Source organism: Camellia sinensis, chromosome 13 (assembly GCF_055761805.1).
Source record: "Camellia sinensis isolate YWXY chromosome 13, ASM5576180v1, whole genome shotgun sequence".
Lineage (NCBI taxonomy): Eukaryota > Viridiplantae > Streptophyta > Magnoliopsida > Ericales > Theaceae > Camellia > Camellia sinensis.
The window spans coordinates 86,854,081-86,926,169 of NC_138973.1; the positions used below are offsets into that span (position 1 = coordinate 86,854,081).

General features: G+C 36.8%; 5 protein-coding genes, 1 long non-coding RNA gene and 1 pseudogene across 7 annotated transcripts; 2 read left to right on the forward strand and 5 right to left on the reverse strand.

Annotated features, from left to right (window-relative positions):
- Positions 1-6,579: 6,579 nt before the first annotated feature.
- On the reverse strand, positions 6,580-6,903 carry LOC145805533 (uncharacterized). The gene has a single exon (XM_082900691.1). It carries the CDS (start codon positions 6,901-6,903, stop codon positions 6,580-6,582), a length of 324 nt encoding a protein of 107 aa, XP_082756817.1.
- A 5,343-nt stretch (positions 6,904-12,246) lies between these two features.
- LOC114276660 (mechanosensitive ion channel protein 10-like) lies at positions 12,247-18,682 on the reverse strand (annotated as a pseudogene). Its single transcript, XR_014349203.1, has 6 exons — positions 18,558-18,682; positions 16,934-18,464; positions 16,718-16,841; positions 15,164-15,457; positions 14,876-15,078; positions 12,247-14,155 (listed from the first exon to the last, which is right to left on the reverse strand). The product of XR_014349203.1 is annotated as a mechanosensitive ion channel protein 10-like (transcript).
- A 4,063-nt stretch (positions 18,683-22,745) lies between these two features.
- LOC114276640 (F-box protein At5g49610-like) lies at positions 22,746-26,456 on the reverse strand. The gene is made up of 2 exons (XM_028218436.2): positions 25,969-26,456; positions 22,746-23,705 (listed from the first exon to the last, which is right to left on the reverse strand). Exons 1-2 carry the CDS (start codon positions 26,454-26,456, stop codon positions 23,120-23,122), a joined length of 1,074 nt encoding a protein of 357 aa, XP_028074237.2. The 3' UTR covers positions 22,746-23,119.
- A 1,120-nt stretch (positions 26,457-27,576) lies between these two features.
- On the forward strand, positions 27,577-37,727 carry LOC114276661 (uncharacterized). Its single transcript, XR_003634333.2, has 3 exons — positions 27,577-27,752; positions 30,367-30,608; positions 37,414-37,727. It is a non-coding gene; the product is annotated as an uncharacterized LOC114276661 (long non-coding RNA).
- A 12,199-nt stretch (positions 37,728-49,926) lies between these two features.
- LOC145805534 (uncharacterized) lies at positions 49,927-50,373 on the reverse strand. Its single transcript, XM_082900692.1, has one exon. It carries the CDS (start codon positions 50,371-50,373, stop codon positions 49,927-49,929), a length of 447 nt encoding a protein of 148 aa, XP_082756818.1.
- A 553-nt stretch (positions 50,374-50,926) lies between these two features.
- Positions 50,927-52,489, reverse strand: LOC145805535 (uncharacterized). The gene is made up of 2 exons (XM_082900693.1): positions 52,026-52,489; positions 50,927-51,470 (listed from the first exon to the last, which is right to left on the reverse strand). The coding sequence occupies exons 1-2, from the start codon at positions 52,487-52,489 to the stop codon at positions 50,927-50,929; spliced, it is 1,008 nt and encodes a 335-aa protein (XP_082756819.1).
- Positions 52,490-61,899: 9,410 nt separating this feature from the next.
- Positions 61,900-62,376, forward strand: LOC114276637 (RING-H2 finger protein ATL52). Its single transcript, XM_028218434.2, has one exon. The coding sequence runs from the start codon at positions 61,900-61,902 to the stop codon at positions 62,374-62,376; it is 477 nt and encodes a 158-aa protein (XP_028074235.1).
- The last annotated feature ends 9,713 nt before the right edge of the window (positions 62,377-72,089 follow it).

Here is a 72,089-nt window from a genome sequence, read left to right on the forward strand (position 1 = left end):
CAACTCATGTTTGTTTTCGAAATGGTTTGAAGGAGCCACTCTCAAGTGGGCTAAAACGCGGATTTGCCACCCTCAAATGGGCTTAAAACATGATTTACCACTTCACAAAGTGGGCTTTAAAACTCTCATTCGTTGAATTGTTCCAATTCAAGCAACCAAGCCTTCATCCACAGGCATTCATGCAGTTAAGCAAGTAAGCACATAGCCTCATGGCAAGTATGCGAAACATGGCAACACTCACACTCATGCAAGCATACTAAAGCGTAAAACTTACAGTGTACTCCAAGCCAAAACAAAAGCTAGTTAGAAACATGCATGATCCTAACTATGTAAGATGCCTAATGCAACACATACAATATGAAATTAATAGGCTCGGCTACTAATATGGCATATGATACAATTTGATAACATGCTTTTAAACACGTATTCAAATAAGTGTATTGAAATACAATGCAGTTTGAATGATGCGTCGAGCCATGGTGCATACAAGACAAATGAATGATGCAAACATGCAAGCATAAGGTATGCTAATAAAAAATGACCCTAAACTAACCATCGAAAGCGGTTAAGTAAAAGGAAGAAAGACGTGGGGTTGGAAGACATGTACACACGCACGCACCCTTATTACAACATTATGCTCTCTCGAAAGAGGGTCCAAATAAATAAGCTAAGCTACACTAAGCTAAGCTAATTATTACAACCCAAAACTAATTAACTATTATAGCTAATTAATTATTACAAACCAATTGAAACTAATTAACTAACTTATTCTAAGCTAATTAGTTACAACACTTGAATTGAAAAGATTAGCTACGCTAACTAATTAAAGCAATTAAATGGCCTCAAGGGCGAGGGAGACATGCATGCTCGATTGGCTTCCTTCTGAAAATCCATCGCCTTGCCATCGGTTGCCTCTGTTTGCACTCGTCTTGATCTCTGAACATTGTACTAATTTCCAGACTACCTCTGCTCCAAAACAGGAACACTTTTGCACAAAAATTGATTGGTGGCCGGTCGGCCACAAAAAGTGGCTGTGGGCCACCTTAACTGGCTGGTCGGCTAGCTCAATTGGCCGGTCAGCTACTTCAAGTAGCTGATCAGCCACCTCTTTTTCCAAACTTCTGTTTTTGCTGCAACAGAGAGCAACAGAGGCAAAACAATGCATTTTTCAAGGAATGTGTGTACTGCCACCCTCCTTATCATTTCTCAAGCTCAAAGAAGTATGGCACTTGGCTCTCAAGCCACCAACCAAGCATTTTCAATGCATGATGGCCAAAGAGTCAAGCTTGTACAAGCTTAATGAATGCACAAATAAGACTCTAAAGACCACCACCCTATTATGCATGATCAAGGGTGACGGTGACCAAGGAAAGTGGCACGTTTCATCACTGAGAGTATGAAACGTCCTACATTTCTTGTGTTTTGATTAACGTCCGATCCAAACACATGCAATGCAACACAACATGCTTAACTTGCTCAAGTTTTACTTGTCATGCTTTGTTTACACATTTTACATTACCGAATTATTCTTTAACCGGTTAAGTCCAAAGTGAAAGTCCTCTAATTAGAAAGAGGGCCTAAGCCACAAGTGCCTTGAGCATGAAAGAGGTCTCATGCTATTGGTTAGGAGGAATCCTCAAGAGAGGATTAAAACCATTAGGTATGAGAGCCTCAATTCTATACTCAAGCCAACAAGGGGCTTAAGGTCACTTTCAAAACAAATAAAAAAGTGAAGAATAGAGTGAGGTTGTAGACATTTTAGTGCTGATATGGCATGCAAATAGACTCTACAACATGCAAGTAACTCATACAAGACATATTCAAGAGCCAAAAACACTAAACTAGTGAAAAGCACTACACTAGAGGCATGCAATACCAAGCTCAAATGACCAAACTAGCTAAAAATAGAGCTAAAACATGCCAAAACAATGGCTAAAACATGTTGAGATTGAAGCATAAAAGGCTAGAAAAACATGCTCACATGGTAGCTTGCAAACAAGGCTCAAAGTACAACTCTTAAAAGCAATGAAAGAGTGAAACAAGTGAGAGTGTGACAGAGCTATATATACTGAAATCACATATAAAATGATGCTACAACATGCAATCATCTCAAGCAAAACATGTTAGAGGCCTTTAAACACTAAGCTAGTGAAGGCATTTGCACTATAACCATGCAAGACAAGGCTCATATGACCAAGACAGATCAAAAAAGAGTTAAATCATTCCAAAGCAGAGCCTAAAACATACTGAGATCAAGTCACAAAAAGGTAGAAAAGCATGCTCACATGTTAGGCTATCTACACTTGCAAACAAGACACAAGGAGGAGAGGCCACCCCTCCTATTTTGGACCTCAAAACCAAGTTTTTACCACTAAAATTCCCCTGGAATTCAGTGGTTAAAAGAGCCCAAAACGTTGTTTCAAAAAGCTTTGAAAGATGGCACAAAAGGCTTCACAAGTCAAAGAGCAAAAAGATAAAACAACCCCCTAACTCAACAAGACTTAAACCACCATTTTGAAACCTTAAAAACAGAGTTTTTTTATGGTTGAAAAACCAGGTCAAAACAGTGTAAAAAGATGGCCAAGCAATTGATTAAAACAAAGCTTAAAAGAGGCAAGCCTTATACCTTTGAAGCACAGCAACACACAGCCAGAATTCTGAGCCAAAACCAGCCTTAAGAACTCAAACTAAGCCTCAAAGAACCTCAACTCCAAGATGAAGATGTTTGGTCAAGGGTCTTAGTGCAAATGTGTAGAGAGTTCTCACTTTCAAGCATAAAATAAGAAGAGAGAGAGAGAGAGAGGAAATTTGCTCACAATTTTTCTAACCTCTCAAATGGGGGAGAGACCCCCCATTATATAGAAAAACAAGCCAAAGGCTTGTATTCATCTCTCCATACACGTGTATGGAGATGAGCATCAGTGAACAACAGCTAGCACAGCTGGCAAATAAATATCTAAAAAAGGAGAAAAATGGTCGTCGGCCATCATTAGTGGCCGACCGGCCATCAATGTAGCCGACCGGCCATCAGTGTGGCTGACCGGCCACCACTGATGGCCGACAGGAACAAGCCATGGCCGATGGACATTGGGGATGGCCGACAAGCCACCCTCTCCTCCAGAAGTGAAGCAACAAGCTCTTGGCCCACAACCAAGTACAAAACAGACAAGTTGAGAGGCCCAAAGGCAAGGTGCTCCGCCAAGAACTTCAGGCGCTCAGAACGAACACGAGCATATGAAATCATCGGGTGTTCAAACGATGATGTCCAAGTCTTGAGGACGGTCAAAAATGAGGTGTTTACATGTAGCCAATTTTATCTTTTGTACTTTTTAATCAAAAAGCCAAAACTAAACATAACTTAAGTAAAATATTTTAAACGGGGCCTAAATAACATAACAAATACATATTAGATTCATACCCTAGAACATAATGTTTCTGTACATTACATTACAAAGCCTCCAAAGAAACACTTGTTTTTTTTTAAGGACCAAAGAAACACTTGTTTGGCAATAATTTATACACAATGGTTTAAAAAATTAATAAGGGGAAATTATAAATAAATAAATAAACTCATGAATTGAAGTTTGTAACAAAATAAATCTTAATTTTTAAATTTTCTCAATTTAAATTCTAATTTTTTGATTTATTTTCAATCTAAATTATTTACTTATTTTCAATAAGCAAATTTGACGAAAAAAATAGTACTTTAGTCATTATACTCAATTTTATTTTACTTAACAAAAATATGTAAATAGTTTTGATTGAAAACAAATCAAAAAATTAAAAATTCAGAATTTATTTTGTTATAAAGTTCAAACTCTAATTTTTTTTTTCTGTATTATTTTCCTTACAACACATGCCACAGGAAACAAGAGAACAAAAACAAGGAAAAACAGAACACATAAGAGAGAACCAACAAAACCCAAACAAGGCACACACATAAAGAAAAACGCGGAAGAAAACCAAACACCAAAAAAAAAAAAAAAAAAAAACGGCATAGAAATAGCACATCTTGTCATTTATTCCAACTTACTTATAATTGTTTGATCGTATATTTCGAAATTAATAAATTTGAAATTTTCATATGATTTAAAAAAAAATTAGTCTAAGGCTCCTCTCCTATTTTTAGTAATGAAAGAGATTCACAATATTATTTTATGATGTCTAAGGTCCCTCAACCCCACACCCATGTATTATAGAGAAATTTGGTATACCTCGCGGCTTCAAACCTTCACATCTCTCTCTCTCTCTTCTCTCTCTCAGACTTACGCCTCACCTCTTCTCTCTCCTCGCTACTCTTATCTCTTTCTCGTCGATCCAACTCAATCAATCCAAAAAGCCCTATGTTAAGAACTCCTCGGCAACTCTTGCTCCGATTAAACCGCCATATGAAGGTCTTCCACCGTGGCGCAGCGACGATCTCCGACCACTCTCGAAGCTTCTTCAGAGCGTTGATCCCCCGATCCCATCACCTCCCCTCCTCTTCGCTATGGTCCATGAAAAAAGCCATTAAGAACAATCACAGATAGATGTTAATCAATCAGAGGTAGAGAATTTTGTAGTTCAGGTGGCTCCATCACCCATCCAAGAATGCACACCAGATGCTTCACAAGGCAGCTTTCAATTAACAGTTATAAATAGTGATCACGAGAAACTAGGATCAAGTGGTACTTTTAATGATGCTTCCACAAAAGACATCTCTTCTAGTGAAATGGTTGATTTTGAAGATGAGCCTACCTTGAACACTGTAGTTACTTGATCTTGTCAAATTTGTAGAATTGATCTACTTGAGGATATCATTGAAGATGCAAGAAATAACAAGGTAGTCTTGCTAGTTTTTTAATTTGTTTATTATGATCATAAGCTACTAATAGTGCAAGTTTACAAAAATTCTTCATTATTTAACTTTTTGTTATTAGGAACCCTTCCTTATAATCTCAGGGCAATGAAAACAAAACCACCTTGCTGTTAAACCTTTCTCAATACTCTGTGTAAGAAATTTGTGCTAAAATTTCTCTAGTTTGGTTAATTTTCTCTGCCTTGTTTAATTTTTTTCTATGGTATTCAATTTTTTCTGGATAGATAGAGGGATTTGAATGTTGATCCAAAGAAATTTGATGTTAGTGCAGAGAAATTTGATGTTAGTGCAAAGAAATTTGAATATTAGTCCAGAGAAGTTTGTGAAAGGTTCAAGGGTTTTTTTATGTTAGTCCAGAGATCCAGAGAAATTTGAATGTTAGTCTAGAGAAATTTGAATGTTAGTCTAGAGAAATTTAAATGTTAGTCCAGAGAAATTTGAATGTTCAAGGTCTTGAACCTAGAGAAATTACAAGGATTGCTTTGTATGTTGATTTCATTATATATATAGACATAAATATGGTTATTGAATCAAGTCTCTTTTTGTAGTATAAGAATAATGTTGGATCAAATCACTGAAGACATCAAACTGTAGACAACGCAAGTGAATTTCTTTGGTTTGAGGAGATTTTCTTTGGGGTTGAGTAAATTTCTCTGGGGTGGAAAGGGAAATTTCTCTGGTTTGAATCCAGAGAAATTCTCTGGTAAGATTTTCTCTATGAATATGCATCCAAATCACTGAAGCCATCAAACTGCAGACAACACAAGTGAATTTCAGTGGTTGGAGGGGATTTTTTCTAGGGTTTAGTAAATTTCTCTGGGGTGGAGACGGAAATTTCTTTAGGTTGAATCCAGAGAAATTCTCCAATGAGATTTTCTCTGTGATGTGTCCAGAGAAATTTGGAATTTTCACTGTAATATGTCCAAAGAAATTTAGAATTTTCTTTGTGAATTGTCTAGAGAAATTCTTTGGATCGATGTTGAGGAACCTTAGACATTATGAAAATATTGAGTGTCATTTATACTATAAAATCTTAATACTAGGGACCTTAAAAAAAATCCCATGATTTAATGATCACGAGTGAATTAGAATAGGGTAACAAAGTTTTGAGAGATGATCTCTTGCTTCGTCATTTTTCTCTTTTTTTGTTGATAGATCCAAACCCTCTTCTTTTTTTTAAAAAAAAAAATTATATATATATATACTAAAAGAGAGGATTTGATTTGAGACTGAAAGATTGGAAAAAATCTAAACATAATATTCCTGTCTCTAAAAATAGGCACAGAGGCAAAAAATCATACACCTACGAAGTCAAATACCCCTCAAACATAAAAGGGAAAAAAACATTATAAATAATAAATAATAAAAATAAAAGATGATAGTGTAAAAATATTACAAAGCAACGGCATGGAAAATTGTAGTTATTTTTTTTATTTTTTTATTTTTAAACCAAAGAAATAGTAGCTTACTTTTAAAGAAACTCTGAGTTAAACTAAAAACAAAAACAAAAAATAAACAAAAGCAAAAGTCAATGAGTTCTCATTGAACAAAAATATATATACAGTAGCGGAGCCAGTAATTTAATATAGCGGGCATCCATTAATTACAATCTCAAAATTTTTCTTACCCAATCAATAACAATAACATAATAATAATTTTTCGAACTAATGTTAAACATTAAAAATTAATATTCATTACAAAAAGTTTTAAATTTTAAACTTTTACAATTGACCCCGACGAGTTTTCATCTTTTGAAATCTTTCCATAATAGTATCATTGTCAATGCCATCAAAAATATCTCTCTCAATGTAGACAACCAAGCTATCATTCATCCATTTATCACCCATTTGGTTCCGCAACCGATTCTTCACAATATTCATAGCTGAAAATACCCTCTCAACGGTAGCAGTTGCAACATATAAGATTAATGCTAAAGTCAAGAGCAAATACTCCAATGGGTATACTTTGTCTCTTCCAGTCTCTACTATTTTCTTAGCAAGATCAGTAATTCCATTCAATATTAAGAACTCACTACTGAATAGCATGTTGATAATATACATATCAAGTCAATCATTAAGAACCATGAGCTCCACTGAAGAAAATTCTTTGGGATAAAATTCAGCAAGATGAATTAACTTTTTCCTGTCAAAACTAGAGAAAGAGTTAGATGGATTCAAACATGCCACACAAAGTAACAATTCAGTGTTCGACTTAATGAAACGAGCATTTAGTTCTTAAATTTGCATATCCAAAACAGTGTAGAATAACTCGGCGCGATAATGATGTAAGTTTGTAATTTCTTAAGCATTGCGCCTTTTTCTCCCTCAAGCTACAAACATATCTTCCATTTGGAAAACATCAATTTCATGCTTTTCACAAAAAAAACAAAATATCATCAAGTAAAGATGTCCATCCACTCTCCTTCATCTTTTGGAGTCGTACTTTAGAAATTCGAACTAAATTCATGGCATTAACAATATCTTGATATTTCCTTTGTAGTGCTTGCGATAACTCACTTGTAACAGCCAATATTGTTTTTATCAAATGAAGGTTGAATACAAACTCAAATGATTGAATTAAGTCCAACAATACATTTGCTTATGCTTATTGTTCTGAATTTGAACCATCCTCCGAAATCATTCAAGCACATCAATCACTATTGAAAACATACTAGCCAAGCTGACTAAAGTACCATAGTGTGAACCCCAATGTGTATCACCAGCACGTTTAAGATTAGTTTCTTGATTTAAGTCTTGCCCACTAGATAGCTCTCCATTATTAAGTGCCTCAACAACTTTTGCGGCTTGTTTCTCCCTAACAATATCTCAGCATTTACATGACGCTCCAACAACATTCACCACATTAGAAACCAAAGTGAAAAGTAAAATAATTTGATTATGATTCTTTGCCACTGCTACAAGTGCCAATTGAAATTGATGAGCAAAACAATAAATATAATATGCACAAGGATTCTCTTTCAGTATAAGTGTTTTAAGACCATTGAACTCACCTTGCATATTACTGGCCCCATCATATCCTTGACCATGCAATCTAGAAATACTCAATCCAAGTTTGGAGAATAAATTTTCCGTAGCTTGTTTAAGTGAGAGAGCATTCGTATTAGCAACATGCTCAATACCCAAAAAGCGCTCAATCACTTGTCTTTTTTTGTCAACATATCATACTACAATTGACATTTGCTCCTTGATTGATATGTCACGGGCTTCATCAATCAAAATAGAAAAAAGTGCATCACCAAGATCTCTAATAATCACATTGATAGTTTCAAATGCGGCCACATTTATAATGTCTTTTTGAATATCAGGAGATGTCAACTTGAGATTTTGTAGAGCATTGCTCAATGCAACCACTTTGACATCTTCATTATGATCAGCAAGAAACTTGAGAAGTTCAAGAAAATTTTCTTGATTACTTGAATTTTCAGATTCACCATGCCCACGAAACGGAAGTCTTTGTCTTAGAAGAAATTTAACACAATCAACCGATAAATTCAAATGGGTTCAACATTTAATTCAAGCTTGATCAGATTGTTTGAAAAAAATCATTTCAATATGTTGGTTTGGTTTAACAAGTCTTGACATTTACTCGAAGCTTGATTATGAGCACTATTAAGACCTCCAACATGAGTCTGAATTTTTTCTTTTTTCTTCCAATATGAGAAACCCTCACCAACAAAAGAATCACCACCAGCTTGATCTCTAATATCGGGTTTGAAAAGATAACAACATAAACAAAATGCTGCATCTTTTGCTACGCTATATTCCAACCAATTAGGAAATTCACTAAACCAAGCCTAATTAAATCGCCGAAGTTTTTGTCCAAATGATTTTTGTGAAAAATTATGATCACGAGGTTGACAATGACCTTTTTGTAGATATGCCCTACAAATTCGGTCTCGATCATTAGCATTATAGTCCATAATCCGAGGCCGTAGTCCTGGATCTGCAGGAAGGTCTACTAAGTTGATTTCTATGAGACTTTGTTTTACGGAAGAATAATTATCATCTTTTTCTTGAGAAAGAGATGATTCCAACTTTGATTTTCTTTTGAAATATTTCTCCATGACTATTTGAAAAAACTAAAAATCAAAATAACAATTCATAATCAAAATCTCAAACCCCCCACAAATCAAAATCTGTAATTTTAATACAAATCAAAAAATTTAAATTAGCACAAATCACAACAAATCAAAAATTTTAATTTTAGCACAAATTATAACAAGTCTAAATTTCTAATTTAAATATTAATCACTGCAAATTAATATTTTTAATTTTAGCACAAATTAAATCCCCAATTTTAGCACAAACAACAACAAACCAAAATCTCTAATTTTAATATAAATCACCACCTAAGATTCATAATTTTAGCATATCAAAATCTCATATTTTAACATAAATAATAACAAATAAAAAAAATTTACAAATCAAAACTTAACAAATAATTATAAATTAATACTCATAATTTTTATTTAAAAGTTAAAAAAATAAAATAAAGTTACCTGTAAACAATGAAAATAAGATACCAAGGTTGTAATGTGGTCCCAAATATGTGTTGTGTGATCCTAATTTGGTGAATCACGAGTCGGTAAATTGCAAAGCAACAAAGGGAGACAAAGAAAATACAAAGATATTTCACAAATATTGTGAATAAATAAAAAATAAAGAATTTCATACACTTTTAGGGTTTTAGAGTTTTAACCTTACTGTAATTGGAGTTGTGTGCACTTACCTAAAAAAAAGTTGTGTGTCAATTGTTAATTGGGATTGGGATTCCAAAATATATATATATATATATATATATATACAAACGTGTGTGCGTTGTGCTTGTGGTGTGTGTGTGTTAGTGGGTTTGAAATTGTGTATTAGGAGGGGCACAATCTATGTGTGAAAGGCAGACCACAGTTACACATACAAAAAAAAAAAAAAAAAAAATTTCAAAAGTCAGGGGGGGCATGTAACCCCCCTGAGCCCAATGTCCCTCCGTCCCTGTATATATACGTATATATATATATATTAGCAAAATGCATGTAGCTCACATATATTTTGTTAATTTTAACCAAAAAACATATATTTTGTTAATTTTAACCAAAAAAAAAGAACTCACATGTGTTTGGAATTTGACAATCAGACAATCTTGTAATGCAATGGGCTAGACTGTACCACCACAATCGTAACCTGAACCGTCATGTACCTTGTTTTGGGGTTCGGCAGCTATTACCATTGCCTAGTACTAGGTTTGCAAACATAGAATCGACTATGAAGCACGGGTACGGGTACGAGTACTGGTACTGGTATTGGTATGATATGGGTACGTCGATACGATAAAATCTAAAAAAAGTAGAATACGGATACGGCTTGGTACGCTTGTAAAATAAATATTTATTTTTAGTTTAGAGTAATGCAAAAATTAATTAAATAGTGTAATTTGTTAAGATCCAACCTATAATTAACATTTAATGCTAAAACTAAAGGTATAAATCAAAATTAAATGTCAATATATTAAATAACTTATAAACTATAGCTTAATTTTGAAGTCATGCTATGTATAAAACTAAAAATTAAAAAGAAATCTAGTAAAATGAGTTTTATTTCTGTAGTGGAAGAAAATATTGTTTCAATTGAGGTACCGCCTTGGATATATGCTAGGTATGTCTGAGTACGCCAAAAATTAAGAAGAAAAAATTTGGGTACATGTTTCGTGTACCCGGTACATATGTAGAAGTACCATACGAGATACCATACGCTAGTAAATACCCGGTACGGGTACGGCATATTTTTTTAAGTACCCATGCTTCATAGAGAATCGATAATTCCAATAATCATGGTCACTCACACAACACAAAATTCCTTGATTCGATGATGCCTCAACCTTCATCGGATGCGGCAAAAAATCCAAAGAGAGATTTCGACCTAATTCTTCTAACCGATCCATCGATGCGAATTTTGAGAAGTACTTGTTGTGTACCAAATCTTGAACTAAGTAGCCCGAAATAGTACTCGTCCTTTCACAATGAAGCGGGGTGAAAGTTGACTCATACGTCAAATTGTTCCATCCTTTACAAACTAATTTGCACCGATCCAAACCTTTTAACAATGTTCTAGTTAAAATCTCAAAGATTAAATCTGAACTAAAATTAGAACGCTCCATGTATATCAATTTTTTCGTTGCACAAACTTGAATAATTTTTTTTATTTTTCAACACAAGAACATGAGTTTTATTTTTGGCTCAAGTAAAGAATTATATAGTGCTGGGGTTTTGAGAGAGAGAGAGAGAGAGAGAGGGGATGATGATTTCTTTACCTTGAAGGAAAAGGAAAGAGACTTGCATTGAGTTGTGTTATAAATATTATCTCGAAAACAGAGTTTGTGAAGCTTTGCATTGAGTTGGTATTTTTGGAGAGTTGATGGTAGGCCTAGGCCTAAGGTCATTTCAGGATTGGCCCATTAGATAGGAATAGAATCTCCCGGCCCTTCTGAGACTTAACCCATATTTGGTTCAATGCTAGGGCTCTGTATCAATTTGTCTCGTCTCATTTTGATCTATTTAATTCTAATTATATCAATTTTTTACTTGAATTTTACATAATCTATCAATTTAATCCAATTGATACTATTCTTTTACACTTAAAATGACATCAAGGGAAAAAATAATTCATTCACTTTTCTTAATAGAAATGTTATCGGTCAATTTGTAAGACTACTGCTATTAATATGCCACTTTTTACTTTAGACCCCACCTCCTCTACCACTGACAACCCTTTTGCTTCCTCTCTTCCCATCCAAACCTTTGCGTGCGCACACACAAAGAAAGGAAAAGAAGAAGGAGTGGCAATGGGATTTGAGGGAAGAAGATATGGATATCAAATATCATGATGGGGGGAAGGGTTGGGGAAGCTGGTGCCGAAGGTGGAAAGGGATTGGGAGAAGATGCAATGGGTTGTGCGCAGAGGAGGAGAGAGGAGCTAAAAGAGGGCTAGGGAAAAAAGGAGAGAGGAGTAAAAGGAGGAGTAAGGGAGTGATGCCAAAGGTGAAAAATGGCTAGGGACGGCGGGCAAGGCTAAGGAGGGTTTGGTGAGTGGTGACCAGAGTTGTGTATGGATAAGGGAGGGTAGCCGAAGCTGGTGGTAACGGATAATTTTAATATCAAGTGAGGGTGTTAAACAATAAATTTCAAAATTTGTGGCTTGGGGTCCTAAAAAATTTCCTGGGGACTATTAACAATATTTAATTTGAAAATGATTTAATTCTCTTTTAACTTAATTATTTTGCTCCTAGTTTCTATTCAATTTCTTCATTCCAATTTTTTTCATAGATATTATTAATAGGACTAAATTATCGCAATGCAAAATAATAAAGAAAAACTGATATTTTTAAAACTATAAAGATCAAATTAATATGACATAAATTATAGCAACCATGAGTATAATTTGCCATTTGAAAAAGAAAAACGAAAAACAAAATGGAGCCCTGAGAAACTACCACATTACAAATTATCAAATGAATAAACCTAAACTAGAAGTTTTAGGATATTTTATAGAACTATTTTTGGTACAATACATTTGCAAATCAAAGATGAGGACTTGGTTTAGTTCAGAAGGCTGAAATTTTAGTACTGCAGCAGCATGGCATTGTTCATTTTCCGGGCTAGAAGTCCAGCTTTAAAAACTCTTTTTCCTCCAGAAGATGAAGCAAAATCACTGCCCGTGTTGTCTCCTCCATAACTTGTTTACAGATAACTATCCTTCCAGCTCCTGCATTGTACTGGTTGTCAAATATAAAATAAAAATAAAAATAATCCAAAACCATCTTTGCATGACAGTTTCAATATAAGATCCATTACCATCTACAGACACTTGACCGAGCTATCAGGTTCTCCATACATTCGTTAGCCAACCAGTTTGTTCGGAAACTCAATCGAAAGGCAAACATTATCTATACCTTCATTGAATGCCACAATTTTGAAAGTGAGAGTCAAGCTTGGAGAGATGACAAGGAAAGATTAAGAAAATGGAGCTAGTCAATCGGTGCTATTAGATTGGATGGGTAATTGGCTTTTTTATAGAAAAAGTGCAACAAGATATTATTCTTTCTTTTCAACAAACTAGTCAAGAAAAGAAAATAATAGACCTAATGGGAGCCTGAGCTGTTTTGAAAATGATAAATCATGCTTTATGAGAGAAAATGCCCCCAAGTACGAGTTCGAATGAATTAACACAAGAAGTCAGCACCCCGCATGAACAAACTCTTGCGCACTAAGAGAGGGAGAGTGTAACATTCTCATCCCGGACTGTAACAATATTGTGTGCTTTGTGCTACGCTCACAAACTCTGGCGCACTAAGAGAGGGAGTGTAACATCCTCATCCCAGACTGTAACAATATTGTGTGCTTTGTGCTAGGCTCACAAACTCTTGCACACTAAGAGCGGGAGAGTGTAACATTCTCATCTCGGACTGTAACAAACAATATTGTGTGCTTTGTGCTAGGCTCACAAACTCTTGCACACTAAGAGGGAGAGTGTAACATTCTCATCCCGGACTGTAACAAGCAATATTGTGTGCTTTGTGCTAGGCTCACAAACTCTTGCACACTAAGAGAGGGAGAGTGTAACATTCTCATCCCGGACTGTAACAATATTGTGCGCTTTGAGCTAGGCTCACATGTCTTTAAAATGTGTTGTTACTAGAACGGAATGTGAATTGGGATAGGCCCTCGTGGCTTTAAAACACCATTGTTACTAGAAGAGGATGTGAACTCGCCTACATAGCCCAAAAGCTTTTCCTACCTAACCAATGTGGGACGGAGTGCTACAGGGAGGTGCATATTCATGTGACATTGCGTAGAGTGTATACAACTGTGGTTCTAGGGTTCTTTGATTTTTTATACGCCAATATCAGGGATCTATAACTCATGATACAAGTAGTCATGCAAGCTCAATATGAGGTAGAGTAAAGGTGCGTACTCATCGGAGAGTAGGAATATTCTCATGCTAGTAAAATGATCATCAACACGAAGCATTTGGAAACATTGGGGCTGAAGACCCAACATAGCTGAGGTGAACTTCTTAAGGAAGAAGATGAAATTTGATACCAAGCTCCTCGAAGATTTTCTTTAGCTCAAGAACTAGGTCAGATCTTCGGTTGCCCCTCTCCACATAATTCTGAAAGTTTATGGTATGATTAACAAATAGTGCCATTTTCATCTTGTTCACATCCTCAATGTCCTTAACTTGCACGCTGTGGTTAGGACGCCAGTGTTGAGGTTTGCTCTCCAAGTACCTGAAAAGTACCCGGAAGCTGCTTTATTCAGGATGTCACCTAATTGAAAAAACAATATCAAAAGACAAAAAGAAAAAGATAATATGAAAATTGTATTTAATTTTCATTTATTTAATGGGAACATGCAAACACTAAAGGGTTAAAGTAGAACCATCAATTTATAAACAACAGGTTTGTCCTCTTTGTTGTCAAACTCTTATAAACAACAACAACAACAAAAAAAGTTAACCACTTTGACAAGAATATGAAAAGAATTAACAATAAAATAATGAGATATGAAAAGTGACCATAAAAATGAGATGAGAATGAAGTTGGAATGCTTGATTATAGCCAGAATCTAGGAACACTTCCACACTTTAGCAACTACATATCAGAAATTAAAGCATTAAATATTCAAAATGACCAGAAAATGAGCTTTGCAATCATGTGAAATGTGTAAACACATACACAAAAAGGTACTCGACTAACAAGAAGTTTGCAAACGATAGAAGTCACCTGACATCAATTTTTCATGTGTTAATTCCCACAGAAAATAGAAAGTCAAGCTTTCAAACGCTAAGCTAAAGCGGCCTTTGAAATAAAGCCCCATAATAGCATGGTTTGAGTGATAAAAAAATCCTATAAAGATGACAACCTTGATCTAATTCAGTCCTTATGTTTACTTTGTCAAAGTTATAGTGGTATACATTTGCAAGACCAAGAAGAATGGAGTTGACATACCCTTTTATTGTGGCTTTTAGAGCTACAATACTTGCAGCTGAAGTCGACACATCAATAGCAAACTCCACGGTATCACTCATCTCTGGGCTTCGATAAAAATTGCTGATTGGTTTGGTAGCCAAAACTGAATTCGGATAGAATATCTTTTCGTTGTCATATCTCAAGAAGATTGTCGTCAAAATGTTCATCTCTTCAACAACCATCTGTGAAATTTCAACATACTATGATAAACAAATCAAACTAATTTCAGTACCGTAAACTTTATGTATTCTAGGCTGAGAGAGTTACCTGTACCCCACCAATGACACAACGATCACCTACATCGAATGGGTGCATCACAAATACAAAGATAAGGGCTTCGAATACAGTCTTACAAGTGTTTCCAAACATGAATGCCACAAGTAAAAGCTGAGATGAAATGAAGACGAGCACTTGGGTTGTTGCAAATCCCATCAAAAGTAACCACACAATAATGATCACCACAAGTATAATTCCTGATAAAATTTTGTTCAGTTCCTCGATGGCTGTTTTAGTGTCGTTTAGAGAATGAACCAGTAATTTACGTTCATTGTAGACATTTACCTGCAAACAAAGACTAATTTATCTGAGCCAAAAAGAAAAGTCCCCGCATACTACAGGTTTTTCAATCCATTGATATGAAGTGGAAACACAAAAATTTGTTTATATCCTTTTTCCAATGTTATCTTATCAAAAAGAGCAGGCATATTCTGGACAAAACCACACAAGCATGTCCCCTAGGAATCTAGTATTATTATTCTAAACCCCAAAATCTCTGTGAAGGATAGTTTATATGAATAAACTTTCACTCAAATAAAATACCCACCTCAAAAGTAGTCTAGGTCAATATTGTGAATTGTATTTTATGGAAAAATATTCTATCTTTACACAGCCTTGCAATCTTTCTTGTCTCCTTCAGCATTAATTGTTACATCAACTCTTCTGTTTCCTACAAAGGACCCGTGTCCACAATATATGACAAGGGTAAAGGTGTGGGGTATGTGCCCGACATCTGTCTCCAATTTAGACACTTAGACCACATTTGTTTGGCTCTATAGGATAGAGGGAATTAAGAGTATGATGTGATTGAGTGAGAAGATTATTAGCATGGTGGTATTAGGTTGGAGATGCAAGATAAAGAGTGTTTGTTTATATACCACCAAATTAGTAATATATAAAATTAATATTTTTTAATTATTATTATTATTATTATTATTATTATTATTTTTTTTGGTTCTAAAAGATATAAATTTTGCTTAAAAATCATTTAAAAACCCACTAATCCCCTCACTCAATTTTTAATCCCAACCACTCCATGGGATTGGTAATCCTACCAATAGGGTGGATTACTAGTCCAAGGGGATAGCTAATCTCTTCACTCATATCTCGAACCAAACACTCTTTAGATGAATCCCACAAGCTATTAATCCAATCCCCCTTCCCAAAGAGCCAAACAAACATGGCCTTAGATCCTATAATTTTTTACAATGATTGAAAAAAAAGAAACTCAACTTTGGGATACGTATCCTACATATCCTATGATTAGGTTTATGAAAGTTTGACGCTTGGACACACACTTGCACTTAATACTCATACCCAAGTCTATGTAATATAAGTGGTAAGGTAGCACAAGTAACAGTTGCATTTTAGGGTATAATCAATATGGATGAGAGGAAATGGGAAATTCTATTAACTACTTATGCTGGAAAAACACGAGTTCATGAAGAAAATTAGGGGGGGTGGAAATCAGCAACAAAAAAAAAAAAAAAAAAAAAAAACATGCATGGAACCTATATGAAATAAACAAACCAACAGAGATCTCACCACCCATTTTCGTAAAGCCAATTTCTTAATCTTTCCTGTTTCTGCGACACCCTGAAACATTGGGAGCACATTATCCACTTCCTCCTTTTTCAAGAAACGTAAGAGGTCCTCCTCTTCAATATACCTAGATGGTATAACAATAAAAACAATGAGACCATTCCAGGACAAGCAAACATAATATAAGTGCGTAAAAATTCAAAAAAATAATATTCATACTTGCAGCCAGGCTTTGCAACATTTTTAAATATTCGATAAGCAGCATCCTTTGCTTCCAACTCACTTGTAAACTCCTTATCTTTTTGCTCAACACCTTCATCATCAAAACTCTCATCGAGTGCATTTGAAATCGTAAAAAGCCCTGAACCCCGTATCGCTTTAATCAATCCTTTCATGGTCCAAGCAGAAATCTTCTCTTGTTTCATTTTATGAAGCTTCTCTATGTCAATCATGCCTTCTTTCTGTACATGGTTTCCTTTCTTCATATTCTTGAAACTCAATTGACCAATACTTATATATCCAACCCTTTCTGCAAATTCCATCAATGGAGGCCCCGAAAGGGTCTGAAAAACATACTGCTGAAATATAGATTCTTGAATCCTGTCAAAGAATCTCGTGAAAGGAAGAAGCCAATAGTTTTACCAGAAATGTCTTTGCCATCCACATTCCTGCCCCAATAAGACATGATGCAAGAGCCATCGTGACATAGTTTAAAATCCTTCTAGTCTTCCTCGATTGCCTGACCCCACGGTTAACAGACACCAAGCCAGAAGAACCAAACCGAACCAAATGAAAACCCGAACACTTACTTTCAAACCATGAACAAAATACAGGACCTTCTTCTTAAGCAGAAAGTTCCTTTCAATCAAGAAAATAAGAACATTGATAAACCATTCAGTGAACAATCTACCACAAAAAATCACCAATACGAGTACACACACTTCCAAAGTTCCAAACTCCAAATTGCAGCAACACGAAATTTTTGAACAGTTAAGCTAGTAATTAAAAAACCCATTATGCATACAAACATAGCCCATTCAAGTAAAGCCATGATGTTCAATTTCTTACACAAACTTTCATCAACTCTATGAGTTGAAGTCTTATAGACATCGTCATCATCGTCCTGTCCTCCTGGCGAAGCCAATAGTGGCGTTTTCGGAGTAACTGGGGTAGTTTTAACATTCTCTTTAGGAGTACTAGCATTGGTTTTGGGTGAATTTCTATAAGGTGAGCTTGAATGCACCAATTGGCTGCTCTCTTCAACCAAATGTGAATCATTGGGATAATATGGCTCCATCAATCTTGATTTGGGTTTCAAATTCGCAGACAGTGCAATTGATCTTCGTCGAGTAACATTTTCATCTGGGATTTTGAGAGGCCTATCTGGTGTTGTGCTTGATTTGGTTATCTCTGGAGAAGAAGAGTTTGGAAGTGTGGACATTTGAAGCTCTGTTGATCCAGCATTAGGAGAACCTGTTTGGGCATTCTTTGGAAAAGAGGATGACCCAGATTCAAGTGTTGTGAAACTTTTAGAACTCCCAATTTGATTGTCTTGGTCTCTCCTTGAAGTTTCTTCAATACCCAAAATGGAGACTACAACTTCATTGTTACCCGCCTTCTGTTTCTCACCTTCCATAGGAGCTACTCTGTAAGTGTTAGCATCAAATTGAACACTGGGGTTTGTTAGTCACCTCTGTTAGTTAAAACCACAAACAGTTGGAGTGCAAAAGGTTGAAACTTTGAAATATCCCTGCAAAAATGGACAACTGAGTTGGGAGGTAGAAAGGGAAATGAAATTGAGTTGTTTAGGTTTCAGGGAAAAGTTGAGAGTAAGCTTGAAAACCTTGCAATGGCTACTCAAATCCCAGTTTTTCTGGGCAACCAAACACAACGATCTCTCTCCTCCTCTCTCGGTCGCTCAGTCTTGAGTCTCGGACTTCGCTTTTGACTTGTTGTCAGGACTTGGAAGGTAAACATAACAGACATAAATTTGGAGAAAACTTTGACAAAAAGTACGTAAAGTTAACAAAATTCTGGACAAATTACATATACCTCCCTCGAGATTTGGTTAAATTATAGATAGTTTTTTGAGATTTTGAAAATTACATTCCGTCTCCTAAAGTTTGTATTTTCATAATAAGATTTATATTTCATAACAAATTACCTCTTAATTTGTTATGCAAATATAGCATTCAAGGGGAAATTTATAATTTCTCAAACCTTAAGGGGGCATTTGTAATTTAGCCAAACCTCAAGGGATATATGTAATTTGTCCGATAATTTTGGGCAAATTACATATACCCCTCGAGGTTTAGCTAAATTATAGATAGTTCCCTAATTTGTTATGCAAATATAGCATTCAGGGGAGAATTTGTAATTTCTCAAACCTCATGAGGTATTTGTAATTTAGCCAAACCTCAAGAGGATATATGTAATTTGCCCAACAATTTTTTATTTTCTAAAATTAAAAATTAATGGGATAATTATAAAAAATAAAAAATAAATTTTTTAAACTTTTAACTTTGTAACAAAATAATTCTTTATTTTTTAATTTTATCAATTTAAATTTAAAATTATTATTTATTTTCAATTAAAATTATTTATTTATTTTTGTAACTAAAATCGATAGAAAAAGAATATTTTAATTATTAAATTTAATTTAAATATACATAAAATATTTAAAATATTTTTTATTAAGTTTAATAACTAAAATGCTCATTATCCTATCGATTTTATTTAAAAAATTAAATAAATTGTTTAGTGGTTGGATTGGGGGGTGGCAAATTACTAAAGAGTTCATGGTTGTGTCTAGTGGTGTGTGGAGGTATATACCAGAGATTAAATTTTAAGATTTTGTCCATAAAAGTAATTTGCTTGACCTACAATCGTAATTAAAAAAAAAAAAAAAAAAAAACCTTAAAAAATAGTGTAAATTCAGAGAAGTATGCAAATAGAAGCTTTGTACAATTACTCGGGAGCCTTTAAATGGACTCCGAATTATTGTTGGATACCTTACTTTTTAATATTTTTTTCAATACCATTTTATCTTTAAATTGAAGCCTCATTTAGAACGGCGAAAAAAAGTTAACCTATTGATTTATTAACTTATTTAGATTTCATCATATCACCTTTCTATTTTTTTTATACATTTTTTCATAATAAATCAGTAAATGGTTCCTTTTTTTTTTTTTTGTGTTAAAAAAATCACATCCTAAAATTGGTAAATTACCAAAGAAGACAACCCAAAACCCTAAGCCCTACCACTCTTAACTCTAGTTGCTGTTATCGCCTATAGCACCATAGCCCCTCTCCCCACCCCTCCTCAGCTCTTCCTTGCCACTCCCCACCACCTCTTAGCCCTTTCATACCCTTCTAAACCCTCTTCAACTCTTTGTCAACCTTCCGCACTTCTTCTTTGTTGCCCATGACTAGCTGCCTTGCCCCTATTCCTTCCTGTAACCTCCACTAAAATTAGATTACAAAGAATTAGAATGAAAGTTAAATAAAAACTAACATAGAAAGAAAAAAGAAAAAAAAGTCACATAACTAGATTTACAAAAAATTAAAAAAATTCCAATTAAATAAAAAGTGTTTCAAATAAGATAGTGTGTGATATTATTATAATGTTATAATGTTAGAGCCTACAAGTTTGATAATCAGATTGAAGTGAGTGAGAGAAGAGAAGATTAGGGTTACACACTTACAAAACTTATAAGAAAATCCGATGGTCCAAATTAAAAAAAAAAAAAAAAAAAAAAATTGTATATAGATGCGGGTGAGTGAGTGCAAGTGCGGGTAAAACCCGCGACCCGCGCCGCAACCCACAAAATAGGAAAATCTTAAACTGCGTCCGACCCTAACAATTTTGTGAAACCGCCCAAATAAGCGCAGGCGATTTGGATTAGGCGGTTTTCTCGAGTTGAATAACCCTATGTCCAGCCTTAGAGACTAGAGATGTGGCACCAGAGGTTAGAGGGCATTGGTAAGGGATGTAAAGGGAAGGGAAAGGGTAATAGGTTGAATGGGTAAGGGCAATGGAAAAGAAGGGAGACTCAATCGAAAAAATCTTGTTGGTGGGCTAGGAAGTGGCAGAAGTGGCACTGGCAAGTTGGGTGGAATGTGTGAGAGATCAGTGAAAAGAAGGGAGACTCTAGTCGCCACTATCGCCAATAGCACCACAGCCCTCCTCTCCACCCCTTTTCAGCTCTTTCTTGCCACTCCCCACTACCTTTTAGCTATTTCATACCCTTCTAGTCCCTTTCCAACTCTCTGTCAACCTTCAACCCTTTTTCTTATATTGCCCACAACTAGTTGCCCTGCCCATATTCCTTCCCCGCAACCTCCACTCTCCAAGTCCCACATTCTTTGTGGCCTTCCACCTCCACTAACTATCTTCATAGACCCCATTTTCATAGCTCCCTCCATCCCAACACACACACACACACACACACTCTCTCTCTCTCCCTCTCTCATATTAGATTTCTTGTAAGGACTAGTAGAGGTGCTTGCAGATCCATTTTTGACGGTTCAGTATGCGGTTTAGACTTACTTGCATGTTTACGGTTTGAGAAAAATTGAACCCACAACCGCCTGTAATGTGGTTTGCGGTTTATGCGGATAGGGTTCGTGGATGTGCGGGCCGTTACGGGCAATTTGCAGATTGAGTTTTTTCCTCTAAAAATTTATTTTTGGTTTGTTTTTTTCCCATTTTTAAAATATTTTTTATTGTAGGAGATTCAATATTATCTTCCATTAAAACTAGATTACAAAAAATTAGAATGAAAATTAAATAAAAACAAACATAGAAAAAAAAATCAAATAACTAGATTTTTAAAAAAATTGAAAAAATTTCAATTGAATAATAAGTATTTCAAACAAGGCAGTGTGTGATATTATTATAATATTATAATGTTAGAGCCTATAGGTTTGATAATAAGATTAAATTGAGTAAGAGAGGAGAAGATTAGGGTTACATACTCACAAAACTTACAAGAAAATCTGATGGTCCAAATTTTTTTCAAAAAAATTTATATACAGATGCGGGCATGTGAGTGCAGGTGCGAGTAAAACCCGCGACCCACCCACAACCATAACATAGGAAAATCTTAAACTACATCCGACCATAAAAATTTTGCAAAACCGCTCAAATAGGGGCAGACGGTTCGGATTAGATAGTGTTTGCAAATTGAATAACCCTATACTCAATCCTAGGGACTAAAGATGAGGCACCAAAGGTTAGAAGGCATTGGTGAGGGATGTGAAGGGATGTGGCACTAGAGGTTAGAGGGCATTGGTGAGGGACACGAAGGGAGGGGAAAGGGGAAGGGTAACAGATGAATGGGTAAAGGCAATGGAAAAGAAAGCAGACTCAATGGAAATCTTGCTAATGGGCTGGGAAGTGGCAGTAGTGTCACTGGCAAGTTGGGTGGAATGTGTGAGACAGTTGAGAATTAATTGGAATGGTCAAAGAAAATTAAAAGTTCTGAATTTGAGAATTGAGTGTCCAACAACAAATTTAAAGTGTATTTAGAGGCTCCCCAATTACTCTCTTTTTTATTTAATGAATTTACCTATACCCACATTCTTCTAACAATGTATATTATTCAAATATGAAATAAGCTACCTTTAATCCAATGGCATTAGGGGTTTAAATCTCACCAAAGACAAGGTTAGGGTGTGCAAAAATCCTTTTAGCTCTTAAATGTTCCACTCGCTTCTGCCGCATAGTCACTCCTCTTTGCCCCATATTTTAGAAGTAGGCTAATTATTTTATATTTTAAATGAATCCTTAATTATATATATATATATATATATTCTTTTATTCTAATTAACATTTTAATCTAAATGTAATTTTGGAGAAGATAGGGGACAAAATTACCTTTTTATTGTATTTATTTTTTAAAAAACTAAGTCCACTCAAAAAATGGCGTGCGATAAACCTTCTTTAGTTTGTATAAAAAAAATAAAAATAAAATAAAATAAAAAACTAACCGTAACATTTTAGTTCAAAATTACATGGAGCTTTATGATTGTAATTAAACCATATATGGGTAAAGTACTCAACCATAAATGGGTAAAATAAATTTTACTCCAACTTTTTTTTTATTTTTAATTTTATTTCTGTAACATTACACTAAAATATATGATATAATCAAAAACAATATCAGCAAGTGCTATTATATAAACTACATCTAAACATTCTCCCAAACAGCAAAGTATATCTTAACAAGAAGTTCAATAATGTCAACCATAAAATGCAATTTCTATTAACAATTGTGCAGAGAGTTTCTTGAAAATTCAATCCCACCTAGAATGACTTTAAAAAAAAAAAAAAAAAACCTAAATTAATTAACAGCATACATGCATGCACTTAATCTATCAAAAAACAAAAAAAAATCATAGAAATCAGCTTCCACATTTCAATTCAGTTGGTTCCAAATCAGATCGAAACACAAAAATGTCACGAGGAACCATCTTCAAGTCATGCAGCTTCACATCGCCCGAACCACAGTTCTGAAACTTGTAAAACATAATGTTGCGAAAACCTTTCATGACTGCAGTATCTGCATTGTAGAAAGCAGCATAAGAAGGGTAATGTTCTTTCTCTTCAACCGGTTCAATGTTCAGAGTGTTTATCTTTTGCCAAACGCGATTCGTGTCCATCTCCCATAAAACCAAATACCCATCTGGTTCTCTGTAGATGAAGGCGAGCCGGCCTTTGTACACTGTAAGTTGCTTGTCTCTGTAGTGAAATTCATCTTCTTCAGTTATTATTGGTTCTGGCAATGGAAATGTGGAGTAAGTCTCTGAATTTATGTCGAATGCGAATACTTGATCGTTGCTTGTGAGCCAATGGATTGCTCCGCTTGCAACAACGGTGGGCTGGTTGATGAAGATCACGCGGGGTGGCAGCAATACATCATTCAATTTTCTCCATGCCCATAGATCTGAGTCGAAGATTTCGCAGTGATAATTGTAGTAGTACTTTAGCCTGACAAAAAAAAAATTATTGCATAGTTATTAGTATGAATATATTCACAATCACAAATCAATTATATCAATGAAATGGAGATGTTTACTTTATAATTGATGGTTTCAAATTTAAAATAGTTAACGGAGATTGTTTCAATTATAATAACAATTACATATTGTTGATTTTATATTTTAATGAGATACTAATATTACAAAATAGGGCATAACTCTATTACATGATGTGAGATTCGATATGAGAGTATTGTATTTGATTCTTTCATTAGATTTTGTTTACGCACAAAAATTGTAAATATAGACACAAAATTCGTACACGAGTCTCACCATTAGACATGTGTAGAACCTTCAATATTAGTGTGTATGGTAGGGGTGCAACTCGAGCAGGTTGGGAAATTGTCCAAATTTAACCCAAGTTGGGTTAATACTTGTCCAGGCCCACTTAAGCGCGAATTATAACCTAAGATTACCTACCGAAACCCAACTCAAATTAAATCCGAATTATCCGAATTGTCCGAATTATACATAAATTATATTTTTTTTGGCACTTAAATTATTAATTTATTAAAATTAGACTCTATTTACATTTTTTTAAGAAAATTATTAATAACATCAAAACAAATAATTAATATAATGAAAGAGAGATGTCACTATGATAGTCTTTACAATTTATGAGTGAGAATAAAAAATTTAAAATTTTGTATTATAATTCAGATTTTAGGTTGCTCGGATTGTTTGATATCTTTGCCCAAGTCGTCTCAAATTTAATTTGAGTTTCTGAATTTTTGTCCAAATCTGTACCAAATTCAAAAATATTTTATCCAAATCCTAAAAAATACAAATTGGACTCGAGTTATTCGGGATTAAGCTCACCCAAATTGCACACCTAGTACATGGTGTGGCATAAATAGCATTGAATGAGATATGTCAAAAATGACTTATTGGTTTTTGAAACATAATTCATTTTTAGCTTTATGATAAAAAAATATTTCACTTACTAATTGACCAGCTAAACAATAGAAACTAACGTTGCCGTACAGTAGAAACATAATTAATTTTTAGCGTTACGATGAAATATTTTATACGGAGCCTAAATAACATAACAAATACAGATTAGATTCAGATCAGACCCCAGTTTATAATGTTTCCGTACATTACAAAGCCTCAAAACAAACACTTGTTTGGCAATGATTTATACACAATAGTTTAAAAAATAATCAGGGGAAATTATAAATAAATAAATAAACTCAAGAATTGAATTTTGTAACAAAATAAATCTTGATTTTTAAATTTTGTCAATTTATATTCAATTTTATTTTACTTAACAAAAATATGTAAATAGTTTCGATTAAAAACAAATCAAAAAAATTAAAGTTTAAATTGATAAAATTAAAAATTAAAAATTTATTTTGTTATAAAGTTCAAACTCTAATTTTTTTTTTTTGGGGGGGGGGGGGTATAATTTTCCTTACAACATACACCACGGGAAACAGGAGAACAAAAACAAGGAAAAATAGAACACATGAGAGAGAACCAACAAAACCTAAACAAGCCACAGACACAGAAAAACGAAGAAGAAAAACAAACACCAAAACAAAACATAAAAAAAAAACTAGGCATAAAAATAGCACATCTTGTCATTTATTCCAACTCAATTATAATTGTTTGATCGTATATTTCGAGATTAATATATTTGAAATTTTCATATGGTTTAATGATCACGAGTGAATTAGAATAGGGTGACAAAGTATTGAGAGATGAGCTCTCCCTAGCTCCTGTCATTTTTCTCTTTTTTTGTTGATAGATCCAAACCCTCAACTCTTTTTTTTTTTTTTTGTAAATAAATTATATATATTATATATATATATATATATATATACTAAAAGAGAGGATTTGAGACTGAAAGATTGGAAAAAATCTGAACAGAATATTCCTATCTCTAAAAATAGGCACAGGTAAAAATCATACACATACAAAGTCAAATACCGCTAAAAAATAAAAGGGAAAAAACATTAAAAATAATAAATAATAAAAACAAAAGATGATAGTGTAAAAATATTACAAAGTAACGGCATGGAAAATCGTTTTTTTTTTTTTTTTGTAAACCAAAGAAATAGTGGCTTACTTTTAAAGAAATTCTGAGTTAAACTAAAAATAAACAGGAAAGCAAAAGTCAGTGAGTTCTCATATATATATATATATATATAAGCAAAATGCATGTAGCTCACATATATTTTATTAATTTTAACCCAAAAAAAAAAACTCACATGTGTTTGGGGTTTGACAATCGAACAATCTTGTAATGCAATGGGTTAGACCGTATCACCACAATCGCAACTTGAACCGTCATGTACCTTGTTTTGGGATTTGGTAGCTTTTGCCATTGCCTAGTACTAGGTTTGCAAACATAGAATCGATAATTTCTGTAATCATGGTACACACAACATAAAATTCCTTGATTTGATGATGCCTCAACCTTCATCGGATGTGGTAAAAAATCCAAGGAGAGATTTTGACCTAATTCCTTTGACCGATCCATCGATGCGAATTTTGAGAAATACTTGTTGTGTACCAAATCTTGAACAAAGTAGCCCAAAATAGTACCCGTCCTTTCACAATGAAGAGGGGTGAAAGTTGACTCGTACGTCAAATTCTTCCATCCTTTACAAACCGATTTGCACCGATCCAAACCTTTTAATGATGTTCTAGTTAAAATCTCAAAGATTAAATCTGAATTAAGATTAGAACGCTCCATGTATATCAATTTTTCCGTTGCATAAACTTGAATAATTTTTTTATTCTTCAACACAAGAAGATGATTTTTGTTTTTGGCTCCAGTAAAGAATTAAATGGTGCTAGGATTTTGAGAGAGAGAGAGAGAGAGAGAGAGAGAGAGAGAGAGAGAGAGAGGGGAGGGGATGGTGATTTCTTTACCTTGGAGGAGAAGGAAAGTGACTTGCATTGACTTATGTTATAAATATATCTCGAAAACAGAGTTTGTGAAGCTTTGTAGGATTTTATTTGTTTCCAAATTTGATAAGGAATTAATAATTGAAACAATTTTTGAAAAGCGGTGGAAAAAACAAATAGTTTAACCTAGTTTTTGTTATAGATTAGAAGTTTGATCCAAAAAAAAAACAGTTTTAATGGTGAGGGAATTACTATTTTCAATAATAATAATAATTGATGTGTAGTTTATGAATAATTGTGCATAACTCTCAACCTTAAAAGTTCTTTTTTAAAAAAAAAACGATTAATAGATTTACCAGTTAGCATGAGTTGTTCAAGTTATAATATAACAAGCATGAGAATTCTAGAACAAATAAAATTCTTGTCCCAAGTTTTGTAAAAAAATCACAAATAATTTTTTTTTAAAGGATTTTATTAATGTGGGTTCTTAGTACCTTGTTTGATTATTATTTTTTATGTCATTAGATACAAAAATATTAGAAATTTCAAAAATTCTATCAAAAGTTTTATTAAGGCCAAGTTTTGGATACTAAAAAAAAGTTAAAAAGCCAAAAAGTTACTCAAAAAGTTAACACTATTCACCAAAAGTCAACAATTACGGCTGCACAACTCCCAATTCTAATTTTCCTTTACAAACTATTTTTTACAATTTTTTATTACACATTTTAAAAAAAAAAATCAAAAAATTAACCCAAACATCTATATTTTTTCTTTTAATTTTTTAGTCTAAAAAGACAAAAAATACATTTATTTAAGACACCTAAACAACCCCTAAATATTTCATATGAATGTGGGTCCAAATAAAACATGGGTCCTAAATCCTATAAAATATTTAATAAAATTTTGATAGAATTTTTAAATTTATATAAAACATTTAATAAAAATTTTAATAAATTTTTTAAAGTGTTCAGCATTAATTAATAAAATTGTGCTATAACTCACAATTCAGATAATAATTCACACCCTCTCAGTTGCGCCACTCACCTCGCCTCGCCTCTTCACCACCAACGGTGCCGTCCGCCGTCCTCTCTACGCCACCGTCAGCGCCGCCTTCCGTCTTCGCCTCGCCACTGTCATCTAGGTATAAACCTCTCTCTCTCTCTCTCTCTCTCTCTCTCTCTCTCTCTCTCAATGTTTCTGTTCATCTATGTTTATTTTTCCTTCTCTTTATTTTTGCACCTAACAGCACCGCCATCACCATTTTCCAGGTACCAGCAGTTTGCCTATCTCCAAAAACCCAATTTTAGTATCCCTTTCTCTCGCTCAATTTCTCTTTTTTTTTCCCCTCTGTTTTTCCTAATTTTCAAAACCAAGTTATTTGTTTTCCCTAATTTTCAAAACCCTAATGAGTGGATGTTTGAAGGGATGGCCTCAAATTTTACTCTCCAGATTTTGTTAGTTGCTTAGAATTAACTAGTCATGGTATTCGTGCATATAATTTTTTGATGTTTATGCATGGATTTTTTGCATATGTTATTGCCACTTAGATATTCAAGTAATTTTTTCCCCCTAGGCCCTAGATGATCAGGCTCAAAATGGGATTCATAATTTTGTGAAATCTGTGAAATTCACTTGAAATTTTGTCAATTCTTAAAATATCTATATATATATATATATATAAATTGAAAATAATTTTTTGTTGTTATTTTTAGCTACTTTTTAACTGATTTTATTAATCGGAGAACATCATGTTAACATGTTAAATTAATATTCTGAGTAGATACTACAACTCCACCGCCTCCTCTTCTCCTTCTATGTGCTTTGATTAGGTTGGTGATCAAACAAGTATGATGTATTTTCATGTTGCATAGGATTTGTAGATGTATTTATAGTGACACAGTCAGCACCATGTGTGCAAGTTTAGATACTCCCACTTAGTGAAAGGAGTGAATAGGCCCTTAAAATGAGGGAACCAATAGGTTTTATATATTTTTGAAATTAAAATGTAACCACTACTGTATGTTGAGAGGAGACAATATGATACAATTTAATTGATTATATAAATTATAGCACTTGATGAGTGTGTCATGAAAATTCATCAGTTGATTTTTTATTGAATGCCAAAAAAAGAAAGTGTTAATGAAGAGAAAAGTTAAAGGAGTTGCAAAAATTTGAAATTTAAAATAAAAAAGTGAGACAGTAATTATAGAGCAATTAGAGACTGGGAATTTTTTTTTTTTTTGGATAAGTTTCACTGGGTTGTAAATTTCATATAATAGAATAGATACTTAAATAAGTTATTTTGTGTGAATTAGTTAAAGTGAGAATTGCCATGTGGGTAAAATCTTCCCCAACTCCTCTAGCTTTCTCTGTCAATGATCTCATCTTCAATATTCAACAAGTTCAATTTTGTATTAGAAATGGTGGCTGAATAGTACTCTGTTTTGGTGAGTTGCTGTTGGTCTTAGGTTGAGCCTGTTTGGCTCTTGTATCTTTGTATTGGAACCTCTCCAATCTGTTGTTGCTTTGGGAATGCACATGATTGGTCTTAGCCTTGGGTGCCAACATAGTTGGGATGTGAGGTTTTGACAATGATGCAACTTCATCCGCTAGCCTATCTATTGTATTGTTCTTAGTATTAATATAATCCCTTTTTTGCTGATCCAAAAAAAAAAAAAAAGGTTATTTTGTGTTCTAGCGAATGTTGAAGTGTTGTTCTTGGTGATTTTGGGTAGGTGGAATTCTAATTGGTACATGGAGATATATAGGGTTGTCAACTAGTTTGGCTAGAATCAAACACAAAAACAAAAGTTATTTGGGTTGGTCATTGGCCTAGTCAGATGTTCATTCTTATTTTAAAAATTATATGTAATTTTTCTTTAGATACTTATGAGCCATTTTCACACTAACAAATCATTTAGTAACCATCCATTTTTGTTGCTTGATGGTTTACTATCATAAAAACATGAGTGCATGTTTATAGAAACAGTCTCCAAACAACCCTGAGATCATCACGGTCACCTCGGTCTAGATTAAACAAACTTGTGAGAGCAAGCGGCGCGTCAATAGGAGATTTTTTGTTTTTGTTTTGTTATTTGGGTTTTTATATATCTACATAGACGTCGATTGCGATAGAAGAATTTTTCTTCTCTATTATTGGCTCTTCTTCTTCCCTGTTTTTTTTTTTTTCTTCTTCTTTTTAAGTTGTGTTTTCCTTATGCTCTGTTTGGTTCATTGGAATGAGAGGCAATGTAATGGAATGGTGATTTTTTATGCTTTCTTAAGGAATGACCATTCCTTCACATTATTCTCTTTCTTACTTTCTTTGATATGTTGTGCCAATTCATGAAAGTTGCATGTTTCTTTGCTAAGATGTTCTCCTGCATTTTGAAATCCTTACATACTTTTTAATGATCTGGTAGTAATATTAATGTTTGTGATACTGTTAGAGTTGGAGAGAAAATGAAAAGTTATCCGTGTTAGATTTTGAAAACTCTGTAACATGTAAAGGATTTGGGGCTAGCTGGGTGGTGTCTTTAAGTTACCCTTAAAAACTAACAAATCTAGCATGAATGAGACTTTGTTTACTTTATTGATATTATAATTGTATCGTATTTTTTTTATATTTTATTATTCATTGGAAATTAAAACAAACAAAGGTACAAAGTCACAAATACAATAAGCGGAGGCTAATCCCTCATCACACTAATTCCTGTCATGTCTTCTATGATCAAATGACTAACTTCTGCTGGCAGTGTTTCAAGGAATACTACATTCTTGTTGAGCCACTCCCAAATTGGCTAGTTTGTCAGCTACTCTGTTTCCCTCCTGCAGTGTATGTCCAAGAGAGCAATTGCATCTATCCAGCAGGAACCTTGCATCTTCAATGAGAGCTTTGTAGGATGAATGTTGGTTTGGGCCATGTTGTATTTGAAGGGTGGCTTGCTCTGAATCATATTCAATTTCCACACCTTTAATGCCTTTTCGAAAGAGAATGGTAAGTCCTCTGTATATTGCCCATATCTCTGCGTCCAAACTTGAACAATGTCCTAGCTTGCCATAGTAGCCCAATAACCAAGTCCCTGTCTCATCTCGCAAGAGTTCACCATAGCCAGCCTGACCTGGATCTCCTTTTGAGTAACCATCTGCATTCAGCTTAGGTTTCCCTGCAGTTGGACAACACCACTGAATTAGTCTAGATAAAGGAGGGTGCGGGTAAAGAGGGGATTCAAATGCCTCATCAATCTCATAGACATGATCCCTAATGTTCTTGAGACTGGTTTGGATTGGGTTAGTTTGATTATCAACGACAACTCTATTACGATCTTTCCAGATTTGCCAAAGAGAAACAATAAACACAAGATACCATTTCTTTCCATAATAAAACCTTTTGCTTTGCATGTTATAATTGGAATGTATTTGTTGCATCTTTCTGCGTTTCTGATTTATTATTATTATTTTCATTAATTTCTGTGTATCATTGCATTTTACCTTAACAATAGGTCCTAAGGCAGGTGCTATGTCTTGCTGATCTGCATGGACTTAGAGGGTAACAGATTGGCAATCAAGGTTCATGCTTTTGAGTTCATCAATAAAATTAGAAAAAATAAAAAAAATAAAATAAAATAAAAAATAAACTCGTGGGGTTCACACAGATAAATTGTAATAATGGTGGTGACCCACTCATGTACATCAACAAGATAATTCTTAAAACAAAAAAATTCTTTGATCATTGTTGTGATAATTAGAAAGAATGTTGTCAATGTGATCATATTTCACCCATTATTCACTAGACTCCATATAATGGCTTACCAACTAAGATTTGTGATTTTCTATATTCAACATGTGGTGTGATTTGAGTTTTGTGATTTTCTATTGCAAAATATTTTTTTAGCTTCATTTGTGTACGTCTCTTCATAGAAGAATAAAAATTCAGGTTGGCCATTGGTCATTAAAAATTGTTGCCTGTTATTTGCAGTTTATTCATATCGCTTTCTCAAAATGTGAATTCCGATGTCTACTTACTCTTCAAAATTGTTTTCTGTTTATATCTATTCAAGTCATTATATGGTCTCATGTTCAAATTTATGGTTGCATATGTTTTGTTACCCAGACATCTAGCGAACAAGAACGTAGTTAATTTCCCTCAACTTGTAGTTAATTGGGTTTCTCTCTTCATTGTGGGATTTAAACATAATGATTTGGATGAAATATTTTCTATTTTCAAGGAACTTCTTGGTGCATACTATTGTGACATAAGCTTAAGCAGTGAAGTAGTTTTTGGCGAGAGAAAACATAGTACTTCCTTTTATCATAATTTACTGAACTTCTTATAAGACAAGGACGATACAAAGAATAACATGGATATGCATGCATTTAGGTGGTCGGTGATGACCTGGTATATCTTTGGACATTATGTGGTTGCAATACAATAAATTTACTATATCTACCTTCATAAGAATTGTGCTGTTTCATCAAGAGATGCCAAACCCCATCCAGTCATTTTGCTTTAGTAATTAATACTTTCCAGTTTGGTTGTATGTAAAGACAAGGTATTGGATGCATGTTAGCAATGACTACATCAAATATTGCACTTTCCAGTTTGGTTGTATGTAAAGACAAGGTATTGGATGCATGTTAGCAATGACTGCATGTACGAATTACTTCATGTGGTTGACTATTGAAATAGAGACTTTGGGATATATGAACATGCGGAGTCTTTTGTCTGTTTAATTTGTTCAGTGGATTTAAATTGATATGGTTCATACTGTCCCTAACAGTTCATGCTAAAACAGCTTGATACAAAACAACTAAAAACATTACATACTCTTTGCTAGAAATGAGTCTCATGAAAAACATAATATGATGGGTATGTCTAATATATCTCCAGCTACGTGATACTTACTAGGTTTATTTCTAGCTTGTTTGTAGTAGGAAATCCAAATTGAAGAGAGCAATCTCAATTGTAGTTGGTTAATTGTTGTTATGATGATGGAATGACAATTTTAATCTATCAATTTGGTAATATTAGCGAATTGAGGATGTTTCTTAAGCTGTATAGGTTTTGATCATAGAATTGTCACATATTAATTTTATATACTGTTTTAAATTTCTGGTTTTAAGTCTCCTTTCTTGTTAAGCTATCCCTATTGGAAAATTTTCTTATTACAGTCTTTGTTAACAACACTTGGTTTAAAGTAAACATTGACCACTTTAAGCCACATGCAAGATTGGGAAACCATGTAGCTTCTTGTTTCAATGCTGAGGCTATCTGTGTGTCATTTGTTTGGATACCTAATGTGCTTTGCCACATATTTTTTTTGATTGATTTTTGTTCTTTGAATCACAAATACAATGTGCCTTCATTGACTTGTTTGGATACCTGATGTGCTTTACCACACATTGATCAATCAAATAGAAATTCAACAACTAAAAGAAAGATCGATTCTTTGGATCCTTCCTTCTTCAAACAGAATGAACAGAGATAGAAACTGTCTGATTCCCAATATGCCTTTAGATAGAAACTGACCGATTCCCAATATGCCTTTCTGGAATGGATATTCCAATGTTATCAAAGAACTGCTTTGTTCTTTTTTGGGTCAATCACCAGATTCTCTAATGATACTGCTCTGGTGCCTTACTATTTATCTTGCATTCACTTGTGTTTATATAAATATATATATTTTTGTCCAACATTGGCTATGTTTTATCAAGTTTCCTAGTTTTGTAATTGAATGCTTAGGTGCCGTTTGGTAATACTTACGTTTTCAGTTTTCTGTTTATATTTACAAAAATTTAAAAAACTCAAATAAAAACTTGTTTGGTAAAATTTTTGATTTATAAATCAGTTGTCTCAGTTTATAAATTTTGCTAAAAAATGAAAACACAAAAAATGTGTTTTCATTTTGAGTTTTGAGTTTTGAGTTTTTTTTTTTTTTCCACCCAACACTAGCCACCACCCGCCATCATGTTCTACCACCGTCTTCCGCCACCGCCACCTGCCACCACCACTCACCACCCACCACCCACCTGCCACCACCACCCACCACCCACCTACTCGCCACCACCACCACCACCGCCGCCACCCACCACCCACCTGCCATCCACCCGTCACAACCCACCACCCGCTACCTACTTGCCACCACCACCGGCCACCCACCGGCCACCACCATCCACCACCAGCCACCCACCACCACCAGCCACTTGCCACCCACTCGCCACCACCACCCACCACCACCCACTTGCCACCCACCTGCCACCACCGCCCACCACCCACTCGCTACCACCTACCACCCGCCACCTACTTGCCACCACCCACCACCACCCGCCATCCGCCACCCACCTATTGCCACCACCCACCATCTGCCACCAACACTACCACCACCCACCCACTCGCTACCACCTACCACCTGCCACCGTCACCTATTCACCCACCACCACCCACCACCTACCTCCCACCACCCACCACTACCCGCCATCCGCCACCCACCTACCGCTACCACCCACCACCCGCCACCAACACTACCACCATCCACCACCCGACACCGTCACCCACCCACCTACCATCACCACCCACCCGCCACCGTCACCCACCCACCCACCCGCCACCCACCTGCCACCATCCGCCACCTACCACCACCACCTACCGCCACCCACCTGCCACCACTGCCCACAACCCCCCGCCGCCACCACCACCACCACTACCACCACCACCACCACCACCCATTCGCTACCACCCACCACCACCCATTCGCTACCACCCACCACCTGCCACCGTCACCCATCCACCCACCACCACCACCTACCCACCACCACCACCAGCTACCCACCACCCACCGTCAGCACTTTTCACCACCGTCTTCCGCTGTCACTTGCCACCACTTTCCATTTCTCACTCTTTTTTATATTTTTAAATTTTTTTAAATATTTTGTCAATTATCAAACGCGTTTATAGTTTATGTTTTTCTAAAAATAAACAAAAAATAAACAAAAATCAGTTTATAAAATTTTTATAAATATAAACTAAAAACGTAAACGTTACCAAACATACCCTTAAGTTTCACCCTTTAATGTGTGGTTGTGCTGAGGAAACAAAGAACACTTTGGCACTACTGGAATCATAATTTTTTTAATAATAAATTTGCGAATTGCTTTGTTGTTTGAACTAATTGCTTTGTAAGTGTACATGTGTGACCATCCCACATAGCAAGTCATGGTATTGGGTGTGTTAAACCAGATTTCATGATACTTATGTTCCAAGTAAAGGCAAACAAACGTGTGAGGAGAATATTTGAGAAAAAAAATGTGAGGAAAAAATGCAAATACTGGCCGTTTGGAGGCAAAAATTGGAAACAGCCCCTAAACAGTCCCGAGATCATAACATATTTCCTCGGCCTAGATTAAACAAATTTGTGAGAGCAAGCGGCGCATCGATAGGACACACGGTTAGAAATTTAGATTAAAAAATGTCCGTGAAAAAGGTGAAAATGAGCCGTTTGAGGGCGAAAATTGGAAACAACCCCCAAACAACCCCGAGATCATAACAGCCACCTCGGATTAGACAAACTTGTGAGAGCATGCGTCACGTTGATAGGACATGCGGTAATAGATTTAGACCCAAAAAAAATGTGAGCAAAAGGTGAAAACAGGCCATTTTAGGGGGAAAATTGGAAACAGCCCCCAAACTGCCCCAAGATCATCACATTCACCTCAGAGTAGATTAAAGAAACTTGTAAGAGCAAGTGGTGTGTCGATAGGATGCACGGCTAAAAATTTAGACAAAAAAAATGTGAGGGAAAAAGACGAAAAAGAAACGTTTTGAGGGCGAAAATTGGAAACAGTCCCGATATATCACGGTCACCTCAACCTAAATTAAACAAACTTGTGAGAGCAAGAAGCGCGTAATAAATGCTTACCTTCACTATAGATGGTTTTCCGAATATTGCCCTTTTTGAGGTGGAACCTACTAGGTCAGTTACCAAGACTGACACCCACTAAAGTTGCTTTCACTTGGATATGATTTGATGCCTCCGTCAATTAGGACTGGGCTTTGGGAATTTTCAAGCGATTTGTGCTTGTCCATAGGTGTGACTGATAGTTGCCAGAACTACTTTGCTTATATCATCCACTTGGAGTTACTTGATTGCTTTAATGGCATTTCAAGCTTCAAAGTACCTCTTATACATCCATTATATATATATATGTATTGTATTTAAACATCACAAGTCGTGTAACGTGCAGGTCATAGTAGCTAACTTGCTAGATCAAATATTCACTTATATTGTCCGGGTATTACAAAATGAGGTATAAAACCTTAATGCAAGTATTGATTGAGAAACTAAATGCATTCTCCCACCTGTGCGCGACTATAGAGCCTTTCTCTTGACTAGGCTTTGTGTAATTAGGCACAGCCATGTGTTTTAGTGGAGATCTCCATGTCTTTGGACTCTTGTACTGAGCAAAGATCAAGGATCACTATGCATATAAATATACACTTCAAATATATGTACATATATTATGAGATCCTGTTTTAGTGAATGCTTCACACAACCGATGACTATGAAGTCTCTGCCTTGTAAACCATAGTTGTCTCTGCCTTGTAAACCTTTGGGTAATTAGATGGAATTTTTAAATTGTGTATATTTATTGGATAAGCTTTGTGATGGAGATGATGTTTGAATTGTTAGAATTATTATATCCACTATGGGAAGTTCTGTTTTTACTATGGAGAATCTTTTGTTGGTTATAGCAAGTGTATAGATAAAATTTGTTGGAAGCTTGTGAGTAGGGGTGTGCATAATACCGCCGAAACCGCCGAAACCGCCAAAACCGCACCAAACCGCACCGTCAAGGCAAATTCGTTATTATTTGCCAATCGAACCGCCGGTTTTTGGTAAGAAAAATGACAAATTCTAGTGACACTTTTATCAATCCGCCGGTTTCTATTTTTCTTTCAAACCGCACCAACCCGCACTGCTATTAAATCATGTTTTATAAGATTCTAAATTTTTTTTTTTTACTTAAGTTTGCTTGTTGTTCTATACCTTAGAATATAGTATTAAATTACTGCTCGAGGGGAATTCAAGATGTCAGTAATCCAAAATACAGTTAGATTCCAATTCACTTTTCAATCTTTTTTTTTTTCTGGCCATGTTGCAAACTTGTATCAGCTCACTTTTCAATCTAAATACTTTTCAACAGTAAACATTTTCAATATATTGTAAACCCTGAATGATATTAATTTTATGTATTGTATTTGATCATTGTAGCTTCCACAGATGTTTGTAATGAACTGATGGTATAGTCGTTGATATTATCATGTTGTTGCTGTACTTGCTGCATCAGAAGAAAGCTTCGCAAGATTTTTAACATCACGGTGTCTGTCGTCTTTTTTTTACTCTTTGATTTAAGTTTTGTAATTTGAATTATATTTTTTACAAACCGCCAATCCGCCCGAACCGCCAAGGCAAATCCGTCATTATTTGCCAACTGAACTGCCGGTTTTTGATAAGGAAAATGGCAAATTCTAGTGACACTTTTATCAATCCGTCACCCGCCATACGGTTTCTATTTTTCTCTCAAATCGCACCGACCCGCACCGCGCACACCCCTACTTGTGAGTACTAGATCAATGTGGAGCTTATTTCCTTTTTTTTTTTTAATACCATTTATTGTGCGGGTCATACACCTTTACTTTCCATGGACCTTTTTCATTTTTTGTCCAATTTTACAATCATTTGATGTGCTTATAATTTTGATCAAAAAAAATTACCTGACATTATTTTTCTTTTTCTTTTGTACAGATGGATGGACTCGTGTACGAAGTTGAATTATACCGAACTAGTTGGCACTTGTTACATTTTTTGAAGGATTATATATTTTTTGATAGATGTGTATGGAAAATATTTGAGTAGACTATTAGTAATATTTTTTCATAGATGCGCATGGATAAAAATTTGAAACATAATAATAAGTACTTGTTATATTTTAAATTTTTATGCTAGATGGATGTGAATTGGATGATTATATAGATTAGTTGACATTTTTAATTGGACAATTATGTAGTTTGGAATTCCTTGTTAATAGAAACTTATAATAGTTGATAACTTTAATTAAATAGGTTAAGGATTGGATAATTTATGTATTTTGTTGAATGTTCATGATTGAGTTGATTTTGTCGGTTTGAATGATTATTGCAAATTACAGGTTATATTGAATGGATTTGATGGATTATTATATTTTGATAGCTTGTGTTTGAGATTGAGCTTGGATCGGGTTGTGACTCAACACGTATATTTGTTTTGCGACCAATCGTTTTGAATTATTTAAACAACATTATATGCATGTTCATTTGTATATATTATACACATGAGAGTTTTAAACTTTTGTAACTCTCATCTTTTGATGATGGAATTAATGACCATATTAGTGACCATGAGTTTTTAATTTTTGTAACTGTAACCCTAAAATTTAGAGTTAATGATCATCATGATGGAGCCTTCATGGCTATAGGTTTTTTCTTACAAGTATAAAAGGGTCTTTCTCCACCTACTTGGGTAGAAAGTTTTTCCAAGATGAAAAATGATGGTTTTGAGATGGGGATAATTTTTACTCAAAGGAAACTTTCATAATTTTCCATCATCTCCTTTTGCTAACATTTTCCTTTGGTTCTTATTAGAGAGAGAATATTACTAATGTTCAAGTTTGTAAGAGCTACTTCAGTGAGTGCTAATATAGCAGACGTTTAACTGTTTTATCTTGAGAGACAAACGCCGACAGATCTTTAGCACTATCGATGAAGTAGCAAATATGTTTTAAGGAAACTATGTGAAACACAAGACTCAGTTGGGCTCCATTGTCATTTGTTCTTTATTTCTTGAATATTAATCTTATTTCGATGAGTTCTAATATTTATTCATTCATGTCACTAATTTGTTCTTGTGATTTTGGTTTATTCAAATCCATTATGTAATTATTCATGTTGTCATAGTTTTTTTTTTTCTTTAATAAAAATAATAATAATAAGATTGTTTTGTCATTCCCAATTTATTATATTTAATTTATTTTTCTATTATTATTATAAAAAAAAAAAAAAAAACCAACAGAATGGACCATGATGCACTCTTAAATTAGGCTTACAGCTAATGCTAAACCAACCCCCAGTGCTTAACCAGCTTGATTGTTTGTAGCAGAGTAGCTTGAGTCTATTTGGTGCTGGATAATAAAGTTGTTTGTAACTTTTTTTTGGATATTAAAGTTGTTTATAACTTCTTTTTAAAAAAAAAAAATTGTGTCAAAATATTTTAATATAATTTTTATTTATAATTTATAAGATAGAAATAATTTAAATAAGTTAAAAAAAATTATTATTTAAAAAGGACTGAGCTTCTCTCCAATCCAAGGTGTTGTCCGAGCTTGAGGAACATATCACCGGTCCCTTTTCGATAATTTGAACCGTTTATTTTATACAGCCCTTCATGTTCCATAAAAAAACTTAGGTTAATTCGATAATTATAACATGTTCAATTTATTATGTTTGTCACCAAAAAAATAAATCATAAATTAAATAGATTATAATTATCAAATCGACTTAATTTCTTATAAATTATATGCACGGGAAAACCTACAAAATGAATTATTTAGATCACTAAAACAAAACTCATGGTAAGTTTCTTGAGTCTAGACAACACCTTTCAATCCATAATCGAAATTGACAAAAAATCAACTCCTCTAAAAGTCAAAAAAAAGGTTTTATCTTCTACTTTCTTTCTTGCCAACCTAAAAAAATTAGGTGCCTCAAACATGCCCATGGTGGGTGGTAGACTTATGGTTTTTGATTTTCTTGCAAGCATGCCATGTCAAATATGTAAAAGTAATTCATATAAATAAATTCCAAACTTTCGTATTCCTTACGTCCAAGTACCGTGTTATTCCAAACAATGTTGTTGAATCTAAAAACACAATGAATGTGAGTTACGCGGCGGGTGTGTTGCGGAAAAACCCCTCCGATGGTCAAGTTAGCACCCTTAGAGAGTAGAGGACAAAAGAAAAGATAGCTCAGTGTAAGGAAGATCACAGACCTGTTGCATGGAGGCACTGTAGGGTTTATATAGTTTGTGTGCTCTTGTTTGTCCTCCTCAGGACAGGGGATGTACTATCATCTCCCCGTATTATACGTATGTGTGCGACAATACTGCCAAACAACATCGACAACATAGCCAAACGGTATTGACGTGCACGAACAGTGTCACTACAAGATATTGCACTTTTGGCGACAACGTCAATTTTTCATTAACAAAAGTATATTTTTGGCAATACAGTGATCAATTTCGTCAGTAAAAGTAGATCTTTAACAACGCAATTACTAACGTCGCTAAAAAAACATAACATTCACTAGGCGCCAAAATTTTAAAAATTTTAGCGACGTAAGTTATTTTTAGGCAACACGATAAGTGCTGCTATTAGTCAATTTACTTTTGGCGATGACAAGTTGGCATGGGCAAATAGTTCAACATTTAGCGACGACAAAACTATTCGTCGGCCAAAATTTTGTTAGTGAAACATAATGGTTTGGTGGTTTGCATTTTTATTAGAACTTTTCGAAGGGATTTGGATTCTTTCAAGTTGGTCATCCAACTTGAACGTGCATTTTGAGGTTGACCTCGGTGATTCGAATCATTTACATTTTAAGACTTATTGAGTATAATTTCATATAAAAATTAAGATGATTGGACTTGATAGGTATATATTTAAATCATATTTGTTTGAGGTGACCATGTTTGGTTTATTTTTTAGGAAAATGCATGAGACCCCCTGTGGGGGTGCTGGGGGTCTCTTCTCATTGGCCCAAAAAACTTTTTTTTTTTTTTTTTTTGGGATTTTCAGCCAATGGCAGGCTCCCATGTGGCACTGGGGGTCACTAGGGGTCACTCCCACTAGGGGTCTCCAGCTGAGCCCTATTTTTTAACACTTGTTTCAAATTTTTTTTAAAAGAAATAAAAAAATTTAAAAATAAAATTGATTATCAATTTTACATAAATTTAAAGAGGATATGAGTAGTTTTTAAACATTTAAAAATGAAATAAGAAAAAAATTAGAAAACAAAACTCAAACCAAACAGGGACCTCACTTTTTTACAATCTCTCCCAAATTCCCCTCTTTTTTTGCTGGTATGTAAAAACCCCTCACCTCTCTCCACGATTTTCACTCGTTCTCTCACGATTTGAAGTTCTCTCTCTCTCTCTCTCTCTCTCTCTCTCTCTCACGGTTTCTTTCGTTTGCCGTTGCTGTCATTGTGCTACACCTTGCTACTTCATTCTGCTTCGGTAGGTCGTCCCTCTTTGCTCTATATACCACCCAAGGAATTTTGTTTCATTTTATTTATATTAGTGCATTTTTCCTCCACTCAGTTTTGGGTTGGAATTCTAGTATGGACCCAAGTTTGTCTAGTTCTAGATTTGATAAGAATTTGTATGGAACTAACCTGGCGCAATCTTATCCTTAAGCATGAGATCACCCATGAAGATGGATTAATGTCTCTCTGTTTAGGAAATAGATTAACTTGTTGTATATCATAAAAGAAATTAAAAATAATGTAGTAAATTGAAAAGGATATAAGATGACAATGATTTCTAGGATTTTAAAGGCCCAAAATTGCTATTCTATATTTGAAGAATATAGGGTCGTGGGTGCCAGAAATTGATTTTAAAAAAAAAAAAAAAGATCCAAAATACTTTTAGATATTATACTAGTCCAAAAAAAAAATCAACCTAAATTTAAAAAGATTAGACAAAATTTGATGAAGATTCAAAACTAATAACTGGTTTATGCAGTGAATTATTTAAACTAATAAATGATTGTTTTTACTTGAAAAAATTAAAAAGCGTATTTATTTGATGAGTTATTTGAAATTAATAGATGGTTATTTTCCAAATTTGATGAAACTTTTCTCTGTTGAAATAGAGCTAAATTTGACATTCCATTAAATTGCTTTATTTTATTTAACTTGAATAACATGTGTCAATAACATAAAATTATATAAACTTACTATATACAATATATTTCTATAACAATCTAAAACATAACCCTTTAAATTTAAAAATAGAACACAAATCTAGACTAGGACAAGACTCACACCACTTAAACACAGCCCCCAAAGCAGGCCCATCAATTGTTAGAACCCATCAAAATCTGTCAGTTATGTCTCTTATCATTAAATTTGTTTACTAGTAGTTTAAACAACAATGATTCATCCCATTAAAAATATCACCACTAATAGCATTAATGCATTAAAAAAGTAAAAAAAAAAAAAAAAAAAATACAACTTCAAGACCAAAACATCACATCATTAATGACGAGACCCACTGCCACCTAATTAGTGGGAGCACTAATTAGTGCTCCCAAGCATTTTTCTAATTTAAATTATAGATGGTGGTACAAGTCTTTTATCTTTGACTTCTCTTTTTCCTTTTTTGTTTTCCACTATTACAGCTTTATTGTTTGGAATCAATATACCATCCACTTTGTGAAGAAAATAATCAAAAAAAAAAAAAAAAAGAAAAAAAAAAAAGGGTTTAGTACTCCTTCAAGGGCAATGACATGAGATTATGCTAACATCAAGTTCAATATTAATCTTGATTTTTTGCTAATAAAATCTTAGAATCGATTATGTATACGGTCAATTAAAATAAGAAAAAATTTAAGAAAAACAAGAAATGAAGAAACTAAAAGGAAATTAATGGAATGCAAGTTAGAACTGTGTATCAAGACACAACACATAAGTAACCACCTCTAACAAATAGCCCAACACATGGCACTCTAACCTTATTCATGTACAGTCAATAACAACCTTTAGTATAGACCCAACCTAGCCGGGAATAAACAAAACCAAATGCTTGATGTTACCAGCAACAGTACGAAAAATATCCAAGTAATTCAACACTTTGTGGCATGATTGCTACTGTGTTGGGGCTGGTTTGGTTGTTGTCTTTGGGTGCTGATTTGTGGTACTTATATGGCAGGTTTAATGTTGTTGGTTTAGGTCTTAAGTATTGTTTGTTGCTTTTAGCTCGACTTTGAAATAGGGGAAGCAAGATTCCGTTAGTATTTGTTGTTTTGATTGTCTTTTGTTGTAATTGACTTCTTGCCAACCAAAAGTAAGCATAGAAGTAAGAACAAATTTTTTTTTTAGTATTTATGCTTGAAAATAAGCATTTAGAGGGAAAAATCATGAAATAGTCATGGAAAATGCCCAAGAATCAGTACGAACAACTTAGTAAGAATTAAACTAACTTGTAGAAACTCATGGAACAATCATAGGATTCCCCATTTTAAAATTAAGCTCAAATCTCCATTTTTTGGAACACTTTTTTTTTTTTTTTTTGGTGGGTACATTTCTTGAACACTTAAGGTTGAAAATTGGCATCCGGAGGGAAAACAATTTCAATTAACTATAGAAATACCCAATAATCAGTTCAAACACCTTAGCAAGGACCAAAGTGACTTATACAAACTCACCGAACAAGCACTAGACTCCCGATTTCAAAATTAAGCTCAAACTTGCATTTTTTGAACTCTTTAGCTTTAAAATAGGGAAAACTGTGTAATAATCATGAAAATGCCTAGGACTTGGTTTGAACACCTTATTAAGGACAAAAGTGACTTGTAGAAACTCACGATATAAGCACGAGACTTCTGGTTTGGCAATTAGGCTCATTTTTTTTTTTTTTTTTTTTTTTTTTTTTTGAGGAAACTTAAGATATAGTTATATTGCTCAAAATAGGACATTATGAAACACTAATAGCCCCCTGAAGATGCTAATTTTGCCAACAAATGGGCTGCTTGCACTACCTTCCTAGGTGCATGAGTTATACCAACAAAGTTTACCATTTTACAAAGGTAACATAATGAAAAGCAAAAGATGCTTCAGATTCCATTCCATTGCTTGTCCGACCTTAATTCTTTGGACTAACAATAAATATAGTAATTACCTTAACAATGTTGTCCACACACCACTTTAGTACCTCTAGACACGTTGTAGCTTCTGCTGTTAGAGCTGATGAAGTAACAAAAGAGAACTTCTTCACTATCTGATTTCCCCTACTGTCCAAGGCTATCCATATAACACCGGCATTGAAAGTGCTTTGCGACCACGAGCCATCGATTAAAAACCTAGCTGAAAATAAGGATGTTGGCACCAATTTTTATTGTTAGTAAGAACATAAGTATTCTTTAAGGGATCAATTTCCTGTGTTTGAACATTAGGATCTTCAATAGGATATGTTTCTAATTCATTTGGTTATTAAGTTTATGATATTGACCAGGTTTTCCACCACATTCTCAAAGGCAACTTTATTCTTATGAAGCTCAAACTTGCATGTATGAACACTTCACACTTAAAAATGAAACAAGTTTAACTAATTCAATTAATTTTAGTATATTTGTATATTACTTTTGAAGTTAATGTATTGATAAAATATTCATGTTTTTATCCTTTTGTTCACATGTTGGTGATGGACGTTCGTGGCTCAGTAGTGATATATATGGTCATTAAAGATATGATAATTTTTCGTTTCACATATAGCCATTCATTTTATTTTTCTTTGTTTCGTTTTATAGGTTATTTTGTTGAATATTTGGGTACTTTTTAGAATTATTATGTTTGGGATTGTTGGATAGTTTGACACATTTTAGGATTCTTATGTTTAGTATTGTAGGATATTTGAATGAAATTTGGGATATTAAAATGCATTGAAAATATTAATTTGTTACAATACTAATTGTTTCGATGTACTGTTAAGTTTAGTTTGTATTATTTGTTATATATAGATTTTTTTTGTATGTTTTACAGAGAAATATAGGTTATTACAAGGGGGGAAAAGTCACAAATGAGCATTTTATAGAAAATTATTGTCAAATGTGCACTATATATATGCTAGTTTTTTTACATTTTTAGCGACTCAATCAATTGTTGGTAAAAGAAATCTTATAAAAAAAATGTAAATATTTGCTAGTATTTTTGCCGATACAAATTTGTCGTTACCAAAAAGTAAAGCTTTTTTGACAAACAATTCATCAGTAAATGGCAACATTTGTCAACGTAAATGTGTTGCCAATAATTCACTTTTGCCAACTCATATTGTGTTGCTAGAAGTGTATTTTTTGCTGATGCAAATTTCTCGTAGCCAAAAGTAAAGCTTTCTTGACAAACAAATCGTCGGCAAATGGAAACATTTACTGACGTAAATGTGTCGCTAAAAGTTTACTTTTGCCGACTCATATTTTGTTGCTAAAAGTGTATTTTTTGCTGATGCAAATTTTGTTGGGAAAAGTGCCATACGATCATCATATTTGAATTACTTTTATCGACACAAGGTAAATTGCCAACGATAGATGAAGGCTTTTATCGACAACTATGTTTGTCACTAAAGGCATTACTTTTACTAACGTAATGATAATTTCGTTGGCAAAAAGTTTTGCCGACTCACTTTTGCCTACAGGTTGCCGATGTAGCTCTGTGTTGGCAAAACTCTTTGCCAACGAGTTTTCCCTTGTAGCAACATATTTTGTTACGCTGCGAAAAAATAAAATTTCTTGTAGTGTGGGTTCTTTTTTCTGCTCTTCAATTGGGCCACGTGGCAACTTTTACAGAGCTATCCACTATCCGGTGTGTGGCTGTTTGCAAGAGTAACTTCTACCTCGGTCAGGTCAGCCAAACTCGGTCATCTACAACTCGGCCAGGTCGAACTCGGTCCAAGATATCTAGTCAGTCATCTAGAACTCGGTCAGGTTAGTCAAACTCGCTCAAGCCAGCCTTATCTGGCATTGAGCCAAGGTCGACACGATTAGCCTGCTCGCAATTGAGTCACCGATCTCAATCATTCCTCTGTCTCGTCGAGGTCGAAAGCTACTCATTAGTCTAGTTAAGAGAAACACTACCATTATATTGACCTCAATATTGAACTGAGTTGATTGAGTACCTCGACCCAACGCTAGGTATCTTTCCGGACTAGCTGTAAGGCCCATGACAGCAGTCTTAATCCTGACTTAGCTCGATCCATTTGTGCGGTGCAAATCTCCCTCTCAATGCCCCCTTAATCTGGTTTGCTTTAGCATGAGTCGGATTACCATAATTAGCCAAGCTTGATTCCACGGTTGGTTCACTAATCTGTCCAGTGCAAATCTGGCGCTTCGGAGAACACGGTCCCCGCACTATTCTGACATAACATCGGGGACATGCGTCGCTTCGTCATGATGATGGGCACAATTTCCCAAGAAATCTTTCAAATTTTGGCGTCCCCGTACTTTCTATACACATACTGCCTCTGCTTTCCCTTTGCCATTCACTGTTCATCTTCTTTGCCGATTGCACAACCTGAGAAACAAAGCTCCCAATATCTATTTTTCACATTTCGTGCCCAAATCGAAGAATTTCTCTCATAGATTCGGCGTTACCATCACCTTCAAAGCACCTTGCACCAATTGGGACTTCGATTGAAGCTTCTAATCTATAAGTTTCTTCATTCCCGTCAACATGTTTTACTATTCTTCATGTTTTTGAATTCATACTGTTATTACTAGCATGTTAAAGATAATAATAAAACCCAAAAACCACTAAAAACTAGGAAAAGCACGAGTTCCGAACCATACCTAGTGCTCAATCGCCCCTGTCATGATTTCCCAACACACAGTTCATCCTCTAGGATGAACGCAGAAAGAACTAGGTCAGACCGAGCAAAAAACCACCTTTTGATCCAAAATCACAACCCAATTGGGTAAACTTCATGTTTGCCAAGTCTGAAGAAACCGAGCTATGAATAAATTAACTCCTTAGGCCGCGCAACCGAGCAAAATCCGCTTCGCTCAGTCGAGTTAGGACTTCTCGTCATTATGTAACCGAGCTACACTTGTCGAACGAGCCAAAACCCAACTCCTCTGAACAACCGAGCTAAAACTCCAGCTCGTTTGAATGACGGAGCTAAAACCTCATCTCGTTTGAACGACAGAGCTAAAACCCCAGCTCATTTGCCTGATCGTGCTATCACTTGCACTTTAAATTTGATTTCCACTTATGCATAGTCCTAGATGACTAGGCACACCAACACAAGTGCTTTCAAAGACTGAGCAGGCATTGCATATTTTGACCAACGTCCTCTGCCGAGCAAATTAAACCGAGCTACATGGGGCAATATCGCTTCATGGTAAACACGCCAGACGCATTAGCCGAGTTCCGTGAAAAATACGGCGTCCCAACCAACGTGCACTTCGAGCTCGGCAATGAAGAGATCGTTTCTTGGGGCAAGTCACCATGTTATCAATCACCGAAGGGGGGGCTTCGCTTCCCGATTCAGCCTTTAATATGTGAGTTCTTAAGACGCATTAGGCTATGCCCCACACAAGTGTCTACCAATATCTTCCACATAATTAACAGAGTAACCGAGCTCAATCACAAGCTCGATTTGAACCTTGGACTGGTTGAAATATTACACCAGTACACACTTGGTCACACCAGTGATGGATTTGACTGGTATTTGAAAATAAGGCCGGGCAGAGAGTGTCTCGTAACCAGCACGTCAAATAAAGATCTTCATGACGACGATTTCTTTTGGGTAATCGACAACTACAAAACTGCTGACATACCTAGCTGGTATATTAGCAAATATAAAGGCTCAGCATATAAGCCAGATTTCAAAACCAGTCAATTCATTTTCATCTTGTTTCACCAAGCTAACAGACTTCTTTTGCAGGTATAGCCGAGCTGCAAGCCTTGTACCCTCACCCAGATGAGGTGGCATTGAGAACCGTGCTATAATACAAAAAACGAAGCTGTCATGACCTGCTCGGTTACGTGCCGAGTTACCTATATTCGGAAAAGCGAAAGAGTAAGGTCATCGATTTCCTAACTGAGCCCTCACGTCTGCAAGACATTCCTTTGATTCAGCTAACCAAGAAAGAAGAGATGGCAAAAAGGAATGGGATCAAGAATCTCATCACCGCCACCTCCCAAGAACTACCGAGAAGCATACTTCCACCCGCTCCAACAACCGGTGAAGGTTCAGCAACCGTGCTGGCCTTGGCCTCCTCCGCTGCCGAATCCTCTGACACACAATCTCGCCAGGCTGGCAAAAGAGCTCGCTTAACTGATCCTTTGACTGAGCTTATAGCTGAGCTAAGCAGTGAACATGTAGCAGAGGTTGAGCCAGCTCTTGTCTGGTAGCCAAAATTAAGGTACTAGGGCAATAACATCCTCACCATTGCTTCTATCAAAGGGAAAAGGAACACTTCTTTGCCTTTGATTTGTCCAACTTCTTGGTGACATGCTTGGGACCGACCACGTGCCAGACACCAGGATGGTCAAATCTGTGGTGAAGTCCATGACCAGGGTAACTGTTGCACCAAAAATTGGTTAACTATTTGCTCGGTTTGGCCTTCTAATTGTTTTCATCTTGTATGCGATCCAAAAGACCCACATAGTGATGGAACACGTAGTCAATTTACAACAGAATGTGATTGAAACCACCACGCAAAGCAAGTATTTCGAGGCCGAGCTCGGGCGGGCCAAATCTTCTCTGGAGCTGGCCAATGCAGACAATGCTAGGCTCTTTGGCCAGCTTGGCAACACTAAGCAGGAAAGGGACACTACGTGCTCCGAGCTCGAAGAGTTGAAGAGACAAGTGGCTGAAGCCGAGAAGATAGCCAAAGACTAAGTCTTCAAGGAGGCCAATGAGAGCTACATGAAGCAGGTCAAGGCCACAAAGGACATCTTCGTCCAATCCAGCTAGAAACTAGTTTGCGAGAAGCTTGGCCATGAGGTTATGACCGAGGTGTTCACTACTCCTCCCCCTCACTTCCGATTGGCCTACATGGTCTTTTAGGTTGAGAATGTCTTCAGTGCCTTGCAAGAGGAAGAGGCAGATGAAGAGGTAGAAATTACATCAGCTAAGCTTGGTGGAGGCGGAGATGCTACTAGAACTGAGCAAGAAAGAGCTGATGTTGGTGATGACTTTGCTAATGATTTGTCCCCTCTTATTTAACTTGTTTATTTTCTTCTTTTTTTTCTTTTGTTTCTGAACGTTGTAACTGGGCTATCTGCCCCAATTTTTGTACTTAATTTTTTCATCAATGAAAATTTTGCAAGCCTTTTTCCATCTGTGATATTTGCGTGATGCATGCTTATTAAACACCTCGGCTATCAACCCAACCTGTCGAGCAAATTCAACTCGGTAATAAATCCATGGTCGAACAACTCATCAACCAAATCTACCGAGCAAAAATCAGCTCAACAATGACCTAAAGTTGAACAAACTAACCCTTTCTGTCAAGCAAAATCAGCTCAGTACTAGCTTAAGATTTGAATAAATCATGCATCTTGCCAAGCTAAAATCTATTTTGGCAAGGAATACAACTGTTAGACAAACCACCATCTTTCCATCTTGCTGAGCTAAAATCTGTTTCGACAAGGAATACAACGGTTGGGCAAATCACCAACTTTTCGTCTTGCCGAGCTAAAATCTGCTTCGGCAAGGAACACAAGAGTTGACCAAATCACCAACTTTTCATCTTGTCGAGCTAAAATCTACTTCAACAAGGAATACAACTGTTGGGCAAATCACTAACTTTCTATTTTGCCATGCTAAAATTCGCTTCTGTAAGGAACAGAACAATTGGGCAAATCACCAACTTTCTATCGTGCCGAGCTAAAATCCGCCTCAACAAGGAATACAATAGTTGGGTAAATCACCAACTTCTTATCTTGCTGAGCTAAAATCAGGTTGGCAAGGGGGTTTGAGTTGAACCAAACATCAACTCATTTTGCTGAGCAAAACCAGCTTGGCATAGTACTTTGATTTGAACAAGTCATCAACTTGTCTTGCCGAGCAAAACCAGCTCAGTAGCCCATTGCTCTTTGTCCTTGGCAACACGTCAGAAAGGAATGAAAATAAAACTACAATTTCCATGTGAAATAAACCATTGTATCCATTACATTAACAAATTTACAACAAAGTTTGGAAAATTACATCATGAAATGAGGAGGTTACATTGAGAGCGAGACTATAAGAAGAATGACTTCAAATTTGTTACATTCCATGGCCTGGGTATGGCTTGGCCATCTAGACATTCTAGGTGATATGTCCATTTGCCTGCCAAATCGGTTATCTTGTAAGGTCATTCTAGGTGTATTCATTACATTAACAAATTTACAACAAAGGTTGGAAAGGTTAATGCATCCATTACATTAACTAGGTGTATCCTTCGTAGTTTGCTCCTAATTTTCCTTCACTTGGTATCAAGGTGTTGTCTATTACTTTGAGTAAGGCCTAATCCCCGATTTTGAACTGTCTGGGATAGACTATTTTGTTGTATTTCCTGGACAACTCTTGTTGGTGTATTGCGATATGGATTAGCGCATTTTTTCTTCGTTCTTCCATGAGGTCCAACTCCAGGGCGATGGCTTCTGCATTCAAATCTGGTTCAAAGTTTTCACTCAAGATAGTAGGTATGCCGATTTCTAGCGGGATAACCGCTTCCATGCCATATACCAAGGAGAAATGCATCTCCCCCGTTGAACGTCTTGGTGTTGTCTGGTAACCCCATAGGACATTAGGAAGTTCCTTGGTACACTTGTCTTTCGCTTTCTCCTGCCTCTTTTTCAATCTATCCAGAATGGTCTTGTTTAACACTTTCGTTTGGCCATTCGACTGAGGGTAAGCCATTATTGAATTGTAAAATTCTATCTCTAACTCTTCATAGAATCCTCTAAACATTTTTTCATCAAATTGGGTGTCGTTGTCGAAGATTAGAGCCTTGGGGACTCCGAACCGCGTTGTCACATTTTGCTAGACAAATTTCTTCACATCTTTCTCTTTAATGGTCGCCAGAGGCTCAACTTTCACCTATTTGGTGAAGTAATCTGTCGCTGTAATGAAGAATTTGCGGTTGCTAGGTGCGGTTGGGAGTAGTCCCACTATGTCTAGCCCCCACATTGCGAATAGCTAAGGACTTTTAAGAGAGAGTAGTACTCTGGCCGGTTGATGAATCTGGTGTGCAAAATTTTGCCATTTTTCACATTTTCTCACGTATTTTTGTACGTTGGCTAGCATGCAAGGCCACCAATACCCTTGTGAAATAGCGTGGTAAGCTAGAGATCTACCGCTGATGTCGCTTCTACACATACCTTCATGAGATTTTGAAAAGAAAGGCTTTGACTTTGCTCGGATGGACGCACTTCAAGTAAGGTCATGTGAATAACTTTTTGTACAAGATGCCAAAAAGAGATAGCCCAAATCGCTCAGATTTAACTTGGATTTTGTTTGCTTCTTACTTATCGGTCGGCAAGACCTTGTCCTTCAGAAAGATTATGATGGGGTCCATCCAAGAGAGTCCTAGCTCGACGCAGAGGATCTCTACCACTTTTAGTTCTTCAATGCTGGGTCTTGAGAGGAATTCAATTAGTAGAGGGCCAGGTCTTGATTTGTCGGCCATAGAAGCTAAATTGGCTAACTCATCTGCCCGGCCATTCTCTTCGCAACCAATTTGTTCGACTCTAATTGCTTGAAATTTCTTAAGCTCTTCCCTTATGAGGGTTCGATATTTGGCCATTCTACTATCCGTGGCTTCATATTCTCCAGACACTTGGTTAATAATGAGTTGGGAGTCGTTATAAACCATTAACTCTGATACTTTTAATTGGAGTGCACTTTTTAGTCCGGCAAACAATGCCTCATACTCAGCCTCATTTAATGCTGGGAACCGGAGTGTAATCGAATGTTCTACGGTCAAACTATCCGGTGAGATCAAAACTATGCCCAATCTAGCACCATGCCTGTTTGAAGCATCATCAGCGAAAAGTTTCCATATTTCCCTGATGAACAACTTCCAACATTCTGAGGGTTCTCACAATTTTTATAGAACCTTGCATTCGTTGTCTTTGTTGTTTGGTTTGGCTGTATCTTTGTGTGGCGGTTTAGCTATTTCCACTTCGAGCGCGCCATTGATGGTTGTAAGTTATATGACCTCATCCCCCCAACGATGTGTCGCTGACAGATTGTTCTGTTATTCCCAAACTCAACAACACATTGTTAGGTCCTGTTTGTTCTTTAGTTGGTGGGTTGATGGTCTAGTGCACAATTTTCGCTACGCCTTCCCCACTTTGTTTGGCAGGTAAGTTTGTATCAACTAGAAGGAGTATAGGCCTTGCAATTTTCGCAATGCCGTTTTCGCTTAGCTTGGTTGACTCAGTGGGACGTGTTAATGGGATAGTAGGCTTTGCAATTTTCGCGAAGCCCACTACCCTTTGTCCAATTGCGTTTGAAAGATTTACCAGGAAAACTAGATGAGTCCCTGGTGAGAACTTTGCAACAAAATCAGCCAATGCTTGGGCTTTAGTGTGGTTCTAGATTGAAACTTGATGTCAAACCGTCCCAATTCGACTGTCCACTTCAAGATCTGACCCGAGAAGTCTGCTCTCTCAAATAAGGCCTTTAGTGGGAACTTGTTCAACACTATGATCGTGTGAGCGTGAAAATAGTATGCCAACTTCCTAGAGGCCATCATTAGTGCTAAGGCAAGCTTTTCCAATGGCAAGTATCTCGATTCTACTGGAAGCAATGTTGTGCTCACATAGAAGATCGAAAGGTGTTGTATGCTTTCTGCCCTAACAAGCACCGCACTAATGACGTGCTGGGAGACGGCCAAATAAAGGAAAAGTTCTTCACCCAATATTGGCGTCACGAGAAGTGGGGCGGATGACAAGTATATCTTCAAGTCTGCCAACGCTTGGTTGCATTCCTCATCCCACGAGAACTTCGATTTCAAAGCCTGGAAGAAGGGACAGCAACTATCTGATGACCGGCTTATAAATCTATTAATTGCAGCTGCCATCCAGGCAAGATATTACACATCATTTCTTGAATTTGGCTGCTTCAACTCCTGTATAGCCTTGATTTGGGAGAGATCCACCTCTATTCCTCAATTTGTCACCAAGAACCTAAAAACTTTTCTAATCTGATGCTAAAGGCGTATTTAGACACATTGAGGCACAACTTATGCCGCTTAAGGACCGCGAACATCTCCACTAGGTCGATCAGGTGATCGGTCTCATTCCTACTTTTGATTACCATGTCGTTAATGTATGCCTCCATAGTCCAGCCAAGAAGAGGGGCGAACATCTTAGTAATCATTCTTTAGAAGGTGACCTCAGCATTCTTCAGTCAGAAGAGCATGACTTTATAGTAGTACAACCCCCTTGGAGTTGTGAAATAAGTAATTTCCTGATCAGGCTTGTACATGGCGATCTGGTGATAGCAGCGGTAGGCATCTAGGAAACCGAGTCTATTGTGCCCGGCTGTAAGATCCACCAGTTGGTCGATTTAGGGCAATAAGAAGTTATCCTTAGGGCAAGCTCTGTCAACCGTCTTGTAGTCAACGTAGACCCGCCACTTTCCATTCTTTTTTAGCACAACTACCGTGTTTAAAATCCATCGAGGGTAGTGTACCTTTTCGATTGCCCCTGCCTCCAACAAATTCTTGATTTCGTATGCCACCACTTCGGCATGATGAAGTGCCGATCGCCGCATTCTTTGTATGACTGGTTAGGCGTCTGGGAAGACATTGAATTGGTGGCAAATGAAGTTTGGATCGACGCCAGGCAAGTTGTAAGGCATCTATGCAAACACTTCAATGTTCGCCACCAAGAAGTTCACAATCTCCAATTGCTCTTGGGCGGACAAAAATGACCCCAGCAAAAAGAACTTGGTCGGATCGTTTTCGTCGATTCTTACTTCTACCAAGTCTTTAACGGTCTTATCTTCCGCCTTTTTGTCAACATTGTCTGGGACCCTCTGATCTTCTGATCCTTCGATCATTTGCACGAAGCCTTTGGCTGCTCGGCTTCTATTTATGGCCACAAAACATTATTTAGCCATGACTTGAACACCCTCATACTTCCTCTATCATCCTGGTGGTAGAGGGGAACCTCATTACTTGGTGGTAAGTTGACGCCACCACTTGCATGGCATGAAGTCATCCTCTACCTAGGATCAGGTTGTAAGTTGAGGGTACCTTCAACACCCAAAACTCCACTTTCTTGACAATGGAACCCACTCTAGCTGGTAAGATAATCTTCCTGACTGATCATTCTAGTTGTGAGTTAAAGCCAACCAGCGACGAGGTTGCCAGGCTAAGACTTTGTCCTCCGGCTTAAGTTGCTTGAAAGTGTCATAATGCATTATTTCAACCGAGCTACCTTGGTTTATTAAAATGCGTTTGATGTCGAAGTCTTTGACGCGCAGCGTGATGACTAGCGCGTCATTGTGTGGGATTTGGATTCACTCCAAATCTTTACTGGAAAAAGTGATGACATATGTGACTTCGGCCTTGCCCCTCTTCATGGTAGGTTGGACGAACAGAATTTCCTTAATGTGTTCAACCTTCTTGATCATCCCTCTAGGCTCGCATACTCGTGCTGGTTCGATGATTCCATGGATCACATTGATCACACCTTGCAAAAGGTCATAATAAGTGAGTCTCTAAGTCTATGCCCAACTGGAAGACCGTGCTTGTATTGGGTGATTGCTAGGTTTGCCGAGCAATCAAGAATTTCGTTGAATGTTTCCCAATACTAGGCGATATACGCCTTCAACGAGTCGCCTGGTTCCATCTTGATTCCCAAAAAATGGTCAACCTCCTTGGGTATTTTGGTGTTTGTCTTGAATCGGGTGACAAACGCCTCTACCAATTGTTGTCATCTCTCGATACTCTCCTCTGACAACCTCTAGAACCACTTTAGGCCCAATTTGTCTAAACTTGTTAGGAAAATGAGGCACATTAATGCATTGTTATGTCTATGGCCAGCCATCACCAGTCGAAAGTGGCTCGTGCATATATGAGTCGATTTTTCCATCGTAGAGCATGAATTTTGGCTGGTGGAAATCGATAGGAAGCGGTGCATTTTCTATCTCAAGGGAAAAATGGGTGGCACTCAGCCTTGCCAAGTCTCTATCTTGTGGTATGTGCGGAGTAAGGTGCAGGGTGACATCATGACCTCTTCGCTAGCACGACCACTGTGGGCCAACCGCTGCAATACTGGCACCTTCTATGCCTCCCTCCAACGCGCTCACTCCTCAAATATTTCCTTTAAATCTCCCGATTGATCGAAATGGGAGTATCTCGACATCGTCGATGGACGCGAAGGCCTGTAGCTACTGTCTCGAGTGAGAGACACCTCCACTGGCACAACAGAGTCATTAGCTCTGAACCTTTTGGTGATGGAAAGTAAGGGCATCGACCGCCTACTGCGACTGTCTAAATGGTAGGACTGGACGCGCTCACTATGGTTTCCCACTCCAGCAATGCCCTTTCCCTTCAGCTGGCACTTCATAGCCTCCATCTTTGTTGTCATCCTTCTGATGATGACGTTTTGGTCTCTCAGCTTGTTTTGCAGGTGCTAAGAGTGTGATTCTCGCGTCGACGGTGTTCTTCTAGGCTCAATGAGCACCCAAAACTCCATGCGCGTTTGTCTCGTACGTCTTTGGAGGGTCCTCACATGGAGATCTCCAAACCAGTCATTATTGGAATTATGGACAAGTCGTCTCGCTGCCAGACTGACTCTGCCGTAATGCCATTGATAACAAACTTCAGAACGTCATCGTTCGCCTTGGAAAGTGATCAAACAAGCATGGAGGTCAAGGTTTTATCTGTTCATAGTTCCCACAGACGACGCCAATTGTACGGGGAACAAATATTCTACGCTTTCGTATTCCTTACGTCCAAGGTTCGCATTACTCTAATTAACATTGTTGAATCTGAAAACACAACAAAGGTGAGCTACCCGGTGGGTGTGCTACCCGACGGGTGTGCTACTGGAAAACCCCTCCAACGGTCAAGTTAACACCCTTAGAGAGTAGAGGACAAAAGAGAAGATAGCTCAGTGTAAGGAAGATCGCAGACCTGTTGCATGGAGGCGCTGCAGGGTTTATAGAGTTTGTGTACGCATTACCCTGTTCGTCCTCTCCAGGACACGTGGATGTACTATTCTTTCCTTGTATTACACGTGTGTGTGCGACTATACTGCCAAACAGCATCAACAAAGTAGCCAAACAATATTGACGTGCATAGACAGTGGGTTTCTCTATTTGCTCTTCAATTGGGCCACATGGCAACTCTTGACGAGCTATCTGCAATCTGACATACAGATGTTCACAAGAGCAACTTCTACCAACTGGCCTAGCTCCGACATATCTAGACGGTCATCTACAGCTTGGTCAGGTCAGTTGAACTTGTTTAAGCCAGCCTTGCCCGGTACTGAGCCAAAGTCAACATAGTTTGCCTACTCGCAACTGAGTCGTTGATCTCGATTATTTCTCTGCTTGGCAGAGATCGAAAGCTGCCCCTCAGTCCGGTTGAGAGCAACACTACCATTCTATTGACCTCAGCATTGAACCAAGCTAACTGAGTACCTCAGTCCAATGTTGGGCGTCTCTTCGAATCGGCCGTAAGGCCCATGACAGCAGTTCTAATCCTGACTTAGCTCGGCCCATTTGTGCGGCACAAATCTCCCATCCAATTGCCCCTTAATCTAGTATACTTTAGCTTGAACCGGATTACCATAACTGGCCAAGCTTGATTCCATGCTTGGTTCACTAATATGGTTGCCACGAATAATCTGTACAATATGATTAATGGCCCATAGTTCGGCTACCATACTAGTTGCTGTCCGAAACCCAAGATCCAGTGACCAGCGATGCTAGCTCGACCAAGTTGGCCAAGAGCATATCCATCAATATTGAGTTTGAGAAAAGTAGGTGTAGGAAATTGTCATTTAATCCAAAGAGTATGCTTGGGTTTTAGGTGTTTGTGAGAATAGGCCAGAAAGTAAAATTCCATGGATTGATGAATAGTGGATTGCAGTTGTTTGCTGACAAAGAAATTAGTTGGGTTGAAATAGCTATGGTTGTTGGCCAACCAAATGTTCCAAATAATATATGTAAAAAGTAAAGCCCATGGTAAATGGGTGTGATGTTGAAGATGGCTAGCCTCTTCAAGAGTGCTAGGTATGGTCTCTTCAAGAGCACATCTTCAGTAGCGCAGATCTAGCATCTTCAAGAGCACTAGGAATTTTTGTGGGTCCAGCCTCTTTAAAAGCGCTACCTATGGTCTCTTCTAGAGCACCAATTGTCTTCCTCTTTTGAGGAACTTTGTATTTTGCACCAATAGGTCTATCATGCTTCTGGCATGACTTAGACACATTTGCAGCTATACTAACAATTGTCTTTTAGGAACATCAATTCTTGCTAGAGCATTAGCAGTTGAAATATAAGATTTTATTACCTTTTTTCAGTATCGGTGAAGGCATCTAGTAACCCAAAGACCATTTTACATCTATGGCAGGGAGGAATAGGTTGGGCAGTGTGAGAAGAAGAAACTAGAAGTCGATTATGAGTGCAACGCCATAGAAAAAAGTTGAGTTTAGGAGGACATTTATTCTTCCATAACCAATTCTAGAAAAGAAGAGAATCGATGGAGAGGAAATGATTATAAGCTGATTTAAAGGTATAATGGCCAGAGTGTGAAGGCTATAGGGGAGTATCTTTTGCAAGATATGTGGAGATGGAAATATGGTTTCCACGAATAATCTGTATGATGTGATTGGTATTGAATGGATGAAAGGTTCAAGTTGTCATTTACCAATAGAAGAGATAACATCAGATAGATGAAGTGTTTCCCATGGTTCAGGCAAATGTGCAATAACAAACTGGCAAAGAGTGCCAAAGGAGAGCCATTTATCATACCAAAAAGATTTGGCAAAGTTTCGGTGAAGTTGCCATTGAATTGTTGTAAGAACGGTATTCCTAGCCTTGATAATATTTTTCCATTAACAACTATGGTAAGGATGAGCTATTGCATGTTGAAAGGTAGTGGAAGGGAAATATTTAGATTTTAGGATTTAGGTCCAAAGAGTGCAAGGGTTAGAGCAGAGTCTCCAAGCTAGGTGTAAGAAATGGGCTTAATTATGTTTGCAAGATGCACGAATACCAATTCCACTCATGTTTTTTGGCAAAGTGATAGTTACCCAAGAGATAGTGTGTCATTTTTTGTGTGTGGGAATAGGGGTGTACATAGTGTAGTTCAGTTCAGGTGGTTTGAAAGTAAAATTATAAATTGAATAGCGGATTAGCTGATTGGTGGATTGGCAAATTACGATTTGAGTGGTTTTGAGCAAATTAACGGATTGAAGAATATTCTAATCAATTATCAAGTTTTTGCATAATATTTTTTATATATATAACACAAACTAATTTTACACAATATTTTTCATATATATAACTATTAATTTGTAATAAATTTTACATTTTAAATCTCTTTTACATTCATTTTTACTTTGACATTTCATTATAGGTTAAAAAATATATATATGTATTAACTATAGTGGAGTGGTAGAGTTTCGAATAATGATTATAAATTTTAAAATTTAAACCGCGGTTAGTAGATAGAGCAATGCTGATTAATATAGATAGAGCAATGCAGATTGATGTGCATCGGTGCGATTTTAACGAATTTGATAGTATTTTGCATAATCCTATATGGGAGTGTTGTTCCAAAGAAAAGAACCAATTTTGCAATCGATGGTGGTGCAAACCGGCATGGGAAGGATATGAGTTTGCATGGCATATGCAGGAATAGAGAGAGCATGTGTGGTTTCCAACCTGAAAAACAATTGTTAATTTTATCTAAAAATTGGTTGAAAATCTGTAGTAGTGTTATGGCCATGGGAAAGAGGAACACCCAAATAGATACCAAGTTTTGAGGTGGATTGGATGCCGATGAGCGAGATGATGGCTTGGCACAAAGTTGTGTTACGGGTTGTTTGGGATGATCTAAATAAGTGTACTTTTTGACTTTTTATGAAATACGGATTGGATTTGAAGTAATGTGTTAGAAATGTGATGTGAGTTAAATAAGATGATATGAGTTAAATAGGATAATGACTTTTTGACTTTTTAACTTTTTTTAAAACTTGTCAAACCAATCTTCAGTGTTAGGAGGAGAAAAATAATTTGAATTTGGTAGTTGAGAGATGAGTACAGTTGTTGACAGGAGGAGGATAAGGTAATTGGGAGATGAGTACAATTTTTGACCGTGGCACGGCAAAAAAGGAGAATATCATCGGTAAAAAAAAGAAGCGATATGCCTAGGCCTCCTTTAGCAATCCGAATAGGGTGAATAAGAAGAGAGTCAGAAGCAGTTAAGAGGTCACAAGAGAGTTGATGGAGACAAAGAACAAAGAGACAAGGGAAAAGAGGGACCCCGTTGTGTAACTGCTTGAGTGGGGGATAGAAAGTAGAATTGCTTATCATAAAGAGGATGTACGACCGCAAACACTATAGTGTACCTTTTTCAAAGAATGCATCATATATATTTTAATTATATATATATAATTTTAATTTTTTGAATCAGAATTATAAAAAAATATCATAATTAAATACAATATGAGATATAATTAAAATAATGTCATAATCATAATTAAAAAAATAACATAAATAAAAATATATATAATATATATATATTTTTTAAAGATATATATTAAAATTTCCTTATACATAAACATCACTATCTTTTTTATAAATAAATTTCTTAACTTTGATGTGTGTTTTCAATCATATAACCCAAATAAGACACCTTGGACGGTAAAGGACAAAAAAGACAACATCAAGAAAAATTACAAAATTTTGATCCAAAAAAAAAAAAAGTACAAAACTTTATGATTTATGAAACAATTTATACAATTCAAATGATTAACTCAACCTAACACTTCTATTTTTTTCGCTTAATTTCTTTTTTGTAATAGTATTAGTTAGATAAACAGTACATCAATTTTTTGGAGAGGTTATTTAATGGTCTTTGAACAATACTTCACGTTATTTATCACTTAATATTTATGAAAAACTTAATAAAAAAAGTATTGAGAATAACAATAATTTAACCAATAAATATTAAGTGAATTTATTTCAGAACTACTAAATAATTTTTTTAGCTTTCACAGATAGAATATGCTATGGATCCTAAATAAATTATCTAATTTTTTGCCAAACCTCTCACATGAGATTGGACATGGAACCCACACAAATTACATGTGTATAGGTCTCACATCCATGTGTGAGATTTAGTAAAAAATTTAATAATTTATTTGAAATCTCTGACATAACTCTTCACGGATATATCAACAAATATGTATATGGATCCCACAGACGTGTTTCTTGTGAGCGTTTGTATTTTGTTTATGTGGATGTATTTGACTATAAATTTGTTTTTTATGTTTTGTCTTCATTTATTGTTTCTAAAACTGATTTGAAGAAAATTTTTGAAAAACTAAAATAAAACCAAACAAGCATAGCATAACAAATGATCGTCATCAAGAAATAGTAAGTGTATTTACTAATACTATGGTTCTATTAAATATAGTAAGAAATATGCACACTGTCTATCTTCTATCACGGTTTAAAGATAAAAATTTTAAAATAAAATTATTTTTTAAATATAAAATTTTTTGTTACTAAAAATATCATTATTATATTTTTATCAATGAAATTAAATATTTAGTAAAGAAGTATTATTTTTTGAACAAAAACTTGTCTCACCAAATTACTTTATCTCATTTTTATTAACGATATTTTTAAAATTTTATCATCACAATTTTTTTTTTTTTTTATATAACAAAAATATTGCACATACATTCGAGAGCGAGAATGAGAATGAGAAAGAGAATCTAAATTTGAAATAGTCGTGTTTGTGATGGTACGTTTCTTTGTCTTTTATTTCCTTGAACCCACAGTTGCAAACAAAACTCTTCCTATACTACTTTGCAGCCACGGCTTTAGATTCTCTCTCTCTCTCTCTCTCTAGCATTACCCTTATTAAATAGAATAATGCTTGGACCCCTTTTGAGGGTCACTCCCTCACCCCCTTTGTCATGTGGCAGGTGATGATTGGAGGAGTAGAAAAAAAAAGAAAAAGAAAAAGAAAATGTAACCAATGAGAGAGAGAGGGGGTCAAAGGGGGTGGGAGGAAAAGGGGGATGAATCATTGTTGTATTAAATAACACAAATGAATAAAAATTAGAATTTCCTCATTATCCTATTTATACCCTTAATTTTCTTCTTAAATTCTTTTTTTTTTTTTTCTTCCTCACAAAACCAATACAGTAGTCCATGTATCAATTTATCTTTCAACTATATTAATTTTATCTTTTAATTTTTCATATGGTATTAATTTAGTTCAATTCATTATGTCTTTTACAATCGTAATTTTAAAATTGGAAAGGGAGTTTTCTCCAATTCACAAAATAGACAAAAGGGTCCAGTTGGGAAGGCACATCACAATTCTCATTCTAATCATCTAAGACCATCTCCAACGGTTCATCAAACTTGGTATCAAATTCAAAATTTGATGAAAAAGTCATTTTTTTGAGTTCCAACGTTTTCACCAAATCGATATCAAATCCAGAATTCAGCAAATCTTTTACCAAAATGAGAACAGGCGAAGCATTTTACCAAATCACTGTTCCTAACCGTTGGGAGAGACCAACCGGTCAACCAGCAGGTTGCCCGGCCGGTTGACCAACCGGTCGACCGCCTAAAGGTTCAAACGGTTCGAAGAAAAGGTTCAAACAGTAAAAAAAAAAAAAAAAAAAATTTTGTCTAACCGGTCGACCAGCCGGTCGACCACTAAAAGGTTCAAAAAGTTCAAAAAAAAAATAAAAAATAAATAAATTTTTTTTTTTCGCTTAACCGGTCGACCAACCGGTTGACCCCGACACAAATTTGATGAAAGTGTACCGTTGGAGCGAGTGGTATCAAATTGGTAAAATGGGTCATTTTTTACTCAAATTTGGTGAAAAATCTGATTCACCGTTGGAGATGCTCTAACTTCTCATGTTGTTAGCTAATATTATCTGTTAAAAAATCTATTTTGAAAATAAATATAATATGTACCCAAAAAAAAAAATATATAATAAAGTTATATGATTACAAATATCGGATTAATTTATTTTTCTGATTGATCTACACACAAAAAATTACAAAATAAATGATTTAAATCATCAAAGTGATACCATGGAAATAATCCAATCCTTTAAGATAAACTCAATTTTCCATATGAATAAATAAATAAATGAACAGAATTCTCTTGACTTCTCTCTACATATACCCTTAACCTCATACAAAAACCAAAATATTGTGGGTGATGTTCCAAACTCTTTCGCACCTCCCTCAGCACCTCCCCCACACAAGCCCAACATGCCCGTTCTCTACTATGGCCTAGCGGTAGTTGGCACCGCCGCCGTTGTCCTCGCCATCTACAACCTCATCATCATAAAGTGGTGCGCCGAACACCACCACCAACGCCGCCGCCGCCCCGAGGGATTGGTCAGAACCTTAGAACCCATATCGAGCCGGAGTTTCGACAACCCTAATATACACTTGGTGGGAAGTTTTAAATACAAGAAAGAGCAAGGAGGGGCTCAAGATCAAGGGTACGAGTATGAGTGCCCTGTTTGTTTGTCTGTTTTTGAAGAGGGTGAAGAGGTGAGGCAGTTGCCTAGGTGCAACCACTCTTTTCATGCTGCTTGTATTGATATGTGGCTTTTTTCTCACTTTGATTGCCCAGTTTGTCGGGCTCCGGTGGAGCTGCCGGTTTTGAGGCGGCACGCGGTGGCGGATCGGCCGGACAATTCAAGAGAAGGGCTGCTGGATACAACAGCCATCCCTGTTTGAATGTCTTCTTGTTCTTCCTCTGATACTTTTTGTTTTTTTGTCTATATAAAATGATGTTTTTGTCCTTGGTGGCTGGTGGTTGGTGTGTGAGGACCAAATGACTCAATTTGGCTATTAAATTTTTAATTGGCAAAAATTATTCTTTTAGAGTTCTTGTTATGAAATGAAAAAATTTACTGTATTTTGAAATGATTTTTTAGTTGAATAGATAATTGTAAGTGAAAAAAATGATTAATTGATATTTTTAATGTGGTATTTTAATTTTTTTAAACTTTTTGATATTTTGGCTAACCAAATAGGATTTAAGAAACATCGTCATGAGTTTTAACTCTATCGCGTCGACTAATCCCGAGAGATCAATCTCACTGCCTATTTACAAGATCAGAGCAAACACCTTATATGGACTAGACCCAAGGAACTTGTTTCAGCGAATATTAAACCTAGGGATGGCAATAGATATGGCATGGGTTGAAGCCCCCCACCCCACCCTCCCGCACCCCAATATTTGCTGCTTATCCCCGCCCCGACCCGACTCTTGTAAAACTCTCCCCCACAATCCAAACTCACAAATGTAACCCCCACCCTCGTCCTACCCAATTCACAATACAATCAGAAATTTAATAATAATATTAAAACTTAATAATTAAAGCTAGAAAATTACATTTATAATTAAAATAATATATTATATATTGTACATATATTAAAATTATATTATATGTAACATAATAGAAACCCAATAATATATTGTATAGATATTATATATATTTTATAAAAATTCAACAATATATTATACATATTATTTATTTGTTACTACATTTACGGGTCGGATAGGATTCGAGTAAAAAATATTCTTCCCCACCCCCAACTCAAATCAGAATTTTTTTTATAGGTTTCTCCAAATCCAACCATACCCTATTCAACCACGCCTGAACCCATCTCATAATCCCATTAGGATCGAGGAAAGTCAGGGACCTGACAGATCAATATATTTTGCCATCCCTACCTAAGACCTACAGGGTCTACACCCTCAGGCCCAAATTGTGCCCACTAGACCCAACTATTTTTATATCTTTACTTCCTAAAATTTGTTACTCTTGACTTCATAAAATGACAATTATATTTTGAATTGGTAAATGCAATTCATTTAGAATTTTTATAGAATTATTTATCAAAATAATGTGTTAATGGCATTTTTTATAGGGTTGATTATTCTTTACCCCTCAATTATCATTGAATCTCTCACTTTACCTTGTAATTTTAAAATTGAATATATAAACTACTTGTGTGGGTGAAAATCTGACCACACTGTCCGTTTAGTGATCAGCTGGAGAGCACAAGCAGAATAGATGGCTTAAGCAACCTGAAATAGAAAGAAAAAACTCCGGCGGTGGTTCTTCCACCCGGGGGCACTCCGACGATCAAGTCAGTATATCTCTCAAAGATAATCAAGTACTAAACTGAATACTCAAAGTATAAATTACATACCTTAGACCCACGGGGGTGCCTCTCTTTTATAATATACTCAATCCAAGTCCCACTAGAAGTATGACTTCTATGAACTCTAATTTACTGTTTACTCTGGACTCTTTTAAGTGATAAAGATAAACTCCCAAAGAGCTCTATCCTTATCTTGATTAAGTCCCCTCTTTGCCTTAGGACTCTTGCCCCTTATCTCGGATTCCGATATCTTCGGAGATGACCTCGGCTTCTCCGAGATTACCTCGGCTTAACTACCAGGGCACGTGGCACCTCGGCTGACACGTCGGTGTCACCATGCCACGTGTTGGTATTCAGAAAATATATCCCCACAACTGCCCCCTAGGTTCTATTACCTCGGCATTCTGAGGTGATGGAACCTATTCCGAAATTTTGTTACTTCTTTTCTGAGTAATGGTTCAAAAACTGATTAGCCAAGATTATCTATTTTCAGCCGACGTGTTCTCTTCGGAGAACAAGGCTTCGGTCGTACTCTCCCACGCGCATGAGCTGTCATGCATATCTAACTGTTTCTTTTACGTGTTTCGTCTTCATTGGAGCGTGTCAGTGACGCGCCTGAAGCTGTCTGTTCGTTCGTCTGCGTCGTCTGACGCGTGCGTTACCCTAGGCGTAATGATTGCCCTAATTTTGCCGCCGTTTCACATTTTTGACAAAACTTTTCTCTTGCCTCTATCTTTTCTTCACTTTTTCATTCCGTCTTCTTGCTCTTTCTCTCTCTGAAAGCTCATTCTTCTTTGAATCTGCCATCGCTTCAGTCTCTCTTCTGGAACTGCGCTTAATCCCTCTCCCTTGCAAAGCCTTCTTTTGCTGTTGCAACCAATTTCTGGGTTCGGCGAGCATTGCCTTGGCTTCATTTGTCCTGGTAAGACCCTTTTCCTTTACTTCTTCCATTCTCTTTATGTGCTTTTGTCTGTCTGTTGCCATTACTGATCTTGTTCGAGGTCTTGGATTTATTCGTATCTTGAATTTGTGGCTATACCTTGGACTTCTATGCTTTTTCATCATTCTCTTTACCGCTGTTTTTGATTTGTTTCTATATCTCTATTGTTTCTGAGAACTATACCTCTATTTTTGAATCTGAAACTTCGTTTTTGTTTTCTCTTTTTTTGTGTCTGCCCCAGATCTGTGCCCTCGATTTTTATCTTCATACTTCATAGATTTGGGATTTGTCTGTAGAACCCTTAATCTTTAGGGAAACCTGAAAAACGCCCATTTTTTGAAACATATTCCTCTTAGTTTAAGCCGACATAATGGGTATGTGGAGGCATAGGGTAAATACCCCAACAAAACTTGAATACTTTAGGCAAGAATTCTCTATCCCAGCCGACGTTCACCTTAAGCTGGCTGGGGATAATGATACCATCGTGCCCACAGACCACACAATGCCTTTCCCAATAGTTGCTTTTACCGAATGTGGACTTCGGCTTCCTCTTGATCCCCTTTTTCGTCAAGTTCTCCATTTCTATAAGCTGAACCCCATGCAACTTACTATCAATTCCTATAGGGTAATTAACGGTATTATTACCTTAGCTAGGCAAGAAAACCTTAGAATCACCCTAGCTGACCTTCAATATTGTTATACTATGTGCCCTCTTGATCTGAAGGATAGGGGTTTTGTCTATTACCTTAAGCCGAGATCCACTCAGTACAAAATTATAGCCGACCTCCCAGACTCCAACAAGGGGGCTGGAGATGATTTTCTCATTGCTTCTGGAAATTGGAAATTTGGCCCAGATGAAGATGTCCACCTCTACCCTCTTCCTCGAACAATTACAGAGGGCAAGAGTAAGAGCCCTGAGTCAACACTTAGTTGTTTCTACTTAAGACTTTCATACTTTTTGTTTCTGACGTCTGTTTCTTTGCAGATCTCCATCAGCCACCGAAAAATTTTCGTCAATCCTTCTTCCCAGGAACAGATCTGAAAACACTTCTTGGCCTTCCAATCCATAAACGAAAAGCCCCAGTATTACTAAACTTCATCCCTACATACAAATCCACCTTACCCGACGTCCCAAGGAAAAGGAAGAAGAGTCTTTCTCCACCCACAGCCACAACCCTAACTGCTTCTACATCCCGAACAGATCAAGAGTCCACATCTGACCCAGCCGATCTTCCATCAACTTCGGCCCCCTACTTAATACCAATTCCTGAACGTAAACGTCGAAGAAGGCTTGTAAAGACTGCCGAGATGGTTCGTCCAAGGCCCGTCGTTCAAGACCTTCTCGCCGATCTTCCAACTGACACCGAAGCCGGACCAACGCAATCAATGCTCCCACCCAAACCAAAGAGAGCTAAAAAGGCTCAGCCTAAGGCCAAGGCTACAGATGCCGAGGCTGAGGATGCTTTGCCGATTTCGAAACTAGCGGAAAGCAAAAAATCAGCCTCTACTTCAACAAAGAGGTCTGCTGAGGGCCAACCCTCAGGGTCTACACAATCAAAGAGGCCAAGGTCATCGTCTGCGACGACCTCGGCTTCGAAGAAGCCCGACGTCCCATGGGCCCCTGATCTATCCCTGGAGGATAGGCCCATTATGGCTAGTGAAAGTGCTGATGACATTAATGTTGCTGTCGCTCTTAGCACTGCTCTTCTTCTACCAAATGATTTGGAACGAAATGGCAAGCTTAGTGAGTATGAAAATTACGCTCTTATGCTCCAACACTCCGCTCAAGTAAGTATTTCTGTTTGTATTTGTGTTTTTTCCTTCTGTTTCTTTCTGAGAAAATTTTCTGATACTTCTGTTTTCATTCAGGCTATCCAACACGCCCATTCATTTTCAATGCAATCCTTCGAAAATCGTCAAAGATTGGTTGATATGAAGAGGGAAGCATCTTCAATGAAGAGAGAGATAAGGGCCCTTGAAGCAAAAATGAAAAAACTGGAGGATCAGGCCGAGGCTGCAACGAAAGTTCAAACTTTAGCTCTTGAGAAGGCCGAGGCTGCTGAAGCCGTTAAAAAAGTAGCTGAAGCCGAGAAAAGAGAGGCTGAGGCTAGGAAGGCCCAAGCGGAGAAAGAACTCCAGCAGGCACTGGCCACAAAAGAGGCCGAGGTCAAAGAGGCCGATGAAAAGGCCTATGCTCAAGGTATGGCCGATGTTGCAGAAGACTACAAGCTTCAAGTCAGGCAGGCATGCAACAGGGGATTTTCCCTTGGTTGGATGTCCTTGATAAAGAAGCTTGATCTTCCTGCTGACTCGCCATTTGCGCAAGGCCGACGCTATTCCCTTACCATTTCCTCCACCTCCTCCTGAAGGTGAATCAGAGTCTGAGGCCGATGCTGTGGATGAAGATGAAGAACAAGATGATGGTGACGCCTTGGTGAGAAAACCCAAGGATGCTGCCGAAGCCAAATCCCCTCCTCCTGCTGAGCAAGTTATGGACTTAACTTTGGATGAGGAGGGTGATGAGGTTGAGGGGGCACCCAAGGAGACTGCCACTGGGGAGCTATCGTCCAATCTTCTCCTGATAGAAAGAAGTGTTGAGGAATCATTGGCAGAGATTGATGCCGAGATACAAGCGGAAAAAGTGGCCGACGAGGTTCCTCCAGAATCGTCCGAGGTCCCAGTCCCTGCAGTGGCTAATATTGAAGAAGCTTGACAAAATTGCCTTTTGTATTTTTTCCTTCTTTTTCTGTACTTTGCACTTTGTACTTTTTTACTTTCTGGATAATGCAAAACTCTTTCCTTTGGCCGACGTGGTTTCTTTAATATGTAATTGCAACAGTTCTTTCTCTGGATGTTTTGATCTTGTGATATTCTGTTGACTGCTTCTGCAAAGTCTTGTACTTAGAAAAGATCTTTTGTATGTTGCTTCCTTTGTGCAATCTTCTCGGGGTTACATACTTCGGGTATAACCATAAAACTTTTACTTCGGCAAGAAACTGTCCTGCAATCTTTTCATAAATTTCAACAAGTATAGAACATATAATTCGGAATGTAAACTTTTGCAAGCTTCTTCTTAAGTTTCAACAAGTTTTAAACGGTTATCTTAGTCTTACCTACTTGTAAATTGCTACAAATTTCAACAAGTAATGAACAATATACTTAGCCTTTATTTTAACCTGTAACTTTCTGTGTACCTCAGCGGGTGATCGTATGTCGGCTTAACATAAACTTGTAAATTGCTGCGAATTTCAACAAGTGTTAAGCATCTTCCCTAGGGTTTAAACAACCCACATATTGCTATGAGAACTTAAGCAATAACCTCGGCCTATCTTCGACTTGTAAATTGCTACAAATTTCAACAAGTGAAGATAAGGAATCAGCTTAATTCCAACTTGTAAATTGCTACAAATTTCAACAAGTGAATTAAGGAATAACATCGGCTTAACTTCAACTTGTAAATTGCTACAAATTTCAACAAGTGAAGATAAGGAATCAGCTTAATTCCAACTTGTAAATTGCTACAAATTTCAACAAGTGAATTAAGGAATAACATCGGCTTAACTTCAACTTGTAAATTGCTACAAATTTCAACAAGTGAAGATAAGAAATCAGCTTAATTCCAACTTGTAAATTGCTACAAATTTCAACAAGTGAATTAAGGAACAACATCGGCTTGACTCTGCCTGAGTTTGATATGTCTTCAATAAACATCCATGCATAACTTTATCAATCATATATGTTGAAAGGATTCTGAAAAGACTTTATTGATGATATCGGCTAAACAATGATGTTTATCTAATGGTAGAAAAATTTCAAATTACAAGTATTCCAAGGTCTGGGCAATGCTTTGCCCTCATTGTCCTCAAGCCGATATGCTCCATTGCCTAATACTGAAGTAACTCTGTAGGGTCCTTCCCAGTTTGGGCCAAGCTTGCCCTCCCTGGGATCCTTCTTGTTCCCGACGACTTTTCTTAGGACTAGGTCGCCAACTTGAAAATCTCTTGGATTAACCTTCTTGTTGTAAGTTCTGGCAAGCTGTTGCTGGTATACTGCGAGCTGAATCGCAGCTTTCTCTCTTCGTTCTTCCAATAAATCCAAGTCTCGGGCTAACAGTATGTCATTGGTGCCATTCTCTACTCCCTGGGTTCTGATCCCTGGGATGCCGATCTCCAATGGGATGACTGCTTCTGTGCCATAGGCCATGGCAAAGGGGGATTCTCCTGTTGATCTTCTCGGCGTAGTCCGATATGCCCAAAGTACGTTGGGCAATTCGTCCACCCACTTTCCTTTTGCTGCCTGGAGCCTCTTCTTTATTCCATCCAGGATTACTTTGTTGGACGCCTCTGCTTGTCCATTGCTTTGAGGAAAACTTGGTGTTGAGAAATAATTCTTGATCTTGAATTTTGCACAAAAGTTTTTGATAAGTTTGCTGTCGAATTGTGTTCCGTTGTCGGCAACTATTGCTCTTGGAATCCCAAATCTGGTGATTATGTTTCTCCAAATAAAATTCTTGACATCCACATCTCGGATTTTGGCGAGAGGTTTTGCCTCTATCCATTTTGTGAAGTAGTCTGTCGCTACCAGCAAGTATTTTCTCTGCCCAGTTGCCTGGGGAAGTTGTCCAACCAGATCCATGCCCCATTGGGCAAACGGCCAAGGGCTGGATACTGGGTTTAGGTCGGCAGCTGGCTGATGTATCAAAGGTGCAAACTTTTGACATTGTTCACACTTTTTTACATAGGCTTCGGCATCCTTTTGCATGTAGGGCCACCAATACCCTTGGGTAATGGCCCTATGGGCTAACGATCTGCCCCCAGCATGGCTTCCACAAATTCCTTCATGAATCTCGTAAAGAAAATCTTCAACCTGCAAAGGGTGTACGCACCTTAAAAGTGGTCCAGTGAAGGACCTCCTGTAGAGATGGCCTTCCGCTGTTAGACTGAATCTGGCTGATTTCAGCCTAATTTTATGTGCTTCTTTATGGTCTTCTGGCAGCTTCCCTTCTTTTAGGAATGCAATGATTGCATCCATCCAGCTTGGTCCAAGGCCCACGCACATTGCTTCTTGTTCGGTGCTCTGTTTACCTATACTCGGGGCCGACATGTAGTCGATCATAATTGTTCTTGTTTTTCCAGTTTGAATTGAGCTGGCCAGGTTGGCTAACGCGTCGGCGTGGGTGTTGTCATCTCGGCTAACTTGGAGTAATCTGCAGTTCTGGAATAAGGCTGCCAGTCGGATGACTTCCTTTGCATATGCCGACATTCTTTCGTCTCTGGCTGCAAATTCTCCTGTTGACTGGTTAACAATTAGTTGTGAATCACAAAAAACAATTACCTCGTCTGCCTCTGCTGCTGCTGCTAGCTTTAGTCCTGCAATTAATGCTTCATATTCTGCTTCATTATTAGAGGCCTTGAACCCCAGACGGATGGACTGTTCTACAATTTCTCCATCTGGAGATATCAGCAGTACTCCTGCTCCTGCTCCCTGGCGGTTTGAACTTCCATCGACGAATAGTCTGAATGAATCGCCGATGTAGATGCTGCACGGTCTGAGTTTTTCTTTCTCTTGCTTTTTTGTCTTTGACTGGGATTCTTTTTGCTTGTTGGGGTGATGCTCATCTTGGCTCGACGGAGCCCGAGGTGTGATGGCTTCAGGTGTGAGTTCTGCGACGAAGTCGGCCAAAACTTGGCCCTTTATTGCTGTTCTTGGCCTGAATTCCAGGTCAAACTGGCCCAGTGTTACTGCCCATTTTGCTATCCTTCCTGTTAAGTCTCCTTGATGTAATAAGGACTTCAGTGGGTGCTCTGTTAGAACCACGATCTTGTGTGCCTGAAAGTAATGGCTCAATTTCTTTGAGGCCATCACCAAGGCTAGCATTAATTTTTCCAGTGGTAGGTACCTTGTTTCCGCGTTAGCCAGAGTCTTGCTTACATAATAGACAACCTTCTGCTCCCCTTTTTCCTCTCGGATTAGCACTGCACTGACTGCGTGTTCAGAGACTGCTAAGTACAAAAACAATTCCTCCCCTGGGATTGGGTTAGAAAGGACCGGGGTTGTGGTTAAGTACTTTTTTAGGTCGGTTAAGGCAGCTTCACATTCTTCCGTCCATAGGAAGTCTGTGGCTTTTTTCACCAGGTTAAAGAAGGGTCTGCACTTGTCTGAGCTTCTGCTGATGAATCGGTTTAGGGCTGCGGCCCTTCCAGTGAGCACTTGAACTTGCTTTGCCGATGTCGGACTCTGTAGTTCCAGGATGGCCTTGATTTGGTCTGGGCTGGCCTCAATGCCTTTTCTTGTTACCAGATATCCTAGAAATTTACCTGACCCAACTCTGAAGGCACACTTCGAGGCGTTGAGTCGGAGCCGATATCTTTTGAGTATGTCAAAGACCTCTTTTAGGTCGGCAAGATGACCTTCTGATTTCTTGGTCTTTACGACCATGTCATCGATGTAAACTTCTACTGTTTTGCCAATTAGATGTTTAAATATCTTTGTCACTAACCTCTGATAGGTTGCTCCTGCGTTTTTCAGCCCAAAAGGCATTACCATGTAACAGTACAGGCCTTTCGGGGTGATGAACGCGGTCTTTTCCTCATCTGGTGGGTACATAGCAATCTGGTGGTACCCTCTATATGCATCTAAAAAACTCATCCTTTCATGCCCCGAAGTGGCGTCTACCATTTGGTCGATTTTGGGCAGAGGAAAGCTGTCTTTGGGGCAAGCTTTGTTGAGGCTGGTAAAGTCTACACAAACCCTCCACTTGCCATTCTTCTTTTTTACTACTACTGTGTTGGACAGCCATGTTGGGTACTGAACTTCTCGGATGGCTCTGGCTTCAAGGAGTCTGTCTACCTCTTCTTCTACTGCTTCGACGTGCATTAGCATCGGCCTTCTGGCTCGTTGAATCACAGGCTTTGCCGATCTGTCGACATTCAGACTGTGGCAGGTGACCTCGGGGTCAATGCCAGGCATTTCATAAGGTGTCCAGGCGAACACCTCTATGTTTGCCCTTAAAAAATCTTCCAGTTCTTTTTCCTCTTCTCTAGCTAAGCCCGAGCCGAGAAGAAAAAATCGTTCTTCGTCGCCCTCCTGGACGAGGATTTTCTTTAGCGCCTCTTCGCTTTTCTCGGTTGGTTCCTTCCCGACGTCTTCTAGGACTTCCATGTCCTCATCTTCAACTTCTGCTTTCTTTGGCTCCCGTATACTACAGGTGGATTTTATTGCTGCCATGGAGCAAGTTTTGGCTTGTAGTTGATCCCCTCTAACTTCTTCAATCCCATTCTCTGTTGGGAACCGGAGTAGTTGATGCAACGTCGAGGGAACTGCCCCCATTGCATGC

Excerpts from the sequence above, each read along its gene's own strand:
- LOC145805533 (XM_082900691.1), bottom strand. The coding sequence starts at position 6,903 with ATGCTATTCAGTAGTGAGTTCTTAATATTGAATGGAATTACTGATCTT.
- LOC114276640 (XM_028218436.2), bottom strand. The coding sequence starts at position 26,456 with ATGGAGCGTTCTAATCTTAATTCAGATTTAATCTTTGAGATTTTAACT. Across the intron at positions 23,706-25,968 it reads TTGTCAAACCCCAAACACAT|GCTAAAGTACTACTACAATT; the intron begins GTGAGTTTTTTT and ends TTTTTTTGTCAG.
- LOC145805534 (XM_082900692.1), bottom strand. The coding sequence starts at position 50,373 with ATGTTTAGAGGATTCTATGAAGAGTTAGAGATAGAATTTTACAATTCA.
- LOC145805535 (XM_082900693.1), bottom strand. The coding sequence starts at position 52,489 with ATGGCAGCTGCAATTAATAGATTTATAAGCCGGTCATCAGATAGTTGC. Across the intron at positions 51,471-52,025 it reads TGGACAGTCGAATTGGGACG|GGAAATATGGAAACTTTTCG; the intron begins GTTTGACATCAA and ends GTTGTTCATCAG.
- LOC114276637 (XM_028218434.2), top strand. The coding sequence starts at position 61,900 with ATGCCCGTTCTCTACTATGGCCTAGCGGTAGTTGGCACCGCCGCCGTT.